The 67500-nt window shown below is 40.4% G+C and overlaps 1 protein-coding gene and 2 long non-coding RNA genes across 3 annotated transcripts; 2 read left to right on the top strand and 1 right to left on the bottom strand.

The window, feature by feature from the left end:
- Positions 1-8791: 8791 nt before the first annotated feature.
- Positions 8792-32302, top strand: LOC121865207. The gene is made up of 6 exons (XM_042364543.1): positions 8792-8913; positions 21728-22380; positions 23325-23488; positions 25555-25714; positions 26110-26324; positions 30029-32302. Exons 1-6 carry the CDS (start codon positions 8895-8897, stop codon positions 30480-30482), a joined length of 1665 nt encoding a protein of 554 aa, XP_042220477.1. The 5' UTR covers positions 8792-8894; the 3' UTR covers positions 30483-32302.
- A 4344-nt stretch (positions 32303-36646) lies between these two features.
- Positions 36647-40606, bottom strand: LOC121865208. The gene is made up of 3 exons (XR_006088723.1): positions 40444-40606; positions 39011-39118; positions 36647-37054 (listed from the first exon to the last, which is right to left on the bottom strand). It is a non-coding gene; the product is annotated as an uncharacterized LOC121865208 (long non-coding RNA).
- Positions 40607-47906: 7300 nt separating this feature from the next.
- On the top strand, positions 47907-60232 carry LOC121865209. The gene is made up of 4 exons (XR_006088724.1): positions 47907-48131; positions 52754-52962; positions 59671-59709; positions 60103-60232. It is a non-coding gene; the product is annotated as an uncharacterized LOC121865209 (long non-coding RNA).
- The last annotated feature ends 7268 nt before the right edge of the window (positions 60233-67500 follow it).

The following is a 67500-nucleotide window of genomic DNA, read 5'->3' on the forward strand; positions in this document are numbered from 1 at the left end:
AATCTAGGTAAATATTGTCGATATTACTACCTCGTTCCAGAATATGGGTCCAAATATCCAATACCTTGAGCAATTGTGTTAAGCAGGAGCGTCCCGGCATAAAACCGTATTGGCAATCCTTTACAATGTCGTTTCCATTTTTGTATTTAATATCATGATATTAGTGTGTAGATAAATTTTAAACCAATTCGGACAATTCCTTCTGGTGGTCACCCTTTGCTGCACCTTTACCTAATAAAATAGACACGTATTTACAAAGAACAATTTTAATACAAACAACCACAGCCTAAATTAACCTAAACCCTGTCTTACCATACACTTGAACATTACAAAAGAATAAACCACTTATCATCATATACATAATCCTGAGTCCAAACCAACTGTACCAGGATACCAGGACTATATGCTACCGCCAGCCAGGCTCATCTCGTCATGTGTCAGATGCAGTGTTGCTTCCCACTCACCGGCTGAGCTGGTGTACCCTTGACGCACACAGTGATGATACCATGTCGCCAATATCAAACTGTTTTCCCTTACTAATACATAGTACTGTAGTAGTTGTAGTTTATATTAGTGGTATTTTTTACTGTATTAATAGCAGTTTATATTAGTAGTAGTTTATATTAATAGAAACAGAACGGATGACCAAACATATCAGGAAGCTAAACTGAATTAAATTACAATAAGATAGTGAAGATTTATTCTCGTTTCGTTCAGCTCTGATTGATATCGTATACAAACTTTCTATTATTCTTATGTCAGTTTATTGTTTCAGCTCAACTGTTTCAAGTCATTTAGTTTTGTTCAATAACCTAATTACAGTGTTCGCTAACTACGTGTGGGGATTAGTCATTCGAATTGGCTTGTTAGTACTTGATGGTAAGGGCTGGGTGATTGGATGCTGTTTTATAGTGTTTTTATTCTCAAAGGTTTTTAGTATGAGTTACCGTCACCATCAATAACCACTATCACCATCAAAAAACAGTATCACCACCATAGCCATCACCCATCATCATCATTAAACATTATCGCCAAAGCCACCACCACCATCATCACCACAATCACCACCACTACCACCACCATTAACACCATCATCACCACTATCATCACCACCACGACCATCACAACCACCATCACCACCATCATCACTACCATCTTCACCAACACCACCATCATCACCACCATTACCGCCATCACCAACATCACCACCACCGTCACTTCCACCACCATCACCACCACCATCACCACCACCATCATCACCCCCACCATTATCCCCACCATCACCCCCCACCATCACCACCATGATCATCATCATCATTACCACCATCATCATCACCACCATCATCACCATCCCCACCATCATCATCATCATTATCACCATCATCATCATCCCCCCACCACCATCATCCCCAACCACCACCATCATCACCACCACCATCATCATCACCATCATCATCATCCCCACCACCATCATAACAACCAATCATCACCATCCATCACCACCATCATCATCCCCACCACCATCATAACAACCACCACCATCATCATCCCCACCACCATCATAACAACCATCATCATCACCACTAACACCATCATCATCATCATCATCATCACCATCACCACCATGACCAACATTACCACCACTATCACCACCATCATCACCAGACGATTTCTACAGCCTCTTGTCTCTAGTTGTTTATTTTTTCTTCATTGAACTGAATAACTTAATGCTCGCTCACGCGTGAGTGTGTGTGTATGCGTGTGTGTGCGTGCTGGTGTTTGTTTACACCAGTGTGTGTTTGTGTGAGGGGAGGGTGTTTGAACTTTTTAACAGTCACGTGAGTGTCTTGTCAACATGTGTCTGTGTTTGGTCGAGCTTCTATGTGTGAGTGTATATATATATATATATATATATATATATATATATATATATATATATATATATATATATATATATATATATATATATATATATATATATATATATATATATATATATATATATATATATGGGGGGGGTGTAATTATGCGTATATAAACGGGTGTCCGTGTATAAAGATTTATGTTCATACCTTTATACACACACGAACACCCATTTATGCACACACACACTCACACACACACTCACACTCACACTCACACACACACAGGTACCATCAGTGTATACGTAGTTCCATTTCAGTGTTACTTGCTAACCTAATGACATAATTGCCTCGTCCGCCCGAGTAACTAAATCAAGTGTTGACCTCCAGAAGCTTATAACACGCTGCAAGTGAAGGCCCCAAGTTTCAAGTGAAATCTCCAAGTTGCATGTGAAGCCCCTAAGTTGCAAGTGAAGGCCCCAAGTTGCAAGTGGAGGCCCCAAGTTGCAAGTGGAGGCCCCAAGTTTCAAGTGAAGTCCCCAAGTTGCAAGTGGAGGCCCCAAATTGCAAGTGAAGGCCCCATGTTACAAGTGAAGGCCCCAAGTTGCAATTGAAAGCGTGATCAATTGCATTCAAAGGGTTAAATCGTTGTACTAAAGGGGTGAAGTCATTGTGCATAGTGTTGATCAATTCACCGTACTCAAGAAGTTAAAATCATTTACTCAACGGACTCATTCTTTGTGGTAAGAAAGTTGATAACGTACTCAAGGGGTTATATATATTTTTGTCTCAGAAATTATGAAACACACACACACTACATTGTCTTCGTCCACCGGTGTAGTGGTTGGATTTCCATGGTGGTGTCACCTCTTCCGCTTACACCAACGTTGAAGCTCTGTAAGCATGTCTACCTGATCCGAGGCTCCACCACAGATTTTTCGTTTGGGTTTGCTCCCGTAGCCTTATACCTACCAAGGGTAATCCGCAAGGCAGTGGGGCTGTGGATGGAAGGCACCAGGATGTCTCCACATGCCAGTGGGCCTATGTGCCGTCCCTGTGGGGCCCACTTCTGCTCCTAGATCCCCAGCTGGTGTAGCCTGGGCCCACGAAACACACAGTTACCGCGCGTTGCCACGAGGAGGCTGTGTACTGGCAGGGGAGGACTTATGAAATTTGCTTCCCTGTTCGCCAAGAGGACTAGCCAATGGCGGTAGCTGATAGTAAGAGGAAGCAAGCAGTGCTTGCACCTTTACACTAACATAATGCTGCCACACAAGACGAATTACACCACCCTGTGCACACACACACAAACACACACACACACACACACACACACACACACACACACACACATACATACATATACACACACACCAGTTATGACTCTTTTAATACAATAATATAAAAAAAGAAGGTAATTACGGTGGAGTGGTTGTGGTGTGGTGGTTGTGGTGGGGTGGTTGTAGTGGGGTGGTTGTGGTGTGGTGGTTGTGGTGGTGTGGTTGTGGTATGGTGGTTGTGGTGTGGTACTTATTGTGTTATATTATTGTTATAATATTGTGATATAGTATTGTGTCAGATAATTATGGTATTTCATCGCATCTCGGTGTTCTCTCCTTACGTCACGGTGCCTCACATACAACAAACAGTCCCACACCCTCAACATAATTCACACATTCAGGTAAACAATGCAATGATTTAAGTGCGTTCATTAGCAGGTAACTAACTGTGCGTCTTCACTTGCCACCTGCCTCCCCGTATACATTTTTCCGGTTATAATATTCAGGTGAGGAACTTGTGGCGTTACCTGCACTGCTTTATGACTCAGCTTGACTATTGAGGGTGACTTGACTAACTGGGCCCCAGTCCTAATAGGCCCCAGGTCTAATAGGTCTCAATCGTAATAGTGCTTAATCTTAATAGGTCCCCAGTTCTAATAGGCTCCAGTTTTAATAGGTTTAGGTTAAATCATTCTAAACATGGGGTTAAGTTATAGTACTCATGGGGTTAAATTATCATACTCACAAACACTTACTTATCCTCACAAAAACTTACTCATCCTCACTATCACTTACTCATCCTCACTATCACTTACTCATCCTCACTATCACTTAATCACCCTCACTAACACTTATTCATCTTCACTGTTTACAAATCTATCAATCACTTGCTTGACAATAATTATTACCAGTTCCGGAATAATCAGAGATACAACTTCAGGCACCCAGAGCTACTAAGACCACCCCCCATGCGGCCCTCTCAGTCCCAGACCTCCATAAAATATCACGGTGTGGAACAACTTACCCCCACCCATCCGAGCAAAGACTACGACGCTCCCTTCCTTTAAATCATCTCTTAAAAAATATCTATTGTCTAAGCATTAATACTTATTGTAATACCTACTATATACACAGTACCTGCTTTTATTGTACCATAAAAACCGTTTTATCGGAAATTATCATGTAAATAGATAAGAAATCACCATTGCAATAAGTATATCTAGACATAATCCTGACAGCTCTGTTCTCTTGTTCAACCCATGTTGTACTGCTTCCCCATTATATTTATGTTTTTCAATTCCACTGTAATTTGTGTATATACTTATAAACAAAATAATAATAATAAATAAATAAAATAAATAAATATTGAAGTGATAACCGTGGTAACATTATGAGATGTTCTTATTACCACCATGCTATTGTACTATTCCAGATGATACCAAATGTTACATAATACTTCCTTGAGATAAATGTATAGTATACTATATATCAGGTGTCTACAGGAGAGCTCAGGTTCTCAACTGGCTCAGCCATGTTAATATTGTTATTATTATCAACTCTGTATGTGTTTTTATGGCTAAATTAACTGTTTCAATTCAATTCAACACTTACTCATCCCCACCACAACAAAATCTCAGACCAACTAAGCGTTTCACTCACACCTTTACTCCTGCGTTCATTTTGCTTCTTACAACTTTCTGCTATAATGACATTTTGCATCTGTCTTGCGTGCGTTTGTCAGTAGTGCGTCTGTCGTACGTCCGGGATTACGTCTGGCAGTGCGTTTGTCCATTCCTGTAGGTCAGCTGTTCTTGAGATAGTGTGTTGGTAAATAAAGAGACACTGACCTCCCTACTCACTGGACCTCGGCAGCAGTACTCAACCAGAGCCTCAAGCACACGTTATTGTTACAGCCTCAAGCACACGTTATTGTTACAGCCTCAAGCACACGTTATCATCACAGACAGACAGTCAGACATGCAAGGTTTTTTTTATATATACACGTCAGTAATATGATAAGCACACTATTATCTAGGTATCATGCACTTTTCACCCTTATAACAGACAAAAACAGACAGACATAGACAGACAGACAGACAGACTAGCAGAGGCAGACAGACAGGTAAAGTTTATCTATATACAAAAGGACTATCAGAGCACATCCACCCTCTAGGCTTACGAGTCGTTTCAGAGATAACAAGTACACCAAGTCCCTCCCAGTGATCTTTTTTTCCTGTCACGGTGTCATCATTAGTAGCGTTAACAAAGGTACACAGTTTCATTAACACGGTAACAGGTGTTTTAGAAGGACAAACGTTGGGTCAACTTTTTTTTTTCGCATCCGTTCACGTTAAAGGTCTTATTGAACAGGAACAAAAAATCGTGTGAAAAAAGCTTAGGTAATAATAATAATAATAATAATAATAATAATAATAATAATAATAACACCGGATGTAATTGATGTTATCTATATGACACAGCAACTACCTAATGCTTACCTTAACACATCATAACACTGTCTAAGAACACAACAGTTAGTAATTTTTTGTGAGCCATTTACAGTTATTCTCAATTACAGTTACTCCCAATTACAGTTATTGCCTATTAGTTTTCGTCTATTACAGTTATTACCTATTACAGTTATTACCTATTACAGTTATTACCTATTACAGTTATTACCTATTACAGTTATTACCTATTACAGTTATTACCTATTACAGTTATTACCTATTACAGTAATTACCTATTACAGTTATTACCTATTACAGTTATTACCTATTACAGTTATTACCTATTACAGTTATTACCTATTACAGTTATTACCTATTACAGTTATTGCCGATTAGTTTTCGTCTATTACAGTTATTACCTATTACAGTTATTACCTATTACAGCTATTACCTATTACAGTTATTACCTATTACAGTTATTACCTATTACAGCTATTACCTATTACAGTTATTACCTATTACAGTTATTACCTATTACAGTAACACAACGATACACCGTAGTAATACATCTCCACAGCCATAAAACATAGTTATACAGTCATACGGTTATCCATTCATGCAGTCATACAGTTATCCACTCATACAGTCATACAGTTATCCACTCATACAGTCATACAGTTATCCACTCACACAGTCAAGAACTTAAGCTGGTGTCATAAATATGGGTTACTGTAGTAAAAAAAATATACAATATAATTTAGGTTGTGGTTGTGGTGTAGTGGTTGTGGTGGGGTGGTTGTGGTCTAGTGGTTGTGGTGGGGTGGCTGTGGTGTTAGTAGTTGTGGTGGGGTGGTTGTGGTCTAGTGGTTGTGGTGGGGTGGTTGTGGTGTTAGTAGTTGGTAATGTGGTGTTAGTAGTTGTGGTGGTGGTTGTGGTGGGTGGCTGTGGTGTTAGAGTTGTGGTGGGGTGGCTGTGTGTTAGTAGAAATGGTGTGGTGGTTGTGGTGATTGTGGTGGTTATGGTGTGGTTGTGGTGGTTGTGGTGTGGTGGTTGATGTATGTTAGCTGTGTTGTGGTGGTTATGGTGTGGTTGTGGTGGTTGTGATGATGTGGTACGGTGGTAGTAATGATGAGGTAGTTGTGGTGTGACTTAAAATTTGAACCTCGGACTTAAATCTGATCTTTGGACTTGAATTTGGGCTTGAACTTTGAGTTAAGACTTAAACCTGGACACTGGACTTCAACTTGGACTTGAAGCTCGGACTTAAATCTGGATTTTAGACTAGACTTGGACTTGAACCTTGACTTTGGACTTGAACCTTGACTTTGGACTTGAACCTTGACTTTGGACTTGAACCTTGACTTTGGGATTAAACCTTGACTTGGACTTGAACCTTGACTTTGGACTTGAACCTTGACTTTGGACTTGAACCTTGACTTTGGACTTGAAACTTGACTTTGGACTTGAAGCTCGAACTTGAACATTACATAAACAGTATACCGTCGCATCAGGTTGAGTCAACATTAAACAGATCAAGTCCCGCCTTAAGTAATTCAACATAATATTGTCATAACTTGAATTACCATTATTTCTAAGTAACGGACACTTACACTTAAACGGACACATACTTAAAATTTAATTAATTATCGTAATCCCTTGTGTCTAAGTAATAGTCCCTTGTACCTGTACTTATGACTCAAATATTTAATAATTCCAGTTCTGTCTTTAAGTAAGTCTAACTGTTTTATAAGTAACAGACACTTTGAACACTTGAGGAAATAAACACTTAAAGCCAAAATACTTAAAAGCTAAATGCGTAATATTTAAACACTTTAATAATTAATACTTATACTTTAATATTTAGAAGTTGAATATAATGTACTATATATCACTTAAACCACTATAGAAGTATAAGTTCTTCTTACTTGTACACTTAAAATTTAAATCTCATTACTTAAATTATTTAAAGTTTAATTTCTATTACTTCCCAACTTAAAATGTTTAATTATTACTTAAACACGAAAAATAAATTATATATCTACTGTTTTCATCAAACAATTAAAACTCACATACTTTTTACTTATAACTTATTAGATAAATACTTAAATCTTACATCCTATTACATGAATGATTGAAAGTTACAAATTCCTAACAAGAAACACCGGAAAAACCAGCATGTGGCCTCGTGTAGTTCACTATCTGCGCCACTGTTGAAATTACCTGTATATATAATACCTATTGTAAGACTGAACCCTGGCAGTGAGCCCTACTGTACTAATACCTGCCCTAAGACCTGTACAAACACTTGTCTTAACACCTGTCCTGACACCTGTACTAACACCTGTCTGAGCAGCTGCCCTAACACCTGTGCAAACGCTTGCTTTAACACCTGCCCTAACATCTGTAATAATACCTTCCCTAATACCTGTACTAACACCTGTAATAATACCTTCCCTAATACCTGTACTAACACCTGTAATAATATCTTCCCTAATACCTGTACTAACACCTGTAATAATACCTTCCCTAATACCTGTACTAACACCTGTAATAATACCTTCCCTAATACCTGTACTAACACCTGTAATAATGCCTTCCCTAATACCTGTACTAACACCTGTAATAATACCTTCCCTAATACCTGTACTAACACCTGTAATAATACCTTCCCTAATACCTGTACTAACACCTGTAATAATACCTTCCCTAATACCTGTAATAGCACTGTATTAACACCTGCCAGACATAAACACGAAAATAACTTACTATACACTGGAACAACACAACCCGGTGATGGGAACAAACCAAGGAAGAGAGAGATAAATAAAGGGAAAAGAGAGAAAAGGAGAGTAAGGACTAATGGATAAAGATAAGAAGAGAGAAAGGAGAAGGGGAGAAGAGTAATACAAACAGAATTGGGTAAAGTTGGTTTTGCTAAAGGAACGATAGGGCGTGGTTAAGAGGAAAGTGGGCGGAGTTTCGGAAGGAAAAGTAGCAAAATGGGAGGAGCTTAGAAAGGAAAGTATCAAAGTGGACAAGACTGAGGAATAAAAAGTAGCAAAGTATTATAGTGGACGGAGACTGAGGATGAAATGTAGCAAAGTGGGCGGGACTTTGGAATGAAAACAAGTCTAGGTGGGCGGGGCTCAGGAGGCGAGGTTGTACACTTAGCGGTCCACGGTGCCCTGGGCGACACTCGTGCTCCGGCAGCTACACAGGTCGGACGTGGTGCGCACTTCTCTCTCTCATATTACCTGTGTGACCGTAATTACTCGCGTGTGTGTTACCTGTGCTGAGGAATAATGTGGATAACTAGTAAAGGTGAGTTACTATCGGTCGTTGGGATATTTTTTTTTTTAGATTAAATTAGGTGTGTGTGTGGAGGGGGGGTGAATCAAATATGCTCTAATTCCGTCCAGTCTAATCCCTAATCCAGCCTAATCTGTAACCCACCCTAAGCACCAACTAAGCTTTATCACCAGGATTGAGACCCATCAGGATAACATGCATAAAGACGGGATTATTAGGACTGTGGTCGAATTAAAATGTATTAAGTTGGGTCCTCGTTAAAAGCTTATTTGACCAATCATACAGAGGCACCAGTCATTAGCAAGGTTTTCTTTGCGTGGTGGTTGCTACGCTAACCTAAACTCAACCAAATGATAAGTAATTACAACCAAAACATTGGGGAAAAAAATATCACCTAAGTAGTGTGTTTACCAGTGTTGAATGTGAGCAATATACAGAGCCAATGTTGACAAATGCAGATCAATGTTTATATAACAAGACACGACTCATCACATGTCCACACAACCGTAAGCGTGTGTGTGTGTCTTGGGGAATCTGTGTAAATTTGAGTGAGTGTGTATTGTGTGTGCGTGTATGTAAGGGAAAGAGTTGGTGTCAGTGCACGAACGAGTATGTTTGTATGCGTGTGTGTATGCGTGCAACAGCATATAATGGCCTCCCTGAAGAGAAGGAAGGAAGGGAATTCGGCCCCCATAATACCCCCCCCCACCCCCTCATAGAGTGGTTAAACAAGATGGGGGCAATTACACGCCTTAAAATACTTTATAGGCACGAGGTGTATCGGCTCCGATCTCTACTACCGGTCCGGGTGTAACGGGTACCGATTAACCCACGCCAATTAGGCTATTTTCGGTATGTGTGGATGGTTAAGTGAGCTCCTGAAACTGTATTGGTCCTAACACGTTGCCCTGGAGTATACTTTGTGGGCGACCAACACGGGCAGGCATAGCTGTTATCTCTCTCTCTCTCTCTCTCTCTCCTTGACACAATATCGGCACCATGAGAATCACTTGAAGTAGTTCTGAAGGTAACAGCCTTGAAACTGGCAGTGGCCTGAAGAGTAAGTCACTAACCTACTCTGCCAGTATTTTAGTCTGCCTTTACTGACCTGACTGGTGGATATTGATAGAGTGAGGGAAAAAACCCATTGTGGAGTAAGTCTCTGACCTCTTGTGACGCCATAAACAGTGAGTCATATGCTATCTTTGCTGACCTGTCTTGTGGATGTTTGTTACAAGTGAGGGACTTTTTTCTCGAGCGTAACTTACCGCAGCTCGTCTGTTCTTTGCGGCGATGAGGAACATAACAGAACACATAGTATCATGAGACACGATATAACACATCACTTTTCTGTGTTTATCATGTTATTAGTCAAATGTTCTCAGCAAGGGGTGAGGTATAACACATGCTAGTTTTCTGTGTTCGTTGTATTATTGCCTTCCCTTAACCCCCACCTCACCTCTCCCCCACCTCACCCCTCCCCCACCTCACGTCCCGCCAGCCAAACAATCACTCCACCTCGCCTCTGTCACCTCGTATGTAAATCAACCCCGTATCCCAAGGCTAACAACCGTAGGGCAATTGTGGTAACAACTAGCACATACAGGGACTGACACACACACACACACACTTACTCTAGACGACCTCTGGCTGGCATATACCTGGATTATCAAAAGCAAAAATATAGATTGTTTAGAAAATGTAGGGAACACAGACACTGCCGTGGGAGACTCGCACATCAACACGTGAGGACAGTGTTGTTGTTGTAATAATTGTTTTCACTTGTTAATGTGTAAGGTCTCCCACAGGTGAGGACAATGTTGTTAATAGTAATCTAAGTATTCATGTCCTCCATAAAAATCGCTGAGGCAGTGTGTACTTTTCTTGACACATCCTGGTATAAGAGTTGTCTTCATTACCCTCCAAGAGGAACCACCTGAAGAAGACAACAACTTTTACACAGTCTTCCTTTGGGTATTAAATTGCAATCATCAACTTTGCTACCGTCATAAACCATATACGTCACCTTCACCAGCCTGCAGCAGACTTACAGACTCTAACCATCACTTTTTATCTGTACTTATATAAAATTTGCGTCAGAATTCTCATATTTTTTACCAAGTTTTATTAAGCAAGGATGCCCGGTCTGCCCACCTGATCTGATGGGTGGATATTCTTTACCCATGAGAGATGTTTTCTGGTTGACCGTGTCGTAACTCGGCCAGTGCTCGTCAATCATGTTGGATTTGTGGTTTAATAGACAGTGTATATATTCGTGATGTCTGGCCATGAAGTCTGTGATCTGATAGTTAATTCATCTGACTGCTGGCCATTGTAACTAAAACCTATATCAGTGAGGAACCAAATATTTTGCGTAAATGTTGTCTGTTACAGAAAGAAGTGACATGAACCTGTGAGTTATCAGGTATAAGTAACCCGTCAGTGGCGTTTATCAGGTTTCATCTAGCCACGAGTCACATGAACGAGCTGAGGCTACTCTTTGGTGATCGTGTAGTGTCTTAGTCATTATGGTCACCTCGATCCCCAGACCTTACGTTACAAATCCACGCGTCCTTGGTGAATTAAAAGTAGTAATCCGTGACACAATCAGCAATATTCCCCAAGATATGCTACACTCTATATCATGGTGGTGGACACTTTAACACATCATTTAGGGTAATCAATTGTGTGGGTCATGTCACGTGTTTCTTTAACATTAGACTACAGTACATTTACACAAAGTATTAGGTTCCTCACTGATATAGTTTTTAGTGTATGGGAATTATTTAAAGCTCTCGAATAAATTACTCACCCTGTATATGGCTGTTGTGTATAGTGACGAGAACGTGATACTGTATGAGAAAATGTCTTTACAGTTACAAGAGTGTGCAGTAATATATGAGTGAACAGTTAGAGGTGTGTGGTGGTCAGAGGCGTGAACTTAGTTACCATCATGTTAATTGTGCTGCCGTCTTGAGGGTCAGCACACACACACACACACACACTGCCACACCTGTACGTGATTAAGCACATTTAGTTACCAGGTGTAGTGAGTTTGGAGGACATTTATGTACACCTGTATCGTCACACACACACACACGCGCAGTCAGTGCTGGCAGAAGGCTGGGTGAACGGTCGTCTGGAGTAGTTCCCCTAAGCTTTTTTTTTTGTGGGGTGAAAGGGAGAGCTAGCTCCCTTAACACTAGAAAACTCGGTGCTGGCTGGCAGAGAACCGTGAGAACGTTCGTCAGGCGTAACATCCAAAAGCCGAGGGAAAGACCAGGTACTGTTGATTGCTCATACTGGCGATGTTTTGCTGTGGTATGATCCTTTGCTAGTCGTCTGGCGCACTTCTTCTTTGAAAAAAAAATTACCATAAGTCGTCGTTCCTGGACCAGATGTTCAGTGATGACGGATGAACAACATAGTGTACAACAGGTAGTTTAATGTACTGTACTCTCGGGTAACATGACAACACTTGTGTTTTCATGTGTAAGAAACGTTGGCTAAGTATTCACGAGCCTCCCATTTTCTCCAGGCACAAACGTTCACTGTACACTATTGTACCATACGTCTGTATGTTTAACTTGCAATATCTAAACGTTCTTAACCTTACGTGTGCAGGATTTAACTTGAGATATCTGAACGATTTTTTTAACCTTACGTAGGTACTGTATGTTTTAATTTACGATAGCTAAACGGTTTTTACCCATACGTCTACATATTTAACTTACGATAGCTTCTTACTTGAACTTACAGACTATAACTCAATGTCGGCCAATTTGAACCTTAGAACGTTATGGAAGAATTAAACCTAAACTAGACCGTTAAACCTTGCCTATGTGTACCAAACGCTAAGTAAACATACCAGCACTGTGCACCTCCCTATCAAACCTTATCGGCATTTATATAGTCAACCTTTACGTGATAAGCAAATACAAAACCTGAACAAACACTTTAAATGATCACCTGCCTGTATTTAACACGCCAGGTAAACATGTTAAACTTATTGTTAATGTTTTCGCAGTTCATACGAATATGTTAATTTCCTGATTGCGGAAGTTCAGCCACGGTCGAAATTCCTTGAACACTGAACAGTATCCGGCTTCAAGTTGTGAGTGGTTTATGGTGAACGTTACTTGGTTTATAGCTGGTGAACGTTACTTGGTTTATAGCTGGTGAACGTTACTTGGTTTATAGCTGGTGAGCGTTACTTGGTTTATAGCTGGTGAGCGTTACTTGGTTTATAGCTGGTGAACGTTACTTGGTTTATAGCTGGTGAGCGTTACTTGGTTTATACAAAAAGAGCAATCAGCTGTCAAAATCACACCTAACCTAACCAAGCATTACTTAACCTAACCAATCATTACCTAACCAAACTAACCTAACCAAACTAACCTAACCAAACCTAACCTAACCAAAACCTTACCTAACGTTACTTAATTTATACAAAAGAAGTAAACAGCTATCAAAATCACACCTAATAAACATTACCTAACCTAACTGACCCTCAAGTACTCACACACTGTAATGAATGACTCGGACACACTAAGAGGAACGATAATTACAGTGTTTAGTGTGTGACAGATGACGTCATACTATACATGTAGTTAGTACGTGTTGGTAGGATTTTTATTTTTAATTGTATATAATTATTTACGGTTGATCTTAATACTGTGGGAGATGTGACCATTACAGCAGTGAGAGTGGAGTGGAGGTGTACAGCAGAGAGAGTGGAGTGGAAGTGTACACCAGTGAGAGGGGGGAGTGGAGGTGTACACCAGTGAGAGGGGGGAGTGGAGGTGTACAGCAGTGAGAGGGGGGAGTGGAGGTGTACAGCAGTAACAGAGTGGGAGGTGTACAGCAGTGAGAGAGTGGGTGTACAGCAGTGTGCTGGGGGTGGAGGGTGTACAGCAGAGTGGATGTACAGCAGTAAGAGTGGAGGGAGGTGCAACGGTGAGAAGTGGAGGTGTACAGCAGTGAGGTGAGGTGTACAGCAGTGAGAGGGGGGTGGGTGTACAGCAGTGAGAGTGGAGGTGTACAGCAGTAAGAGGTGGAGGTGTGCAGCAGTAGAGGGTGGGGAGTGGAGGTGTACAGCAAGTAGAAGGGGAGTGGGGTGTGCAGCAGTAGAGGGTGGAGGTGTACAGCAGTAAGAGGGGGTGGAGGGGGTGTACAGCAGTGAGAGGGGGTGGAGGGTGTACAGCGAGGAGGGGGGTGGGGTGTACAGCAGTGGAGGGGGTGGGTGTACAGCAGTGGAGGGGGTGGGGTGTGCAGCAGTAGAGGTGGAGTGTACAGCAGTAGAGGGAGTAGTGGAGGTGTACAGCAGTAGAGGGGGCAGTGGAGTGGAGGTGTACAGCAGTAAGGGGGGGGGTCGTGGAGGTGTGTACAGCAGTAAGAGGGGGTGGAGAGGTGTACAGCAGTGGGGGGGAGTGGAGGTGTATAGTGGTCGGACACACTACCTGACACAGGGGCCCCACACACTTCGCCCAGGTGAGTGACAGGTACATTAGTGAAGAATTTACTTGATCGTTTATTAAAGTGTCGTACTGTTTGTCGTCCCATCTGTCTGAAGGTTTCTCATCCCAGCATATTTCACCTGATGATTAAACACCCTAACGCTACCTTGGGGGTTAGGTTAGGATTAGCACACCAGTGCACTGGTCAGTGGTCAATGACCTGCATCAGGGCCTGGGGGCGAAAATATAATACTAAAAAACAAATAATAATAATAAAAACATTATTATTACTACTATTAATAATAATGGGCCATACGAAAGGTTCAATAGTGAGAAATAATATATGTATGTTGTGTTGTCAAAGTAAGAGAAACAATTGAGACCTTGTAATTGTGTGTAAATGAGGCAGAAAGGGAGATCAGCAACCTGGGACTTGGTCACAATTTTTGTGATGCCATTTGGCAGAAGGATCTACCATTAGACAACACATTATGCTTCCAATATCTTCCCAGGCGGTAGTGCCTCCCTGTTGTTCAATCATCAGGTGAAATAAGCTGGGGGGTCTAATCTTCAGGTGATCCGAGAGTGGTTCTAGCCATTCTTGTTTGCAGGCCGACCTGATCACCTTCATCCAACACTTCAAATTAATACTTTTTCTGTTATGTTGGTTTGTATAAATCAGCTCTAGGATAATTTTTCTCCTCTGCGATTCTGTTTAAATTATATAATATACGTCTATTCGTCTCCTTCATTATAATTTTGTTGTTTATTGTCCAAGTAAGATGAACCTCCCCACCCCCCGTGTGTCTGTCATGCAGAGAACGCACACCGTCTGTTGCTACCCCCTCCCCCTCCCACCCCTTGTCCCTTACTCCTCTACCTCTCCACCCCTCCATTGAACACAGCCCCCCCCCAGTCCCTCCTCTACCTGTCCATCCACACCCCTCCCTCCTCTACCTGTCCCTCCCTCCTCTACCTGTCCACCCACACCCCTCCCACCGTCCCTCCCTCCTCTACCTCTCCACCCCTTCACTGAACATGGCCCTCCCCCAGTCATTCTTACTCTCTCAACCCTCTCCTCTCGTTAACTCTCCCCCTCAAATTTCTCGGCTGCATCAAGAGGTAGTGATTGTGATCGAGGAGATAATCACAGGTACTTTGGTAACACTGACCGTGGAAGGTACACATTTTCGCTGTCTCAGTCAGCTGCACGAGGACCAATACCGACTCATTCACTCACAGATTGAGGGAAGTTTTTCTATCAATCGGCGTTGACGCAGCTAAAGACCTGTTCTTGGAGTTCAGTGTCTCTACGGGAACTGACTCGAAGTGAACATCAATCAGTGAAGAAAAGAACCAAGTACAGCTAGATAACTATCCCAGTGAACTTACCGCCCCTCCACAGCACACACACCTGTTGTTGCTATTCTGAGGTGCTCGCTGGGTCGACTGTAAGGAGGGGATGATTACCGTCAGTTACCGTTATTGAAATGAGTCGGGTCTTCTACAGTGTGTCTGTGTTGACCAGTGGTGGAGGTGCTGCTTCTTGTGTGACTCCTGATTACTGTACAATAACAACAACTACCACAATTTATGAGGCCATATGGTAGTAAATGTGGTCATGTAAACCTTGTCTTGAGGGTTGTACTTTACCTCACATGTCCAACCGTATAGTACAAGAAGCAGAGCCATATGGTTACAAATACATCCGTAATTTGGCCAAAAAATAATGAAATGCTTGTCGTTAAATCAAGATAATCATCGGTCGATTATTCAGCGTCAAATTGCTATGATGATGGCGACTGTTTATCATAACTGTACAGCAAAATTCTACTCGGCTCTTTAGTCAATATATTTCCTTTTTTAAATGTAAAAGTTTAATGTTTAACCTTGATTTACTTACAAGCACAATGGGGAAGGTGTGTGAGGGGGGGGGTGGTGTGTCTAATGTATGGGGAGGGGGGGTGTGGTGGTATGTGTGTGTGTAATGTATGGGGAGGGGGCGGTGTGGTGGGGGTTTGTGTGTGTCTAATGTAGGGAGGGTGTGGTGTGTCCCGTGTCGTATGTTTACAAATAATAGTTTCAATAATTATGGTTTCCAATAAAATTATTCACGAAGATTATACATCCAAGCTTCTCTCCTAAAGACAAACCACCTTAAAGGTAAACTAAATTAGACTAACCTATGGTATGCTTACTTATCCTAACGCTAATCAAATCTAATGATGGCGTAACATAAGAATGGAGGAAACTACATCGGGCAGTCCTGTTTACACCCAACCCCTATCATTCCTATATCCGTCCAACTTATTTGAAGCTACATCAGCGTGTTCGAGTTAATGATGTTCCTCTCATCCACTGCTCTTATTTCCAAATCAGTGTTTACCTAACTCGCGCTTACATACAATATCATCACAACTAAAGGAAGGCACACAGACAAACACATCGTTCACAACCTTTCAGAAGCAAACACAACAATCACAACCATAACCATCATCACCCACACAACCACAATAACCATCAGGGGTACTTGTAAGCCTGGACCTACGGCCTAGAAAACCGTGCGTTAATGTTCGAAATAAGGCAAACAGAGTATTAGGTTTTATATCTAGAAGTGTAAGTAATAAGAGTGTAGAGATCTTATTGCAACTATATCTTGCGCTAGTCAGGACTCGTAGCAACGGATTTAAGTTGGATAAGTTTAGGTTTAGGAGGGAGATAGGAAGGAACTGGTTCACAAATAGGGTGGTGGACGAGTGGGACAAGCTTAGCAACAATGTAGTAAGTGCGGGAACTCTGGAAAGTCTTAAAGGGAGGCTGGATAGATTCATGGATGATAGAGAGTGGTAGTAACTCTCGACAGGAGCTGCCATGCACAGCCCAACCGGCCTATTGCAGACTCCTTATGTTCTTATCACCCACACAACCACAGCAGTCATCATGACCCACACAAGAACATCTCGCATAAAAACAACCACAAACTCTCACCATCAACCCACAACAAAACCCATCATCCAAGCAGCAACATAAACACGTTAAAACAAAGACAAAAGACCTACACAGTCGAAAACACAAAAATATACATTCTAACTACAACCGCCCTAACACGACAACAAAAACATTTCGTAACTAAAACAAAACAAAACTGGTGTAGTGGCTTATGCAGACAAAAGGGAAATTATTGAAAAAAAAAACTTGAACAATGACGCCCAAATAACATCTCGTACAAAAATAGTAACAACAACACACATTGATTGATGTGTGTTGTGTGATTAAATATATGTATGTACAGTATGTGTGTTTACTGTATGTATATTAACAAAAAATACATTCCATTAGCGGTCAAATATACTTCACTCGCAAAAGACGCTAACAAGAACACACTTAAAAGCCGCTGTGACAAAAAACAAAAAAGTTAGTGAGGCGGCAGGTAGTGATGAAGGTGTTAGGTGGTGGAAGTGGTGATGGTGGTGATAGTGGTGGTGTTAGTAGCGGTGGCGATGATAGTGGTGGTAATATCCCGCTCACTACCACCACTGACCCACAGTCTGACGCACGACAACTACCCCCTCACCTACCAACAGTACGAACCATCATCGAACAGCTGACTCGCTCCTCATATATAAACATAAGCACATGGTCAGGTGCAGGGAACAGCTGACTCGCTCCTCATATATAAACTGTAAACATAAGCACGTGGTCAGGTGCAGGGATCGGCTGACTCGCCCTATGTACTTTGGCGGTGATGATACTCTTAAGGTAATAACTTACATGTTATTAAGTACTAGTCATAAATATATTTTTTTAATTTACAGCAAAGTTCAACTCCCGTGACTGGTAATGTTTCCCAGTCTAACATAAACTGGCTGTCGAGATGGGGAACCGGAGCTTAACAGGCTCCAGTCTTAATCAGTTCTAGTAATTACCAGTCAGAATTGGACCTGTTTTTATTGTGTCCCAAATAATAAGACTCATTCCTCGTGGGCATGATTCGGTTAGGTTAAGTTAGCGCAAATTACGTAAAATTAGGTTAGTTTAGTTCAATTGAAAAGGGGCCAAGTTAGGTTAAGTAAGATTAAGATGGGTTAGGTTAGGTTAGGTTAATGTGAGGTTCAACTCTCTAAAAGTGAGGAAGATGGACATGCAAATATGGAAGGAGAAAATACGAACAGGAATAGAAGAAAGAAAAGAGAAAATTGAGAATGAGACAGCAAGAAAAACGGAATGTGAGGATGGAAGAGTGAGAAACAATGGTAAGATAAAAGATGAGTGTGTGTGTGTGTGTGTGTGTAACCGTCCTCATCCATTATTCATCCACTTTCTCACCCATTTACGCACCCACCCATATGATGTATAACTTCCCACCTGAACTAAGGGAGATGAATAACTTGGAGATGCTCGTTAATACTCATCTGGGTTATTCATCATTCACGTAGAATTTTATAAGCGCAGAAAACGGTATATTCAGAGTGAAAGTTAGCTCTGAATGACAGTTCTGGCTCACTAACTTGGCTGACTCATTGACGTTACTACCTTAACTGATTCGGTAACTTTACTGACTCGCTAACTTGACCCACTGACTTGACCGAGTGTTAATAAATATGTATTTTATCACGTAACCACCAAATAACTCCCTACACACACACACACACACACACTCGTAACCTACATATAGTTTTAGGTGTGCGACTCTGGCTATGTAAATCGTTGGAGGCAACAGAAGCCGGAGACAGTTGCAGGAAACGCGTCACTTGGACATGGGTGACACGTAGCTGACCTAATAATAATAATAATGATGATAATATTTGGCTCTATCTAAAAAAATACTCTAAATACTAATTAGAAAAATACTATACGTTTCATTTTAGTAAATTTTGCCATACATTTAAAAAAAATATACAGTTTTTTTTCCAATAATATTTTTGTCAAATGTCAAAACGCATTCATTATATCCTGTTTTAATCTTGTACAAAATACATCTAAGAATAGTTATTGTATTCATTTTTAAGTAACATACCAAATACATCTAAAATTACACTTATTGTATTCGTTTCCTGGATCAGATATTCACACACGTAATCGAAGCGCCGTTGTACAGTAACCAGGAATTAACATAAGGATGAAGCCATTGAGAGGAAGGTGACAATCAGTTGTTCTTTATTTACTCTTAGCGGTAGTTGTAGGTCAAGGAGGCGTCAGCTCTCTCTCTCTGGTTACCTACGTCAGTCTATTTAGTTTTATACATTTACACAGTTTCATAACCTCAAACAAACAAAAAACAATAACATAACATCAAACTCAAACAAATACATGACATAAATATCAAACATAATATACAAAAACAGTGAATCAACGCAACAAAAACATTCTTCTCGACAAGTGAAGAATTTGTGCTGAAGTTTCTTAATTGTTTATGGCCAGGATGGTAAATATAACCTTAAACTCACTCGCCAGTCACTCACTCACCAACCAACCACTCGCCACGCACTCACTCACTCACTCACAGGTCACAAAAGTTACGATACAAAGATAGAATATAAAAACAGGTGGGCTAATCTTCAGGTGATCCCAGATACCTTAACTCAGTAAACATGAGAATCCTAAAAGTGATTGTCCCTTGACCCACGGCTTCCTTCTTTCCTTCAATCTTTCTCGTTATTTTTCTCGCTAGTTTATCTTTCTCTTTCTATTATTTGAGTCGTTTTCTGTTTTATATTTGTTCTTCAGTGTTATTTTTTTATTAATTTGTTTTATTTCTTATTCTACGTCTTTTTTTTGGTGGTGTTTTCAGTAGTTTTGTTTTATCGTCATATTCGCTTGTTTTTATTATTTTATCTTTACTGTATAGTTTTCTCTCCGTTTCTCATCTCCCTTACGTTTATCACCAGGGGAGAGGACAGAAACAAACATGCAGACAGACAGACAGACAGACAGACACAGACAGACAGAAAAATAAACCAAGAGGCACAGACAGACAGACAGACAAACAGACAGGTAGATAGATAGAATGAGACAATGACTGACAGAAACAGACAGGATATTGCAGGGTGACAGTGTCAGAGAGAGCGAATGAATATGAAGCATTCTTATCAACATTCGTCGTACGCAAGACGGAACTACTCCCGAATCTGGGATGTGACAGGTGGTGGGCATTATAATTACCTGCCTGACCCCGAGTGTGTGTTACCTGCCATACTACACCCTTCCTCTTCCATACACCCTCCTTCTCCACTCACTGCTTCCTCCTCCTCCTCCACTCACTGCTTCTCCTCCACTCCTCCTCCTCCTCCACTCACCTCCTCCACTCACCTCTCCTCCTCCTCCTCCTCCACTCACCTCCTTCCTCCTCCTCCTCCACTCACCTCCTCCTCCTCCTCCTCCTCCTCCTCCACACACCCATTTCCTCCTCCTCCCATATGCCTCCTTCTTCCTTCCTCCTCCAAACACCTCCTTCTCAATTCCTCATCCACTCCTCTCTTTCCCTCCTCTTTCCCCCAAACTATACTCCCAACATCCTCTCTCCACCACCACTACTACCACCACCACCACCACCACCACCACCACCACTACCACTACCACCACCACCACCACCACCACTACTACCACCACCACTCACCCAGCTGTTGCTAGTATTCACACGCACATTTATTTTCCTTTGTTCCCTCGAGGCGGCCGACATGTGCAGTGCTGGTAGTTATATGGGGTCCACAATTGTTGTTGGTCGTAAGAGGAAGTAGGTCATAAAGGTACCAGGAAACACTTAAATAGTTATTAACCTGAGAATCTGAACTTACCTTTGACAGCCACTTACGGAAGGACCACTTGAATTTGTTGATTTTGTATGTTTTATTTAGTATTGTGGGGTTACTTAGAGTACTTGTTTAATGGTCATAGTTATTACAGTACAGACATACATACATACACACAACAAGAGGCTGAAGGTAAAATGAGGACGTGTAATACTAAAGTTACAAAATGGGAACTTGCTATGTTTTTTTTTAGATATATTTTTAATCTTCAAGGCACCACCTGTAGCTCCTTAAATACGATGTCAACCATCTGAGTTTCCTAAGTTACCTCACTAAGACAACTTGAGTGGAGTGTAATTGTAGCAGTTTCCATTAGCGTGTTATTGTTGTTGGCTTTGGACTTTGGATTGCCGTAACTCGCACTCTGGCGTACAGACCTCGGCGTCAGCACCATCAGACGTTGGTCTAATGTGATAACCAAGCTGTCTTTTTGTACTCTACCATACATTTGTTTCCTCTGTGTCTTCAATGTTATATTTTCTCACCATCTCCTCATGCAGTGTTGTTTTATTGTCCTTTATGTTAATTGTTGTCTAAATTATTGTTTCCTTAACTCGGTAGTGTTGGTGTGGCTGGCCCTCGTGTCAACAATGTGCTTGAACGACGCCGACGTCAGTGCAGACCAAGACGTTCAACGCGGTACAGACGCCGTCGTAGATTACACCCAACGCAGCATCAACGCTGACGTGAACGACGACCAACATAACGTTGAGGCTGACGTGGGCGACGACCAACATAACGTTGAGGCTGACGTGGGCGACGACCAACATAATGTTGATGCTGACGTGGGCGACGACCAACATAACACCGATGCTGACGTGGGCGACGACCAACATAACACCGATGCTGACGTGGGCGGCGACCAACTCGGCATCAACGCCGGAAAGTCATCAGACCAACAATCCATCACCTCAAGAACCTCCAACTTGGACGTGAGCGCCTTCTTCCACACACCCGTCGCCTCCAACCTGGTCACCCTCATCACCAGCGCCATGAGGAGACGCGGGGAGAAGCAGCAGCTGGAAGAAGAGGAACAACAACAACAACAAGAGGAGGAGGAGGAGGAGGAGGATGACTGGTACGACGACGAAGTGGAGGAGAAAGGCTGGTTTAGCGACGAAGGGGATACGAACGTGACCACGACGACAGAGGAGAACACATCGAAGAACATCACGTCACTCCTCAGCCAATTTATCCCCGCCTCGGCTGCTCAGGTGAGTGATGATTTTAGTGTGTAGAACTCTGCTTCGTACCTACTACTAGAGAGCGACCGTCATCCAGGCTGTGGTTCGTTAGAGCGCTTTACGTCGTAATTCTAAAGTAGACTACAGGAACTGGTCTATCTTAACCCAACTAAACTTTAATCTAACGTAACCCGACTTAACCCAATCTAATCTTAACCTAACGTAACCTAACTTACTGTACTCTACTCGAATTTAACCTAACCTAGTCTAACCTTAACCTCTCCAGAACTAAATCCACCTAACATGATACAACCTAAATTTAACCTAACCTAATTTACAGTATAATTAACGCGTTTTAACCACTCAGCCTGGATGAGGAGCTTTCACTCGCCACGTCATCTACATCCTGATATCTACAGAAGGAATTAACAGTATCATTAACATAAGCTGTAGTGTTATAATTTCGAACAGTGTCATAACTTTAAACATGATCAAACCTTAAGAGTATACACTGTGAACGTATTGACCGCACACCGCCCCTGTAGAAGAACAACTTTCACATAATAGAATAAATTTGTGTAAATAAAAACATACAGAAAGCTCGATATAACCTGAATAATATTGCTGACACAATAGTGACCAGAAAGTGAGGGGGGCTGTAGGCATGATGAATTCTTAATCAACCAGAAAGTCATTCACAGCGCTGTTGTGGCCAGTAATGACTAAATACATAATAATCTTTCTAGAAAATGTTACGAGAACTTTTTAATATTTTTCCAAGAACTGGAAACTATTACAGCATACTTTAAAGTACACTGTTGTTTGTTCATTCAGTTCAGCTGCAGCAGAGGGAGTGTTATTGTTCATCACCTGCAAGGCAGACTTTAACATTAAATAATACCACACACACACGTCATTATAGTAATAATACAACCATCATTATCACTAATCCCTCCTCTTCACCTCCTCCACAGTTCGGGTCACTGGGGACTGGCAGTAAGTTAGTCGACTTGTTGCCAGACATGTCCGAGTACTCCATCGACGCTACAGGCCTCACTTCCTGGGCTGGTGCTGGTGCTGTGGCCCTCATGGCTCTGGGGGCCATCCTTGCCGTGCCTGTGGCCCCCATTATTCTCAGGTGAGTCACGGCCATAGTGCTGCTTAACACACCTGAAGCTTCGATTCGTCTTCATTATCAGTCTTGGGACAGTGGCAAGATGGACTCACTCTTATATCCAGTCGAGTTTAAGACAAGTTTTACACCGAAACATACAGGAACCCCCTTGATAAACCCTCCCATGTACCGCTTCTTCCCCTTGCCTCCATAACCTCCTCCTACGCCACTTCCCCCTACCCCAACGCCACTTCCCCCAACGCCACTTCCCCCTACCCCCAACGCCACTTCCCCCTACCCCCAACGCCACTGAAGGTGATCTGAGCGAACGGTTCGAAACTCCTCGGTCTCCACTCGTCACATTGAATCTGTGTCGGCGAGCATCCCAAGGTCATAGTTTTTCCTTCGGTAAAAGAAAATTTAATTAATATTCGCTTTATAAAATAATCTAAATAAATTATTAAATAAAACGTAGAGGGTATTGAGTAAGACGAGGATCAGTGAAAAATTTGATTGGAAAAGCAAAAGTAAACAGAATTAATATTAATAGGCTATTTGGGAGCGGACTGACCCTAACAGCCACTCAGTCAGCCAATTACTCGGCCACTCTGCCAGAAAAGCAGTTTATTAAGCTAAACAAAAATAACAGAGCGCCTTTCTGCTAGAGTAATCCCGTTATACAGGGACAAAAACCGCTATTTAGGTCCACTTCCGCTACAAATTACTACTATAGGCCGTGTCACAGCCGTCTCCTGTGCACACCTTCGCCATACATCGCCCACTGTCAGGACCTTGTCTGTGTGTGAGCGTCTCTGTTTCGTCTGTGTCTGTGAATGTGTCTTCTTTCGACTGTGTCTCTCTGAGTCTCTCCTTTTGTCTGTTTCTGTGAGTCACTCTTCTTTTGTCTGTCTGTGTGTGTATGTAAGACCTCTAAAACTTCTCATTTGTTCTTGTGCTTTGTTTGTCTGTTCTTGTCTGTTAAATAATGACTGTTGTCCGATTTATTTGCATCTTTAATGCCTTTGATATTTGGAGGGGAGAGAAAGAAGAGTGAGCGAGCGAGTTAGAGAGAGAGGGGGAAGGAGCCAAAGAAAGGAGAGAAAGAGAAAAAACGAGGCAGGGGAGAGAGCAAACTCGAGAGAAAGGGGTACAGAGAAAACTTGACAATCTACTTTCAACTCTCTAAACACGCCCGTTAAAAGCAAACTCCTGTATAAAGGCACTTGTTAATGGCAGAAGTAGAGCAAGCGTCATGCACTACAGGCACCGCAGCGATCATTAGTTATGCCCTATGGTTGTGGCGGCCGAGCATGTACTGTAGGACGCAGGCAAGCAACAGTGAGTGTTGCTTGATTGTACGAGGCAGGTGGGTTTTGCCTGAGGAGGGAGAGGGAGAGACAGGAGGAGGGAGGGACAAACAAAGTATTAACCAATCATCTGCCTGGCTAGTTTTACTACTGGCCAATCGTCAACTTGGCTAGTCATACTACTGGCCAATCACACTCCTGACCAATCATCAGTGACAGGTTCCTTGTATACAGTTTCACATTATTCATTGTTTACATGTTACGTCATCATATTTTAGCCAATCAGAGGCCTTTTACGTCATCATCTATATCACCTAAAGTCATCTTTCTAATTGGTCAGGAATTAAACATTGGGTATTATCTATTTAATTATATACTCATTAAGATTATTTTTCCTCTGATTATTTTGTACTGAATTATGGTATAATCTTTTATGGGTCTATAATATTTACATCTCCGACTTTTATGATTAAATGGAAAAAATAATTCTACAGTCACACTCTTCCCTTATCAGGTCTTACTCAGGTGGTCCCCAAGCCCTATTGGTGACCAGTCCTAACCATAGACTCCAGTCTTAATAGGCCCCAGTTTAAAATCCAACATCCCTAATGGCCACCAGTCTGAACAGGGCCCAGTCTTAATTACTCCCAGTCCAAATAGGTCCGTCTTGATAATTAATCCCAGTCCAAATAGGTACCATGATTTTAGTTAATGGCCACCAGCCTTAATAGGACCCAGTTATTAACAGACCTGTGCCAGTAACCAGGTGTGTGTCCTTTACAGACGGACGGGCACGAGCGGCTGGGGAGGAATACCTAGTCTGAGTAACTTGCTTAGCTGGTGGAGCTCCCCGGACCCCGCCGCTGAGGCCTGGGCTGACAACTACTACCAGGGCTACGAGAACACCCAGGACTACCTCACAGGGGCCTACTCTAATGATGAGGTGAGCTGAGGTGGGAGAGGGAAAGCGGAATGAGAGGGGGGGGGTATGGTGAAGTAGGGAGAAGCAAGAGGGGTGGAGGAGGAGGAGGAGGAGGGGTAAGGAGGAGCAGTAGAGGAGGATAATGAGCTAGGGAAGAAAGGGACGAGGGAAGGATACGGATGAACGGAAGGATAGGAGAAGAGGGGAAGTGATGGAGGAAGAGTAGAGGGGAGAGGATGGGGGTATATGGATGAAGGGCAAGAGAGGAAAGGGGGAGATGATTAAGAGAAAGAGGGACAGAGGTGTGGAAAAAACAAAATGGAGGGTAAAATGGGAATGAAAAAGCCAGTATAATAAAGTACAGGTATAAAGAAAAACAAATTAATTAATCAAAACCCTCTCTCCACGTTACACAGCAGCAATACGACGCCAGCGTGAGTGGTAGCGACGCTGGTGGTTACTACGCCGACAAGGCTCCACCACCAGCCTACCACAACACCATCCCTCCCAACTTTCACAACACCAACCCCCCTAACAACAATTATTACCCCGTACAACGACCACCAAGCCGCCGTCAGGGTTATAACAACAGGAAGACGTCGGATGGTTATGAATACGTCACCCTAGAGGAGTAAGTTATGGGGCAATTTGTTTGTTTTTTTATTTTGTTTGGGAGTTGTGAGTTTGTTTACTTTTGGTTGTAATTGATTTTGTTTACTTATAGTTGTGAATGAGGTTTGTTTACTTGTAGTTGTGAATGAGGTTTGTTTACTTGTAGTTAATTGTTTCTTTACTTGTTGTTGTGAATGTTTGTTTACTTGTAGTTGTGAATGAGGTTTGTTTACTTGTAGTTAATTGTTTCTTTACTTGTTGTTGTGAATAATGTTTGTTTATAGTCAGAGGAATAAGTTAGGTAGTAAACCCCACAACTAGGGAGGTGAGGGCGGTGCCGACAACACTGCCTCCTTACTCTGTCCCTAACGGCCATCACGCCCCTGGGGCCCACGTTCACATTGTATTGCATGGTGTCCGTTTTCACCCTTGGTTAGGTTAGGGTTTTTTGGTTAACCTCTGAGTTGAGCTTATTTTAGGAGGTTAATTTATGTTTGGTTAACGTTTGTGATGACTGTATGATGCTGACGAACACATTATGGCTGGTTGACTGCCTATCTAGCTGGTTGGTTGGCTGACTGACTGACTTACTGACTGAGCGGCTGGCTGGCTGACTGGTTGTGTATCCAACAATGGGAACATGGCTAGAGGGGCGGACAGGGAGGCGGCCTCTTCCTACCTCCGTTAACTCCAGGTTGGGTGTTGGTCGCTCATCCCGGTTGGGTTGTGATGATCTCCCCCGCGTTGATTGGCTGTTTTACTGACGTCCTGTGGTTTGATTGGCTATTTTGTTGATTTACTGAAGGTTGATTGGTTATTTTGATGACGTCCCTAGCGTTGTCTGTTGAGATGACGTCCTGCTTGCCAATGGTGTGTTTTGTCTGGTTAAATAAACATTTCTCTCTCTCTCTCTCTCTCTCTCTCTCTCTCTCTCTCTCTCTCTCTCTTCCGGGTGAAAATTGTCATTCTTACTTAGCCAAGAAGGTCATAATATATATTACTCAAGAGACCATCACACACACACACACACACGTACACGCTCCTCCACGTACACGCAGCCCTTATGCTCGTGTGCACATAGCCTAAATGAGCAACTTCGACAAACATGAACCAGTGAAAGTTTCAACACTATCGGTAAAAGGTTAGGTTAGGTTTAGGTACATTATTTTCTTAACTATAAAGTAGCAAACAAGTTACATTTATAATTTACTTACTTTATCTAACTTATAAATAGCGGTTCTTAAGTGATGGTGGTGGTAGTGACAAGTAGCAAGATGTTAGTGGTAACAAATAGTGTTAAGATATTGGTAGTTCAGCCCGGGGTAGTATTGGTACAGCTAGGAGCAGTGGTGGTACAGCCAGTAGTAGTGGTGATACAGCCGGTAGTAGTAGTAGTAGTAGTGGGGGTGGTGCAGCTGGTAGTGGTATAGCCGCGGGTGGTGGTAAGGTACAATCAGTCGTGTATACCGTAGTGTCCCGCTCTTTATAACTGTTACAACTACATCTTGTTACACTCGCGTTACTGCCTCTTACTGTGACGTCGTTGTTTACTAGCCTTACATCGTTTTGTTACTATGACGTCGTTGTTTGTGAATCTGACGTCATTGTTACCGATTTTGTTTGTGCCTGACGTCACTGTTTGTTGGTATGACTTTGTTTGCTAGTCTGACGTAATTTTTTGTTGGTATTACTCTTTTTGCAAGTATGGTGTCATTGTTTGTTGGTATGACTTTGTTTACTAGTCTGACGTCATTGTTTTCTAGGCTGACACAACTATTGTTTAGTTTGCCTTTAAAATTAATTAATAGAAAATTGTCGCATACTTTTCTTTTCTATTATGGATAACTTTTTTATTTTTAAAAGTTATTTTCTAGGTTTGACGGGTTTTCCTACTATAAATCCTACACCTAATGGAAACTGTTGTCGCTCTTTACCGAGTCCTTCTATATAATTTAAGGGGATGTACTGTATCTTTCATTAACGGGAGACTTTTTCTTCACGTAGCCGAGGTTATGTGAACCATAGCGGAGAAGGGTGACCGCAGGCTGTTGTCTCTTGGGTAATTACTGATATATCCCGTTGAAATTACTGGGTCCAGGAGGTTTAGGGGAGAAGGGGGAGGTGGAGAGATGAAAGAGGAGGAAAGTGGGAAAAGAGGAGGAGGGAGGAAAGCAAGGGAAGGAGAGGGCGAATGAAGAAGAGAGGAAAGTAGGAAAGGACTATGGAGGAAAGTAGGGACGGAAGAGGAAAGATGGAGGAAATTAGGGAAGGGGGAAGGGAGAGAAAAGTGGAGGAGGAGAGATGAAAGTAGTGGAGGAAAAGGAGAACGGAGGAAGTGAAGAGGAAAGGAGGGGAGAGGGAACTTGGGGAAGAGGACAGAGGAAGTAGGGGAGGGGGAAGTGATTGGAGAGAGGAAAAGGAGGAGGAAGAACAGAAATGGAGAAGGAAAACGGTAAGAAAGGGGAGAATAGGAGGAAGGGGAGGGAGTAGTGGAAAAGGGGGGTAGAATAGGAGGTGGGTGTGTGGTGACAGGTGAATAAGGTAGATGTTGCGGTAGAAGGGAGAGAAGGGAAGGGCCGGGCCAGGGGTTAAAGTGAAGGAGGGGCAGGATGAGGGAGGGGTGTAGGAGAAAGGAAGGGGAGGAGGGAGAAAGTGGCAGAGGAAAGGGAGGATGAGAAGGAGGGGGAGGAGAGAGATGATGATTAGCCCCCAGCTTATTTTACCTGTTCTACCGCTACCTGGGGAGATTAGGTTAGGTTCGGTTCGGTTCGGTTCGGTTAAGTCAGGTCAGGTTGAAGTAGGTTAGATTAAGTTAGGCTAGCGTTAGGATTCTCGTCAGGTGAAATACTATGTAAGCTGGCATTTCTAATCTCCAGGTGATTTAACCATTTTATTACCAATACTGAGGGGCAGCTTTCCCCCTAAGCGAGTCGACCAGTCTGTCCTTGGCGAGGATGATGTCATTGTTTACTGGTACACAGGGGAGTGATTCCTATGTAAGAAGAGATTGTCACAAACTTCATTGTGTGATATTGTAGGTAAACAGTCAACACCCACTAAACCTTCTGTTGATGCGTTAGCTAATGTTGGATGGATGTGTTGATGAGGAAGTCAACTCCCGATCTTGTTGATGGTTCATTCATTTTGTTCATCCTCTGTTGTTGTAACGTTATTAATATGCTTCCAACTACTAAGATCTTTAACCGCGTATTCTAGGTTACTTGACACACGCATCACTTCCAGAAGTATTACGGTAATTGATTTTCTTATAAAGTATAGTACATGTGATTTATTTATTTTATTGATTTATTTTATTATTTATTAGTTACTTGCTTTGCCCTGAAGTAAAGGTACCAGGAGTTCTTCTACTCCTTTATGGTGAATCCTGCCTCTTTTCACTCCACTTGACCTTATTAATCATTCTTCTTCATTCTTCTTGGTAGCATAAGAATCATAATACTTTCCTCTTGGCTCAATCTCAAGATTCATTCCTCTTGACAGCTCATTCCTCCTCCCAGCTCCCCCATTTATTCCTCCTCCCAGCCTCACCATTCATTCCTCCTCCCAGCTCTACCGTTTATTCCTCCTCCCAGCTCCACCGTTCACTCCTCCTCCCAGCTCCACCGTTCACTCCTCCTCCCAGCTCCACCGTTCACTCCTCCTCCCAGCCTCACCTTTCACTCCTCCTCCCAGCTCCACCATTCATTCCACTTCTCTTGACAGGATCAACCGTATCGGAGACGAGTCAGTACGGGTGCTGAGCGAACTGGTACAGGGTCACAGCATCGACGATATCTACGCCTATAGAGATGGCAGCAACAAGCTCAATCGTCGGCGCCTACCTGCTCAACAGCAGTACCAGTACCCCCAGCAGTACCAGCCAGAGCCAAGCTACCAACAGGCGAAGCAGCATTTCGAGGAGAGTTATGTAGAGGAGAACGCTCAACAACACTACGAGGACAATAATCCCGAAGGTCACCCATACAGGCAAACATTCAGCATGGTGGAAGGGGAAGACCAAGCTGGTGAACAAAACGATCCTCATCCCTACAGACACAAGTACAGTTTCGCGACGTCTGCCAGCGCGCTCGGACAAAGCAAAGATGATCAACCTCGCACGAATCAACAATTGCATAAAGTGACGGAATTCCCTTATGAGTTTCATAAAGAGGATTAGATTCCTTTAATAAGAGTGATTGTAAGGGTTCCTGAAGCTTTATATTTCGATTGATTTCTTTAGTTTAGTGTGTGCGCCTATAGAGTTCCATAAAGACGATTAGATTCCTTTAAACGGGGATCTGAAATGTCCCTGGAGCTATGGTTGTAATTATAGTTTAACATTTATTGTTTGTTTGTCGTAATCATAGAGAACTAAATGCACATTTTGGGATCGTGAAAGCTTCTACGTCTCTATATCAGACTAGTTTAGATTAGTTTTTGTTAATCATTTATGGTTATCATTCAGTGCGCTGAAACTAACGCTTTTTATCTTGTACTGCAACGTAAGTACCTACTAAATGGATTCAAAACCGAGTAATTGGTTACAGTTATATTATCGAAAGAAGGAAGAAGAAATACTTTGGTGAAACTTTTGTCATAAACTTGACTTTCCAGCCACTGTTCACAGAAGTAAAAATTACACAAGTTTACCCTTATTCACATTCATTTTCTCTTAACATCCGTCTTCAACAAAACATGTACTGTAGATATTCGTGTACGTACTTCTATGTGTATGTAATCACCATGTGCGTGTTTGTGTCAGTGTGCATCCGCTCTACCACCCCTAATAAAGTGGTAATTAAGGTGTCAGGGAGGAGATGTAGACGTGACGATCAGCCTGGCGACTACCGCTATTCCTCCCTCCCTCCCTCATACTCCTTTCCTTCTTCCTGATAGTCCTTCCTTCTTCCCCCTCTTACTCCTTACTTCATTGTTATTAGTTTTTGCTTCCAGCCCTTGTCATTTATTTATTTTTTATTCACAAGTTCATTCATTCTTGATTAATTGCTTATCATTCATCATGCTTTCTCTCCTTTGTTTTTTTTTCTGTACACTCTCTCGTGCAACAATTAGATCCGCAAGTCTGATGAATGTCTGATGAGGAACCATTAATCATAAACCGGGAAATCATAAAAAGTCTTATTATTATTAGGAGTAGTAGTTGTTGTAGTAGTATTGTAATATATAATTTTGCTTATTTTCTTAGTGCTTCTCAACGTAGTATTTATTAAATTAGGACTTCATGACGTAGTAATTTCTTATAGTTTTTCTCTGTGCAGTATTCTTAAAGGCAAGGCTTCTCGACACAATATTTCTTAAAGTAGTGCTTCTCGTCACAGTATATCCTGGTGTTTCTCAGAGCAGTACTGTACAGTATTGTGAAAGTTTGTTTCTTCGTGCTGATAAAGTAGTGTTCCCCAGTGCAGTATTATGTTAGTAGTGTTTCCCAGTGCACATTGTGATAAAGTAGCGTTAGTACAGTATTATGATAAAATAATTCTTTTCAGCGCAGTGTGTGTTAACCCCATGGAATTTGCCTGTATGATATTACTTTGAATTTTAGTTATGGGATCTAATAGTACTCCCTTAATTGTTAATTCTCTTATTCGTTGAATTTTAATTTATTCTGTTATTTAATTTATCAAATTAATATTTGTTAGTCTGCGTATTTGTTAATTTATTTATTATCAAAAAATTATATAAAATCGATCATTAATTTTACTAATCTATATAATTTTCTAGTTAATGTATTTAATGTATTGGACAATTTATTAAGTTGTTAAACTATTCATTTTGCTTATCAATTATATACACTCGATTATCAACACATCCATCCATTCATTCATTCATTCATTTAATGACATTTTTGTTCGTGTTATCATTCATCTTTATCATGAGTCAGTAGTCCTGTGGAGGTATGATATATTGGTTCACACTCAGGATGGGATGGAGAAAGGAAACTCACAATGTGCTCACTGTATACATATTGTATTGGATGTACAATGCAGCTTGTTGCTGGGTAGGTAGCATGGTAATAAGCGTTGAGTAGAGAGCTGGGTGGTGAGGGTGCCCAGAGGAGGGACACTCGGCTTGAGGGACGCCAAGGTCGCTGGCGGCAGCCGCCAGGCTGGCGCGGAGGAGATGGTGTTGCTTGAAGGTGGCACTGGGTAGAAAAGAGGGTGGTCACAGCGGTGTCAGGTCTTATAAGACGGGGGTAGGCGTGGGTAGATAGTTGACCCCCGCTCCGTGGGCGGCGCTGGAGGCGTAGGCTGGGGAATTCGAGAAGGTTCGGTGCTTGTAGGGGAGGAATCCACTACAGTCCCTCGCCACATCCCTGGCCTACCTGTGGTGCTGAACGATGACCCAGAGAGACTGAGGTCAGATGGTTCGTTGCTTACTGTACATCCTGTGAGACATTAAAACCACAGTTGGGGTGTGAAGCTTGTTAATCCCCTATAACAGCAAATTGACAAACTAGTTACTTTGAGTGGTAAAAGTAATATAGTTTTAGAAATTAACTATAATCACGTCAATGTGTTGGTTTTTGTTGTATGGATGATTTTTTTTTCCTGGGAGTCAACCCGGCCCTTCCATTATGACCATCTGAGCTATCGACCCGGCCCTTCCATATGACAGTGAGCCATCGACCCGGCCCTTCCAGAGGCAGTCTGAGCCATAGACCCGGCCTTTCGACACGACAGCCTGAGCCATCGACCCGGCCCTTCCACACAACAGCCTGAGCCATCGACCCGGCTCTTCCACACAACAGCCTGAGCCATCGACCCGGCCCTGTATGCGGGTAAGTGGCAGACGACAGAGTGGGTGTGTTGTTAAAGATGAATATTATGTCCCAAATGACATCAAAAGTTCCCTAAAAGTATCTTGACCGGGTGCTTCACTTACCACCTGATGGGAGACAATATTAACGCACCTCACCTTTTTTGGCCGCCGTCTTGTCTTGTCACAGTTCATCGATAATGTTCATCTACTGTTTATTAAGAACTTTTCTATCACTGGACGAAAGATGTGCGGTGTATTTTGTAAACTGTTCTGTAGAGATGAAGGCGAGTCCCGCAAACCTGACGGACCATTAGGGGCAGTGCGGACACAGTACACTGTATATATGCCACGGTTGGCACTGCACTTGACCGCTTTCATTTCCCCAACTAAAATCGGGTAACGATTCACAACTGGTCGACTAGGGGAGCCTCGGACGTGAAACAGCTCATCCACAGTGAGGGTAGTTAGGGAAAATAATTAGTCCATTTAATGTTGTATATCTCTTTGTTTATATTGTAATATTGTTTGAGATTTGTTATTATTAACAATGTAAGCATTTAAATATAACATTTTATATCGAAGTCTTCAAACAAGGCATTTTATGTTGAAGCATTTATGTAAGGCATTGTATAGTGAAGCATTCACATAGGAATTTATTTTAGATATTATACGGTAGTATGACTAAAAATTCAGGTAATAATATTATCATCTAGGCGACCTGTAATGTAATGGTCGGCAAGCTCGACTCGCAAGAGAGCGGATCCGGGTTCGATCCCCGGGCTGGGTTAAACTATGGGGCAAGTTAACACAGGGTGTGGTTGTTGTGTTGGCGACAGCTTCTACACCTTAAACACTGGGTCATGCAGCTCGTTAACTCAGGGTGTGGTTGTGGTGTTGGCGACAGCTTCTACACCTTAAACAAATTCACGCCTAGGTGGCCCTAGGGCCGTCCATCCTCGTTACACCTGAGGGGCAACCATTATTATTTATATTCTATAATTTAAACATTCATTATATATTGTGTATGTTACCAGCCTTTGTAGAAGACTGAGCATTATGGCATTTGTAGTTTCAAACATGTATTACAGTAATGTTTAGATTATCATTGTTTTTTGCGTATTTATTATTGCTTATATTTAATGTATTACACTATGAAAACATGCACTGTAGTGGATTGTGTATTATTTAGCGTGTTTGTTATTGAGTAGAAGTGTTAAGTGTATGTAAGAATGTTTGTTTGTCTCAACTAATTACATTGTTCTTGTGATAATTAGAGATTTATTACTGTTGGACTTTTGTGTAATTATTGTCCACTATATACAGTACTGTAGTCTCAAAGGACAATTTAGTAAAGAATAATATTTTCAACACTTGTCAAATTAGTAAACTTATTACAAAGCTGTTTACAAAATTACCTCATTTTGTCAGTTTGGCGTTGTTGCCAAAACTTACAATAAAATAACGAATATAGAAGATGAAAAGAACAGTCACTTTCATGTCTTAAATGTATCACGTATGTAATGTTATGTTTTTTTAATAAAAGTTTTTTCTCCAGAAAATACAAAGTCTATTTCTCTGTTCCATTATTAGTAAGCATGGATTGTCCAAATGGCAGGTGGTGGTAAAGGAAGTGGTGTTGATAAAACTTATTATTATTTGCTTATATCTGGGGTATAGTGTATAATCTTTACCAGGCCAAGATCTTAACTTACTTAATTCCTACTTTTTGCCGCGTGTAGGTTGCTGGACCATCAAAAGAAACCACCGACGTAGCAAACCATCATCAGGTGACCTAAGTCGTCATTTGAGCGGGAACCGTCGGCAAAATTTAGACCAATGTGCCGACGGTGGGGCCGGTGGGCCTCTGTATACCTAGTACCGCATGAATTTCGTATACAGCGGCACATCATCAAGCCGCTGTGCTCTTTTTACATTTTTGTGTTGAAGATCATACAATGAATGAAGCTGAATGATATTCACGTGATGTGCAATTTCGATGGAAAGTTCTAGACGTACATTTAAGCAAGGTAAGATAGTTATACTGAATTAAGGTAGGGTGAGGAGTGCAGCTACACGATGGAGCTGTGCTCTGCTGTAGAACAAGAGTGTGTATTTCGTTAAATAAGTCTATTGTGTGCACTATTTGATTAAGCAAGTGACTACTAAATTAGTTAAGAATCTTATGTTATAAACATTCATACGTTAGTGTCGTTTAATAACCGAGCCACGAATGTTTGTCTTTCAGTATATGAACGTCTGCTCTCGTATTCAGGTCCTGCTCGCTGTGTAGAAGTGACGCTACCCTTATTAGAGGTAGTCAAAAGAAAGACACTGTCTAACTCCATCTGGGAGCTGTGTTAGCAGAGCGGGTACCAGGGTACACCAGAGTGCGTGACCCCAAGCAGTGTCGACAGTATTGATGCCAGCCAACCACTATGTATTAAGTCTTCTTATATGTACATGGACGGGTTATAATGGTGGTAACAATATTAGTTTAGTACTGAAAGGCAGAGTAAGTAATATTAAGATTTGCTATGGATGTTAAGTGGATCATCTGTACCCACGACTGATAGGTGATGTTGAGCCATTCCTGTCCTAATACAGTATAATAGTGTGCGAATCAATTAACAGTGACCTATAGCAAAGGTGCTTAATGGCACTATAATAAATAGTACAATTGTGAGTGTTACTTAAAGGTGCTTGTAGTGACCACCATTCTCGTGTAGCTGTTGTAGAGTATTACCCCGTGAAAAATGGCAGGTTTGTGTTGAAGACTCGCGTTTGGTAGAGGCAACGAATAAATGTATTTAAGCCCGAATGCAGTACATTACATCTAATTCAGAAAGTAGCTACATTTCAAACTTTAAATTCACTACCACAGTCAAACAAATGTTGCCTCAGTCACCACAGCAACGACACGATGCATCTACCAATAAGTGGACAATCTCGTTTTTTTTCTATTTATGCAGAAATCTATATTACAAACCATTGTAGATAAACATCAACAGCTGGTACGCGCACCTGTTATATTAGCTTACATATTTTTCACTGTTTCTTAGAGAGCCAGTACATGCCGTCACGGGCGGATCCAGGAATACCAAAGGTGGGGGGGTCCAAGAAATTGTGGGTGGAGGAGGAACATGGGGATCACCCCGTGCCCACCCAGCTGGGGTTTTGGGGAGGGTGCTGGTGATATAATAGTACTGCATATTTTTATTTGTTATAGTTTACGACTCTTAATAAACCTGAAAATATAAACTATTCACAGTAATGGAAGCAATATGTAACTCAGACCATGGCACGTCTCTGTTACGCACTATTGGCAAGTATACTGGGCAAGCACTGGCTCCTGAATGTATTTGTGACGGATTGGGTGGTGTTCACCTTGTATTGGTGACTTGTGTATTTACCAATCTCGAATACGCATTTAGAAAAAAAATGTTTATCGAGGCACAACAACATTTCCACAAAGTTTTCGCCCTTTGGGTTGAATGTGTTTTAAGATACCGTAACTTTAAACCTGAAACAGGAGAATTCTGGGATGCAAAATAAATGCAGGACTACAATTGAAATTTACGGTCTGCTCTTTATTTAAGAAACAATACATCAAGGTTATATGATTTAGTTCCAATATTTGCTGCTTTTGAAAAACATGAATTTTTTACAATTCGTTCTGTTGCCATATTAATTGAACAAATAATAAAATAGCTAGGCAAGAACCAAGTACAAATACTAAGTGAATGAACTTCTTGGCTGCTCCACAACACAAATAAAAACACAAGGTTTTATGACGGACTGTTGATCTTTGTTGCCCAAATTGCAGAAATCCTTGGCTGAGAGCAGCGTCAGTAGCAAGCATCTTCAGTTGCAAGCATCAGGAGATCTTGAGAGAGGAGGCACTTTAACAGCTACACTGACCCTCACACTGACAGTTGCCATCTTCTCCACGACATTTGCAGTTCGCAGCACCTGATGATGGGCAGAGGAGTCATTAGCACAGGAGAGTTGGAAAAATTTAGAGAACACATTTAAAGTGTGAAACCGCAGGCTGCCAGTTCAGACTGCATCAATAAAACCCGCTAACTTACTGTGTCAATTTTTTTTGGTAAAAGAACAGTTGCTTAAAGACCACTTCGAACAATGCATGGTTTGTGAACATGTTCCATAAGGAATCCAATATTGCTCTATGTTAAAGTACATTAGACAACTGGCAGTATAGCAGATAAAAAAGGTCAGGACAAGGAAATCCATAAGAGGTGAAGTAACAACTAAAGTAATCCAACAGAGCCGAAAGAAATAGATGAAAAGGAAGACTTAAGAGCTGGACATTAGCAGAAAAACTTGTGCGTACAACTGTGAACAAGGATCTTGTTTGTGCCTCTACAAATTGCAAGTGACAACAGTTAAACCCGGCAGATAACCAGAGCCGACAGGCAGCTTCTAACACCATAAAAATTTTGCAACGCAACCCAAATCTTAACGGAGACTTCATAATATCTGATGGGGGCAAGAAATCTACGAAAAACCTTTACACAGTCAGATGTTAATGTGGTGTGACGTCTCCAAATCTTGGACAATGGGACTTTATTTCTTTGAGAATGGGAGTGAGGAAACCTTGGCCGTGATTGGTTCTGTGAAATGATGAGAGCATTTTTCATTCTTGTATTACGTCGCCACAGATCAAAGTTCAATGACATTTTCTTCAACAGAATGGTGCAACTTGTTCACAATCAATGTAATAAAACAATTATTGCAAGATATTTCTAAATCATAATTTTTTGTGGGGTGTCTTGATGTCCAAATTTCAAGTGAATGGGCCAACAAGATTACCTAAAATGCAACACCCCATCAGAGGTGACATAATCCATTTTAAAGGGAGTTATCTGACAACAGTTATTTTCAAGATATGAAGAAATTTAAATCCCACCAATACCTGTACTTCCATATTACGCTTATTTAAATGTCTGATATCTTTTCTTTAGTCTTAATAAAAAAATAGCAAAACAAATGTGATGGAGAGAAGAGAGCCGTTTGCTCTGAAGATGGAAGACGGTGTAGAGGGAAGGTAAAGTTAGGAAGTGGGAAATAAAGTGGGAGATTTAATAGCAGGTGAGCTATCCACCTTGTTCACACTAGTGCATATGGAGTTCTCAGAAGAGAGTATTAGAACTACAGTGCATTGTTTATGGTGTATAATGAGCTCTCAGAAGTATAGACGAACAAAAAATCTCCCTTTAATCATTGAGGCCGATAGCCACTAAAGGAACAATACCAACTGGTGAGTGTGACAGCGGTGGACCATCTATACGTGGAAATTAATTCTTACTTTTTTTTTTTTTTTTTTTTTACAAATTATGAATTAATTTTCACTTATGATGGTTCATCGTTGTCACACTCATCAGGCAGTATTGTTCATTTAGTGGCCATCGGCCTCAATGAATAAAGGGAGATATTTTGTTCGTTCATACTTCTGAGAGCTCATTATACACCATATATAATGTACAGTAGTTCTTATACTCTCTTCTGAGAACTCCATATGCACTAGTGTTAACTGTTTTTCCTCAAAAACGGATACAGTAGGTTGCTTGCGTCCTCTTTTGTGAACACAGAGTAAAAGAAAGTATTTCACACTGCGTCTAATGCTCATGTAAGTCCGCGTAGCTACCTTCTTCCAGTCTCGGTGGGCCTTTCCTAATACCCGGTGTAGGTTCTCAGAAGTCCCCTCACTAACGCTAGATATAGTTGGTAATAACATTAAGAGTTATGACTAACGGTAGATACAGATGTAAATCTCATTATTACTACTGCAATAGTTGTAAATAAAATTAATGCTGGGTGATACAATACGATGTGACGGTAAGAGACTCCGTTAGGTAGTCGTAATACATTGTAAGGCAACACAAAATATGATGGTACAGTACTTACAGTGCTCCTTTTTTGCGTCACTTTCCCCGGCACACTTGCAGCCGCCCTGGTGTTCGGAGCAACACTTGCCATCTTTGCAACACTCAGAGTTGCCACACTTGCATTTGCCTAATGAGAAAAAACGTTTTATGGTGCATGTGGACAGAAATGGGACATTAATATAACAATCGGAATTTTAAAAATTGCTTAGATATATTTTTGGGCCTTCTGGTAGGTTGGTTACATTACTAAAGGAATTAGTCTACCAATTGCCTTTTAAAGACTGGGAAGCTTGTTACAGCTCGCATCAAAAGTTAAGTAAGCGAGAACCTCTTACGCCAGTCTTTAATGAACTATTGATTTCACTTTTAACTATTTTTGCGTGAGGATTTAGGTGTACAGTACTGTTCTATGTAAACTTAGAAGTTCGGTTTAGTTATGAAGAACCTCGTTGGGGTCAAATAAATAAATTACACTTTACACTGTACAACAGGCAAGATCAAATTTTATACTACCGGTACATATTTTCTCCCCTTCTCTCAAAACGCGACCAACACGCCAACTTGGAATTGTTTTACAATATTTAGTTACTCAGAAGTCGACAGATGTAATGTAGTGGCCTAGTAGCCTTAAAACCGCGACATGAAGGGATTAATAGCATTTCGAGTTTTACCGCTTTTCCCACACTGAACTGAAGCTAATACAGACATAAGTTGAGCAACATAATAATGGTTATGTGAGGTAACAGATCAGAAGCTTTCAAAAAGACAGATAAAATGATGAGGAGTGGAGATTCACCAAAACACGAAGAAATGAAAAAAAAATAATGTACAGTATTTGCGCAGATCAGTACGGTGGTCGATTTTAACTTGTCGCCAATATTAGCCTTTTTTTAAGTCATGTCGTTTAAGAATTATTGTATCGTGGAAGTTAAATTTTAGATTTTATCTTTTTCTTCATCAAAGTCATGGAACCTTCCTTTAAAGCAGGTCAAACAAATCCGTCACACCTAACTTAACGATTATTTAGCTAGTTCGAGTCGGATTTAAGGTTCAGTACCTGTTATTGCAGGATTCGCAGCCACAAACGTGAAAATTTTATGCACAGGTAACTGCTCTTCACAATTATAACAAACACTTTGAAAGTGAAGAGAGGAAACGGGATCTAGTGAGAAGAGAGAATGTGTGTACAGTATGTGACGTTAGTGAGAACTATTGAGCGATCTCACCGGTACAGCAGCGGCAGCACGAGAGGCCTAGAAGTGTCATCCTGTAGTGATCGTACCACACCTCCATCACCATGTTCTAGTTCTACCACAATATATTACTGTATGTTCATTTCATGTATGTATAATGCAAAATCGATAACTATTCTTCCCTCAAGTCCACGGTATAAATTGACTACTGAGAATTAAAATATACTTGAAATTTACGAAAACAGTACATTACTCTCACCTTCGCAACAGGGATCAGGCATGGTGGTAAGAAGTGTGGTATTGACGGCTGGGAAGCAGAAAAGCTGAAGTCTTGGCGCTGCTCCTTCCGTGTTGGCTTCCAGAGATGTTCTGACCGGCACTGGATCGGATGACTGGATGCTGCCGTCTATCCTCCTGCTGCTACCAAGATCGCCATATTGCGTGCCGGCACCTGTTGATTAAAAAACAAAGCATAATCGAGTGCATTTCATACTAAATATCATTATAAAACTAACCTTGCAGTTTAAAACCAAACCATACAACATATTGTATTATCGTCCATGCTTCGCCTTTTTGTTCATACAATATATTGGCCAGAAATTTCCCAAGAGTGTGACTCACAGGGCTGCCAGACGCCAGGACTACGTGTCATAGAGTAAATAAAATTTCGTTTATTTAAATACTATACTGTTTTAGTGATGGTAAATATCTCGTTTTACTATTCTAATACTCAAACAACTTATTTAACCATGTGGTCATGCTGTATAGTTCTGTCATTATCCTAGACAACGTGCACATTATGCACATCAACCTGTGTCATGTCACGAGTGTATTATTGTGCGAGTGAAATTAATCTTTAATTCTACTTGGGGGAACCTGGAGCGATTTTCAAAACTACGTTCTACGTATAATCCCTTAAAGAGGTGAAGTAGCTTTAGTTTATTAGAATAAATGCTCGATGCATCCACCTCTCATCCCACCAGTTGCCAACAGCACGTAACAGAGAGCCAGTAAATGCCCATAGTACCTAATAGAGACGTGACCGACCTCCCAAGCGGCTAACAGGCCGATTAGTGGGGAAGAGGATAAAATGAAATAAAGAACACTAAAGTTAAATAATTGCTATATCTTGCAACATTAATAAAAAAGGAAAGAAGTCCTCCCATACAAAGTTTCATTTTCTTTTATATCGACAGAGAAAATGAACGTAAATGAAGAGTTTTATGAATTATTATTTTTTTTTTTAATGTGGGACTTAAATGACTTTGAACAAGGGCAGAGCTAAGAGGGTCCTGGGGGTCCGGATCCCCCTTTTTATCAGAAAATCATAATACTTTTTCTTTAATGCAGTACTAGGCATTTTTGTGTAGTAAAAGTAATTACTATTGACCTCAGAATATCTCCTAATATCAAGTGCACGTGGCTTCAAAATGGCCTCAAAATGCCCATGATATTGGTCAGATTAAAAAAAATAATTATCCATCCCCCCTCCAAAAAAATCAACTTTTTGGACCCCCATTTTGATATTCCTGGATCCGCCCGTGATGAATGAGCTTAAAGGTGTTACCGTAGTATTAAAGACACCAACAGGGTATCATTTTAATTAAAGAGCCAATAACAATAGTAATAGTAATTATAATAAGGACTTTTGCGAGGGAAACGTCATAGAAGAAAAGTGTCTTAGAATTGTCTGAACTATTGAGTGCAAAGATAAAATTATCGAGATTCGGTTGGAGAGAAGAAAATAACGCTCTAAACGCACCAAACTTAGAATGAGTTCAAGGGGCGAGCGACATGATCGGTTATTTACCGGTTACTTAAATTCCATAATATAAAAATTACCCGATCTTCTTCAAACACACTTTCTCCACACTCTCCCTTCCTATACGTTACCCCTGGATTCTATAAGATAATTTGCCTAATTGATGGTAGAAAGATAAGTATAGTTGAGAATTTTTTCGAAATAATATTGAAAAAAGGGGAATGTGCCCGTCAAATTTTCATCAGGAATTTCTACAATTCGATACAATGTTAAACAAGTTAAGACTCCAGTTATGAATACATCTGCGCCATTCCCGCCCCCCTTCCCCCACCCACCCCCCCTTCTTCCACGGCCCCTCCATCCACCCCTTTCTCTCCGGCTCCGTCCCGCCTTCTCCCCTCCCTTCCACCCCTGCCTCTTCTCTCCCCTCCCCCTTCCTTCACAGCCCCACTCCCTCCCTTATGTGTGGTTAAATCATGTGTGTGGTTGAATCCTGCCTCTTGAGTGGTTGGTTGAATCGTGCCTCCGGTCATGCAAATCTATGAGTGTCTAGAATCCTAAATAGTGTGGAATGTAACGTTGAATCCTGCCTCTCATAAAATGTATAATCTTTTTATTAATTTTACCTAAAATATCGGGTTGTAGGACGTGTCTGTCTCGATTAGTGACTTTTAAACGTAATCAACATTAGGTCTCTGACGGAAAGCACCTGCAGGATGTTTACATTTGAGTCAGGCCCAGCGTATGACTTTTTATTGCTGATTTTGTAAACTTGCACCTATGCTACATACAGTGCCTGACTCAGTTTGGTCAAAGCACAGCACATCTTGCATATTACGCTTGGCAGAATAGAGAAATCTATCTCTTCTTTTCAGTTTCTAATTGTTGATGACTAGTGTATGTATTAGAATACTCGCTTAAAGAGTAAATCGATAGCTAATAGTTAAACAACGCAAATAAGTCAATAAAACTAGTATACGTCTGGCACCAAATTTGTGATTTTTGACATCTAGCAAAACTACTAGACAGCAAAAAAAATAAAAAATATCTGGCAATTTTTCAGTTGTCATAGCTATTACAGGGATATTTTGAGATAATCGTGTTAATATCTTACTGTTTATGTATTATGTTGACTTTACAATGTGTTTATTGGGGGGTTCAACAACATAGGTCTTTAATCGCGTATTCTTGATTAATACTACATTAATCATCAACAATTAGATATTAAGATATACGTCTCAGGGTCTATTGTAGATGAATATGTCAAAGTAAAATCCACGATGATTCCTATTTTCGATGGTGTTCTTACTTTTCATGTAACTTTAAAATACGTAAATAACAAACTTTTACTAAAAGTTAATAAAAAACTTTGGACACAATTATCCTCAGACATGACATGAATGTTTGAAATTCATCGGCTTTGCGCCAAAGTGGTATGATGTGACAACCATAATTGTATTGTAATTAACATTCACAAACTTCATCTTTCTTAATACATCGTTCAGTATTAATAGCTAAGTCACTGGTAAACTACAAAGTACTGTTATTGGGGCACGGATAGTTTACAAATCTTAGGTCAAAAGTGGGAGGGCATGTAATTCCACTCCCCATAACTATTATTGTAATAGTAAGTATTGTTATGTGTAGCGAACAGGAACAGGTGTGAAGCAAGGACAAGTGCTACTTGAGGGCGCCGCACACCATATATAAAGATCATCTGTGTGAACGGAATGTTACTATCATAGGGAATACGGTGAATTATTATAATCACTAGCAGTAAACGCTTATTTTTGTTTATTTATTTGTTTACGGGGAATAGCCCACCCGGGCACAGGTCATCGACCCACAACGGGGCCTGGGGGGCAAAATTATAAGATAATAAATAAATTAAAAGTAGAAGAGAAAAGGACTATATTAATCTACACCACGAAGATGCTGGAAAACCAGCTTCTTGGAGTGAGACAGACTGTAAGAGTATGGAAACAGAGAAGAAGGCAGAGCGTTCCACAGTTTAGCTTTTTTTTTTTTAGTTTAACAAATTTATTGGCAGAGCTTGTAGTACAGTTTGCCTAGTCTGAGTAATTCAGTCAGGTCTTGACACTGAGGGTGGTATCACTTCTCACTGTCACGCAGGACAGAGGTTCACACACAAAGAAATACATCATATTCATTAACAACTATAAATGTATATAGGTCAGGTTCATATGGATAATGTCACTGTTCACTGCCATGCAGGACAGATAGTTCGTACACAAAGAGTTGCATCATATTCATTGACAGTACATATACATATATGTAAACACACACACACACACACATATACATACATATCCGTATATACATACACATATACATGTACACGTACATATACATGCACACACGCACACATACATACATATACGTCGGTCAGATTCATGTGGGTAATGTCACTTTTCACTGCCATACAGGACAGAGGTTCGTACACAAAGAATGCATCATATTCATTGACACTATATATAGGTCAGATTCATGTGGGTAATGCCACTGTTCACTGCCACGCAGGACAGAGGTTCGTACACAAAGAAGGAAATACATCACATTCACCAGCAGCATATATAGGTCAGTGGATCACATACATTGGAGTCATATTCTAATTGAAGACTAATCAGTGTGGGCTAGCTGTTGTACTGACCACGGTCGTACAAGTTAATTGACGTAAAATTAGACGATTCATATTAAGCTCAGTAGCCCATAAAACATGTAGCTATAACTTCTTTATTGAGTCCCTCATTCATTCTCAATTTCAAATCTCTGAACACGATATGAGGTATTAATAAATATCAATCTCTGAGGTACATGAGAGAAAACGAAAGACTCATGAGTACTGAAACCGTGATAAAACGATTGTCTCGACTAGGGGACTCAATAACTTTTACTTTTATCCTCTTCGCCACTGATCGGCTTGTTCGCCGCTTGGGCGACCGGTCACGCCTCTGATTACTTTTCCTTTTCATTTATCTTCTAAGAAGTTATAGCTACATGTTTTATGAGATTTTGAGCGTAATATGTACTTCGTTCATGGTGTCAGGGACATATTTTTCATACAGCACGCTCCGCCAACATAAGTATGAAGAACCCATTAATGCCATTCCTCCTTGGCTGAATATATCATTTCCTATTAATTACACTCCTGTTGGTAGTAAGCAAATGTTAAACACCGATGTGATGAGATGTGTCACACTAGAAACTATTGGTAGACACTGCTGCCATATGGCATCACGAAAATTGTGACGAAGTCCCAGGTTGCTGATCTGACTTTCTGCTTCATTTACACACAATTGCAGGGTCTCAATTGTTTCTCTTACCATTGACAACACAACATACATATAGTATATCGTTTCTCACTTTTGATCTTTTTTCATTTTTGTATATATAGGTCTTTATTATTAAAATTATTATTATTATTACAGTTACTGTATTATCATCATTATTTCATTATTTTATTTTTGTTTGTTTTATCATAAATTTTATTTATTATGAATTATTATGACTATTATTTATTATTATTATTATTATTATTATTATTATTATTATTATTATTATTATTATTATTATTATTATTACATTTTCGCCCCCCAGGCCTCGATGTGGGTCAGTGACCTGTGTCCGGGTGGGCTAATCCCCGTAAAAAAAAAATTAACAGACACATAGAGAGTATTAAATCAAGTGAATGTTTTACTTTTACTGATGGTTCTGTGCAGACAAACGCAGGTAGAACAGGCGGTGCAATTGTAATATATAAAGAAAAAAGAGATGATCGTGGCAAACAAGCAAAGGCTGAACAATTGGGCCAGCACAACACAAACTGAACTAACTGGAATCTACTTAGCTACAGACTACCTTTAAGAAAATGGAGGTGGGGTGATATTCTGTGACTCTCAAAGTGCTTTGAAATCAATGAACAGCCCGTCAGGTTCTATGTCTAAAGTTGTATGTGATATTAAAAGAAATGTGACAACTGCCAATGAGAACAACTGTCGTATCGAATTTGTGTGGATTCCGTCCCATGTTGGAATTAGGTATCATGACCGTGCTGATAGACTGGCCAATGAGGCATGTAAGAAAGAAAATGTTGACCGTGACCGTGGCCTGTCCAATGCTGTACTTAAAAACGTTCAAGTCAGAATCATGAACTCTGATCTAGAAGAACTGAGAAATGCAGAGAGACCTGGCAGTTGTAGCATTAGTAAATATGACAAATTTTGTGACGAGAGGTACCGGTATGGCCAGCAGGACAGAACCAGACAATGTGATGTAGTCGTGGCCAGAATTAGGCTAGGATACAGACACATTTGACAAGTTAGTAACGCTGTACCCATACCGGAACACTCAGCATGTAAACTTTGTGATGAACCTTTAAAGCATTCACTTGAACACTATATTATTGAATGTGACACTGTCAAAGACTTCAGGCCACCTGGCTTATTGTATCATGAACTTTGTAATTACTACATTGAATCGGGGGTGCTTGGGGACATTCTTGCTGTTTATCCCAAATTTGCTAGCCCACACTGATTAGTCTTCAATTAGAATATGACGTCCAATGTATATGAACCACTGTCTTGCATGGCAGCGAACAGTGACATCACCCACATGACTCTGACCTATATATACTGCTGATGAATATGATGCATTTCTTTGTGTACGAACCTCTGTCCTGCATGGCAGTGAACAGTGACATTACCCACATGAATCTGACCTATATATATATACTGTCAATGAATATGATGTATTTCTCTGTGTACGAACCTCTGTCCTGCATGGCAGTGAACAGTGACATCACCCACATGAATCTGATAAATGTATACCTGTATATAGTACTTGCCAAAAGTGCGTAACAGAGATGTGACCGATCGCCCAAGCAGCTATCTACAGTAGACGGTCCGTCCCTCCTAACGATCTTCAGGAGTGAAGTGCTTCCCCATCTGGAGTACTGTCACCCCATCTGGTCCCCGAGATATGCTAGGGACTCTCAGTTGGTTGAAAATGTTCAAAGGAGGGCCACCAGACTGGTGCCTGCACTTCGGCACCTCAGCTACCCTGAGAGATTGGAGCGCCTGAACTTGCCTAGCTTATACTACAGACGGGCAAGGGGGGACCTAGTTGAGGTGTATAAGCATCTCAGGGGGCACTACTCAGTTGAGTGTCTATGGAGCTGGCGGACGCTCGCACAAGGGGTCACAGCTCAAGATTGAAGAAGCCGCAAGTCCAGAAAACCGTGAGGGTAAACTTTTTCGGAGTGAGGGTTGTAAACTCTTGGAACAATCTACCAGAGAGTGTTGTGACGGCACCGAGTGTGAGCTCTTTCAAGACCAGACTTGACCAACACTGGAGCGGGTTCAGGTACATTCAGGAGCCGGTGCATGCCCAGTATTTGCCAACAGTGCGTGACAGAGACGTGACCGATCGCCCGGGCGGTTAGCGAGCCGATCTTTTGGTGAAGAATATAAATGAAAAGAGACGTGACCGATCGCCCAAGCGGCTAACAAGCCGATCAGTGGCGAAGAGGATAAACGTAAAAAAGTAAAAGAACATTGCTCGTTAAAGTACCTGTAAAAGAGAGAGAGAGAAGCAACATTGCGGCGAAGAGAAAGGGAAGAGAGATTATCAACTAAAGGGGAGAGGTTATAAGACGAAATGCCTTTGATTCTATCCTATCTAACAGTTGGACAGATGAGCCACCCAGATATGAGAGCCTGTACTCCAAGTTAGGACAAATGAATTCCTTATTAACTTGAAGCAACTGCCCAGGACTGAAGTAACTATGGCATCTGTACAGTATTCCCAGCTTTCGGGAGGCAGCTTTAACAATGTTGTGGATGTGTGGCTTCCATGACCTTTAGAATTTATCAGAATGATTGCATCCTGTGAAATGTGATTGGTGAGAGTTGCCGTAAAAACGAGTAATATCTCATTTGGGTGCAGTTGCTTAACCTCAGTGTTGTTACGGTTGAATAGTGTGTTTATAATTGTAAAAGAAAAAAAAAAGACTGGTCCGTGAATATGTTATGTAACGCAGAAAGTTGTGGGCACATATGAGAGGGAACCATCGGGGAAGTTGGGCACTACGACCAATGAACGACGACCACAAACCAAACAAACTCCAGCAGGTGTAGGAGACGGTCAGTGAGCAAGGACGCTGTTAAGTACGTTTATTGTTTCTGTATTTTATCTTATTTCTATCGAATATGAACCTTACTAATTGTAAAAGTAGTTGGATGAAGGACGCCTTTATCATGAAACGCTCATATATAACGACTTTGAGCTGTTTGTGATGGAAATAAAGTATGAAATGTGGACACGTGTGGGCGTGGCGTCACAACTGTTGCTTCTCTCTTGAGGCTGCCACTTAGGAACTTAAGTTTCCTGTCCCCGTCTGCATAATAACGTCCCCTGAAACTCAATTATATTGTTTCTATGTAAAATTCAAGAATCCAGGCTGTGGAATTTAAGAGAATGTAGGTCACCGAGTGAAGCATTTTTAAGAAGGAAAAAAAAGTTTATTGTGGAGGTAGGTGGCAGCTGTGGAAGTGTTAAAGTGTTACAGCAGTTTTATATTTAGCTGTTGCCTCTCACCTGCTACTTCCGGGACTCGCTTCATCTCTCATATTTTTGGAAAAGCTGTGGAAATATCTGCTACAAAACTAGAAATACAACAACTTTCTGTAGAAGAAGTTTAGGTAACCTTTATAAGATGGACTAAACTTTAATAGGTTTTAAGATTTTGTTTCATGAATTTACTGTATCATATTTGAGAAGGTAAAATGGGTAAATTTGTATTATTGTATTACCATGGAATTTTTGGGATTGCCTAAGAACACTGCCACCTGAGGAATTGTTCAATTTTGTAAATTTTTCCCCACATGTTCCTATCATTATATTAAGTATTTCGGTAATACTGCAGTAAACAGCAACCACAGAATTCCGGAAATTCACTTCACCCAATCGATAGAACTCTTTTTTCTGTGATAATTTTCTTATATTACACTTCTATCGCAAAATGATAAGAAGGAAGTAATTGAATTTTAAGAAGAATAAGATCAGAGTACCTGCTGCCCCTACACTGCTGCTCAAATTGTGTGGGGAGTAAGGTAAGAAGTAGCTTTTTTTCGTTATCCACCCATCTCCTTTTTTCACATGAAAAATGTTTTTTTTATAGTTTTCTTGCTGTTTTAGATGATTCCCACATTTTTATCTTAAGGGCGAATCTTTTTTTTTTGTTAGGTTAGCTCAGGTTAGGTTAGGACCTAACCTAACTTAACTAAAAAAATAAGTGATTCGCCCCTAAGATAAAAATGTGGGAATCATCTAAAATAGCAAGAAAACTATAACCAAAACATATTTTTCATGTGAAAAAAGGAGATGGGTGGATAACGAAAAATAACCAGAAATACTGTAACGTCTCTTTATATTCTCGTGGAGGCTGACTACGCAACTCATGTTTATTGCATAGCGTTTGGGTTCGCCCTCGGTTAGGGCCACTGGGTGTCTGGGGGGCTCCGGGTTAGGTATGGTTTAGTTTGGTTATATTGTATAAGTTAGGAAGCACAGAGTGCCGGGAATTCAGAGCACCTAATTGTAAGAACTATTACAGGTATTTCTACAATTTTTTCGTAATGTGTAATGTGTTGTTCTGATGATTTCTTGTTGCGGTTCGGACAATTTTTGAATGCGCTTCTACCACAAATCACTCGTCTTGGCTCTCCCCCACCCAGAACCCCAAATTCCCATGCTTCCCCATTATTGTTAGGGGGTGGGGGGGTAAATCCAAAACGAGTGATTTCCGATAAAAACGAATGGCAGATATGAACCAGTCGCATGAAAAACCATCAGAAAAACACATTCTTTTTTACAGATTCTTTGGTTGCTGTAATCTGCAATTGTACCAGTATTTTAAGGTAATTCTTTGGATCTTGACTGTTGCTAGTTTTGCTGACAATTTGGGTATCATTAAGCTCAATATATGATGCTTAATGCAAGGAAGATAAGTCTTTTTGGTATTACTTTAGGCTCGGTCTTCTGGGGAATTTTAGGAATTTAACTATTGGAATCAGTAGTTTAGACATTTCGAAGATACTTTTCTTCTTTGACGTTTTCCTCGCAAGCGGCTTATGTATGCGGGGAGGAGCGCAGCCCCACCCAGTTAAGAAGTTAGATCAGGTTATTTGCGAGGGAAATGTCATAGAATAAAATTGTCTTAGAATTGTCTAAATTATTGATTTTTGATAAAATTTTTAGGTAAAATTTTTGTTTCACACAACCATGGAATCTTAAGAATTTTATCTTGGCAATTAATAGTTTAGACAATTCTAAGACACTTTTCTGCTATGACGTTTCCTTCGCAAATGGGCTAAAAATTATCTATCCTAACCTGACCTCATCTCACCTCTTTGGACCACCCTCCCCGGTATACCTGTATATAAGTTAGGTGAATTTTTCTTTTTGCACCGGTCTTTCTATCACTGTTATTAATATGTATTTTGTAATGTTTAGACATTTCTAAAACACTTTTTTTCTATGATATTAACACCAGAAATTAAGGATAAACGATATATTAATTTTTCAATATTATTACTTTTGCTCAGTCACAAGTGTCGCCATGTCTTGTTAACTTATGGTGTAGATGGTCTGACACCCGCTCAAGCATAGCTTCAAACCTCTGTATTCGCTTCTTAAGCGTCTACAGTGCATGTGGTGTAGGAGTTTCTTATTGGCTATATCGATAGGAAACTTATTATTGAGCAACAGTTTTTTGTCTTAGCCGTTGAATAATGCGTAGGTGAGTTGCGATCGGAGATATTAATTTTCGGTACCAGATATGGCTGAACAGGAGGGAGAGATGTGCCGACATTGTGATAGAGATTATTTTACGTCAATTGCCGATTTTCATTGGTAAAATAATGAGGAAATTTATTTGTTTCATTTTTTTTAGAAAACATGGCAGTGTACACTGTGTGAAGAACAACACATTTGGCGGTGTCACCAGTGTCGCCTTCTGCCCCCCTGCTATCGGTTAGGTTAGATGATTCGCTTTTGTTTTATCCCCAACCCAAAAACCCTGATTTCCCAGGCTCTCCCCCCATTATTGTTTGGGGGGATCTCAAAAACTAGTGATTTCTTGCAGAAATTAATATAAAATTCGTTCGAAACTCCTCAAATGTCATCAGAAAAGCATATTTTAATATCCAAACAAAGACTGGTGCATAAGTAAAAATTGACCATAAATTATTTGCGAGGGAAATGTCCTAGACAAAAAATGTCTTGGAATTGTCTCAACTATTGATTGCAAAGATGAAATTCTTAAGATTCTATGGTTGTGTGAAAATAAAACAATACCAATTTCTAATATTCCCGTGTTGTCTAAAGGTAAAACTTTAATGTCTTTTTTTGTGGAAATGCTAAAAAAAAAATTAAATTCCAAGTTGAAAATCACGAAGGGATAATATTTCTTTGGACTAATATATGACTCGTGACCGTCACTGGTTTGGTAATTATGGTGGGTGTTTTTAGACAGTTTTGTATGCTGAATACTTTTACTTCTATTCATTTTTTGGGGGCAAATGCTTAGTTTTCTAGATATAGGTGTGTTAAGATAGCATTCTTACATTTTCTATCAGCTGTGATATGTCAGATGTAAACAATGTGCCATTATGGCAAATACAGTAACCCCTCGTTTAACGAACGCCTTGGTTAACGAAATTTCGGTTAACGAACTGCCTTCCATAAGGATCTTCAATTCGGTTAACGAACAAAAATTCGGTTTACGAATTTCTTACGAACCGACCTCAACATGTTTTCGCTTGCACTGACCGGGCAACCAGCTTTAGTATCAGTCCGCCAATACATTAATCGGTTCTAGGGCTTAAATTCCTTACTGTTTTAGTAAATATCAAGAAGTTTATACTATTCAATAATTTTAAAAGTTTAATATTCAATTTTTTAGTCATTTTAACAATTATTGAACATAATTGAAGGTAAAGTGACTAGTTTAATGCGCGGCATCCAGCCTCTTAACACAGCAAACAGGCGTTAGTCTCTCTCTGTTTTCACTGGAGGTAACATCTTGCTTGAGACTCTCTTCAACTAAATGCTTTTTTCTGTGTTTCCAAGCAAATTATTGGTCATTTTGAAATATATTTTACATATTGACAATATATAATGCAGTGCAGTGTTGATTTAAAGAAAATAATCTTGAAATACACCAAGAGAACTAAAATTTTATGGGTGAAATGGCGCCATGGGGTGACTTCTCTTCCACCCCAATGCCTTCTCTTCTTCCTTCTCCTCCACCCCCATTCTAAATCCCATCATCATCATCATCCAGGAGCCTTCTACATACACACCTCAAAGTAAGTGAACTTTTCTTCCATTTTTGTTGAATTTAGGAAATTTCCGGTGAGCTGGAACCAATTACCCAAAAACCCATTGAAACAATGGTTTCGGTTAACGAACTTTTCGGTTAACGAACGACCTTCTGGAACGGATTGAGTTCGTTAACCGAGGGGTCACTGTATACAAGACTTGGCCGTCAGCTCTTTGCCACATGTATCAACACGCATGTGAGGATATTACATATGTGGGCAACTGTATATCCATATGTGTGAACCTTGGCCTGGTATAAAAAAAGTTGGAGGGTAAAAAGTAAAACTTGTACAGTAGATGCAAATTTTTTTCTTGAAAAGTCAGAATAAATGAAGATGACTTGTATGTGTAGCTAGGGATCAAATTTTCTACCAAATGAGTAGTTTAACCCATTGCTTTTCCACAGGTAATTGAAACAAGATGGGATCTGGTGAAGGGACTGGCGAGGGTAACGGGGCTGGTAGTGGAGGGTCGACGGAAGGTGGCTCCGGGGGCATTCTGTGGCAGATCATATGGTTGGTGCTATTGATCTTGGCTGCCATATGGGTAGCTGGCTTCTGCGCCTGGTGGTACATCATGCTCGTTCCGTTCACCGTGTGTATTCCTCCACTAGCAGTAAGTCAAGACCCTCCTTGAATACTTGTCTTATTTATTTTCTCTCTCCCCAACAGCAAAAATTTACTTCTCTATGGTCCTAAATTAAAAAAAGAAGTAGTAAGGAAGCCAGAGCCCTTTTCATCCTCTGGGTCACTGGAGGGGTGCAAACGTGAAGGACAAATGTCACAGCTGGCTAACCATCATGAATGATACAGAAAACAATGTCTTTGTAGTAGTAGAATTGAGGGGAAATTCAATAACTACTGTACGTACTGTATAATTATGCAAAAGAGATTATTTAGATGGTTTAAAATCGGGTTTACTTTTCAGTCACCTGATTAACTAGATGGTGGCCTCTTTATTACAGCCACTCCTCGACTTACGACCTACTCAACTTATGACCACCCGGACATACGACTGCCCCTGTCGTACCAAATATTTTTTAAATTACGTATTTTCGAGTCCCGGCGTTAGTGATTGCGCTGTGTACTGACAAAATTTTCGTTTGTAATTCCCTTTAAAATGGCTGACATGCTTAAAAGTGAGTTTAATTTATTTTATTTATTTTATTTTATTTTTGTGTTTATATATCATGATTTTCTGTTTGGTCATAATTTTTGTTTTGTTTTGTTTACCTTATAATGATGGAACCATTTTTTGGTTGCGTGTTGGAAGGAGAAATTTTAGGTGAAAATAGAACTTTTACCTGGGGTGAAAGGATGTGTGAACTTTGCACTTCAGGTAATCCGATGTTACTTATACTTTACACTCCACTATTATCTGTATCCATGGGATAGGCATGTAGAATTATACTTTAATTGATATGGTTCAAATATTGTTAGTGGTTTATATGGTATAAGATCACTGTGACAATTCTTTATATATCAAGTTGTCAGTTGTAATATTTTCTGTAAGGAGGCTGAATAAGAAATATTTTGAAATTTGGGAAGTTGAGAATTAATGATTATGATGCTTTCAAAGCTAAAAGTCTCTTAGCATCAATAAACAAGTGAAGTGAGACTTGGTGTAGTGTGGAGAAGTGAAGAATGAAAGCAGCTGCCAGGGATGAGGAAATAAGTATAAGTGGATGTTGGTAAATGAGGAGCAGTTGAAGATGATGAGAGAAAGGTTTAAAAAGGGATTTGTGGTTGTAGAGAGTTTAGGAAAATGAGTGTAAATTGTGAAATAGGTACTCTGAATAAAAACAAAACAAATGATAAGATGTTAATACAGCACAAAAATAAACAGCCACAAATTTTGGAGAAAGATGAACAAAATTTTTATTGTAAGCTAGAAAGCTTTTATAATTGTTACCCCAGTAAGAGTCACTGCCATTTTAAAATCGCAGGATGGCATAGTCACTACAGCATCACTTGTTTTTGAACTGCTATATTTACAAATCTCCCATACTCACTAGTGACATCTTACAGCCTAAATAAGGGAAAGAGGGACCAGTGACAAAATGTCCTGGGCTCCTTGATGGGTTTGGGGGGGGGGGGGTGAGGAACAGAGCTGGCCCCCCTGCCTTATCCCTTATTTATCCCTCCTTTGTGGCGCTAACATGCCGCACTACGTAGCTTCGAGGTTGTAACAACTTTTGGAGGAGGTGAGGGACAGATCTGTCCTCTCTGCCTTATCCCATATATATTTATCCCTCCCTTGTTCACTGTCTCCTTGACACACATACACGCACGCACGCATATTAGCATACCGCACTACATATTTATTTCATATATAGCATACAAAGATGATCATATTGTTTCGGTGACGTGAGGTAGAGTATGAAAAAGGGACTAATGACAACTGTCCTGGGTGGGTTGTGGGTGGAGGTGGGGGTGTGAAGGACAGAGGTAAGTGTAGGCCTGCCACACCACTGCCTGTCATTCCTCTTTCACCCAGCCGACAAGTGAATTGTACCTGGCTTCCCTGCCTTATCTTATATTTATTCTTCCTTTGTTCACTGTCTCCTTGATGGAGAAACTTACATGCCACACTACATAGCTTACAGGTTCTACCAACTTTTATTCAAGTGTCTTTGTATTGCAACATATTTCTTTCGTATCTAACTTACAAAGAACATAGTACTGTATTGTTTTGGTGAAGTGAGGTAGAGTGTGGTGACACGTATAGGTGTTAGAAGTGTTATTTGTTATATAATTGTGTGTGCATGTAACAGTAAAAAATAATTGAGAAAATTACGTATATCTACCTGAAACTGTGTCTGCATGTAATAGAATAAAAATAAGAAAATTACTTACAGTATATCTACCCGAAATTACTAGTTGAACAATAACATAGCTCACAGCTCAGCCTCATCCACTCTTGGTACTATTGGGTGGCGAGTCGGCTACACAATTATATGTCATCTCCACTAATATTATTCTTGTTATCCCTCATTTAACAATCATTTTGCTTAAAAATGAGTTTTTCAGGAATGCAGCCCCATCGTTAAATGGGGTATACTTATAAGTAGCAATGTGATTTAGTGGGATCTGTTGTTGATATATCAAGCAGTAAGAGGTCAAGTGTTGCCATGTGATTACCCTTTGAAAGTTTCTTCACCAAAAGTATGCCAGAAGTTCTTCCAAGTTTTTGTTCCATTATATAAAGATTGACAATATAGTAACTGAAAAAAACCCAGTAGAATTGGAGTTGACTTTTCATGTGTAATTGATGATTGTCATTTCCTGTTTGGAAGATTTATGCTTCCTGTGTGAATAATTATTCTTTAATGTTATGAATGATTATTCTTTCCTGTTTAGAAGACAATACAAGTTGCTAGTTTAAAAGATTTAAAATGTTGACCGAATGAAGAGTTAAATAAATAATTAGTGGGGCAGCATAGCAAATCTATTGTGCACTTTGTGATAAAAGTATCAAATTTGGCACACTTATTGACCTTTAGATTATGAACAAATCTGGATATGGTGCCACTGCATATTTTGCCCCTGATGGCCATGGCAGGCATTTTTCAAAATGGCTGTCAGAAAACTATGGCGGCATCCAGAAAGGTCACTTCAAGACATATTGCGGGACTAAAATAGTCGCAGTTGACATTCTAAGGTGCTAAAAGACAAGGACAAAGGATATAAACAAAAAATACACATGGTTTTATTACGTCATTTGTGAATACAGTACGTATGTGAATTTGCAAGTAAAGCGAGTTGTGGAGCAGTATTCACCAATCTAGGAAGTCAGTGATGGGAGCACAGCCCTTCACACACACACAGTACTGTGCATTCAAGTGCAGCCTTTTTGCACTTGCAGCCCTTCACACATCCCTTCTTGTATCTGCGCGAGACTAGCTCATAACAGGTGTGGGCAGCCTCAGGTAGTGTCGTCCTAAATGGCGTGTACAAGCCTTCTGCATTCTTCATCCTTGGTGTGAAGGGCCACCAGATCTGGGCTTTCCTCCTCAAAAGGGTTACCAAGCTCATCTATCACACTGACAAGGGAGTGGACATCTTTGATGAATGAAGTTTGCACATTGGGAATTTGGTCATGATGGTGTCTTTTTGCCTGCTCCAGTACTGGTGCTCATCTTTGAACTCTTCTATCACTCTCGCAGCTTCTGGACCTGAAACCATCCAACGCTGCAGGGCACTAGGATTGTTTGTCAGGCCCACAGCTCCTCCATCTCCTTTGATGCAGGCATTCTGTTCGTGAGCCTGATCAATCGGGATTGATGGCAATACCTCTTCGTCTTCTACACCGTGAAGTTACCTGCATTGAACTCTCTGGCTACACCTGGGTACTGTTTATAAGTTCTGCCATGTCCCTTAGGTGAACAGGGACCCACCTTGCATAGTTAGTGTGGTCTAGGGCATGGAACCATGGGGCCAGTCCCGTCAGTGCATCAAGGTACATGGTGAATGAGGATTGGCGCAAAGAACGCACATACACCAGTACCAACAGCTCTAGTTCTAGCACTGTTGCCCAGTACTGGAACAAGAGGGTGTCTTCTTCTCTCTTCTTGCACCAGGCATTGAACTTGGGCAGATATTCGGTATGGTCAACAACTTCTCGCAAGCAGAAGCAATCATAGGCACGTTTCTGTAGAATATACAGTGGCGCAGCAGTAATTTGGTGAGCCCTCTTTGTGGGGTTGATTGGGGCTGCTTGCAGAAAGGAATTGGCCGATCCTGGTGTCGCAATCTCGGCTTGAACTAGTGCCTCCACCCAGCCCATGCCTTCTAACTAGTCCCCCAGCATCTTCAAAGCTGCCATCTTGATGTGCAGCCCCCCAAACATAACCACTAGTTTGTCTTCATCATGACGCTCTGGCCATGTCCATTGAATTTGCTTGGCCAAGGCGTACATGGGCTGATCGAGGATGACTACTGGTGTCTGTCCAGGGTTCAGGTGCTCAACAGCGTGAGCACTCCACAAAAAGTGGAAGCAGCGACGTGGGGCAATGATATAAGCTTACAATACATAAGTTAATCATAAAAAAATTGATGCAATACATTCTAGAAAATTCTTACATAGGTAATACATCAATATATACAGTACAAGAAAGTGTCCCAGAACTTGCCAAAATAACTGCTGCTTTGAATAGAAAATAATCAGAACACCTAGTTCACAAAAATTATAATAATAAATTGTGCTTTGGCATAACAGTATTTTATACAGTGAAAATATGACAATGATATGTCATTTTAGGAAAGCAAAGGTTGTGTTCATAGAGAGTCTTGAACAAGAGTGGCATTTAACAGGGTTGTTGTTATACTGTACATACTGATTCATTGTCAAATAATTCTTACATTGCCAGTTGCTATGTTGTCCTAAAACATATACCCGGTACTGTACTGTGCAGTGTCTTGGAACTAGTCAGTGTCCTTTATGATTGGGGGGTTTTAGAAATTTATGATTTTTTTATCATTTTACCACATATCAGCCTACTGGCTGTTGGGCGGTTGGTCTGTTCTTTGTTACGTTGTTTGGCACACTGAGCTATCTCATTTGCTGATTCTATACCGGACTGCTGCCAACTGAAATATTTTTGTTTATATCAAGTTTGTATTACAATAAATTTGTGGTGCCCACTTCCTGATTGATTTGATTGTTAATTAATCCCTTCAGCATGATGACTTCTTATATAATTTATTCTGGCTATCACCAGACCATTTTATTCACAGAGCGCGGCTTTATTTACGAGAAAAATTTGAATGACAAAATACAATAAAGGAAACTAAAAATGTCATTAGGTAAATAAAATACCGTATTTCCCACATCATAACACGCTTTAAGTGACAAGATGCACCCTATAATTAGCAAAGTATATTCTGGAAATTTTTTTGGGGGGGTTTAATAACAACAGCTAACTATCACTTCATGAACCTATTATCAAACATTTGTTGGTATTATTAATTAAATTTACCTAATTTAGCATTGTCACTACCACAGCTAACTATCACGGTATGGACCTAATGTCAAATATCTGTTTGTATTATTTATTAATATTACCTAAATATAGTACAAAATGGTATACTGTACTGTAATTACATTCTTATACACATTACAAATGTATGGAACTGTCCTGCAGATAGAGTGGGTGTGGCACCGTCACCAAAAAAACAAAACTATGGCTTCCTACTGGTTACCATCAATACACTAATAAACTACAGTAATAAATCTGGTATTCATAATACCAGGATATATTTATTACATACGAATGGTAACTGTAGGCATATATTACATGTCTGGAGTTTGTGAGGGCTGATAAACTCCCTTCTACAATTGGATCTTCCAGTGTTTAGACGCAGGGTGTTTTTGGAGGACATTTTTCAGGAAAAAAGTCTGTTGTGGGAAATATGGTAGTGTAAATTTAAAGTTTAACCTTACTTTACTTTTTACTTTTATCCTCTTCACCACTGATTGGCTCGTTAGCCGCTTGGGCAATTGGTCACGTCTCTGTTGCGCACTGTTGGCAAGTACTGGGCGTGCACCGGCTCCTGAATGTATCTGAACCTGCTCCAGTGTTGGTCAAGTCTGGTCTTGTCACAACACTTTCTGGCAGATTGTTCCAAGAGTTCACAACTCTCACTCTGAGAAAGTTTGCCCTCACAGTTTTCTGGACCTGCTGCTTCTTCAACCTTGAACTGTGACTCTTTGTGGGGCGAGCATCCACCAGCTCCAGGTGAGGACACTCGACTCAGTAGTGTCCCTTGTTCATATCAGTGGATATTCGTAAGTTGGACGTACATAACCCGAGGACCTCATGTATCTATAAAAATCTTATTACCCTAGCTCTGTAATACATTGATTCCTATTATATTATATAATTGAAGATGAATTATTTACAGTTTTTGCATCACCCTAAATTGTGTGATGTTCCACTCAATTTTAAACACTGATGGCTCTAACTTATGGTAAGCTAGGGTGAACCGTGCACTTAATCCAAGTCCTACTCTGGTACAAATAATCCATGTGTTTTGCTATTGATGTCTCAGCTCGGTCCTCCTGCAGTTGCAACACACGTTATTTAAGCAACATTAAATAAGTGCTAATTTGTATTCTACGGACAATTCAAATGGGGTAGAGCCCAGTGGTTGTCGAATTAGCAAGTTTTAAGTTTATTACATGGAGAGTAAATTTGGTTGGGTTTGGTACATTTGAACATTTAATTGTACTTATTTGTGTACACTTCTGGTTATATCTGGTATTGTGTTTTTGAAACATTTTATTATTTTCCATTTCCTCTCATGCTGCTTATGGAACTTGCAGATACATGTACTCTTGGACACAAGAACTTGGGTGCTTGCAGTAAGTTATGTTAACATCTTGTGTGAGCTTACAAAAAATACTTTTGTAGTGTTGGGGGAATATTTTGAAGCCAGCCAATTTGCTTGATAAACATTTCTCATGTTCTAAAAATTTAAAACTCTCATCTTTGTATTCAGTACAGTAATACAAAGTTCTGTAAAATAGTCTGAATAGGGTGGTTTATGAGAGACATTTAACATATTTTTTGTTGTATGAAATCTTGCAAAAATACAATGCAGCATTGTGTTCTGAAAGTATAAAACTCTTAAGTCATTTGCCACTGTCATCCAGTACATTTTTCTTATGCTTTAGGATTTATTTCACAACAAAATCTTGAGAAAACTCTTAAAACCAAACAATAGATTTACATAGTGTTGTGGTGTCTTCTCATAGACTGTGACGGACATCCTGCTTCGAGGTGCCCAGTTGACCTACTTCTGTGCCAAAAACATGATGGATGCTAACACTTTTGGTGAAGCCTGGGCCAATGCTGCCTCTACTATCCCACCAACTGTTCTTGTCACCACAAGTTCTGGGTAACTGTTTCGTGCAAAGGATTTCTGGCAAGACAGGTTCCTGTGGTTTGCCATATGCACAGCCTCATGCCATGACTGGTCATGGCTGCTGCATTGGACAATGAGGTTGTGATCATACAGAGAACATTGTACTTAACTAGCTCAAGTGCCTCCTCCCACTTAAAAGATGGCAGTTCTATATACTGTACAGTATGTACCTGCTTATTTTCTTTTAACACTTAAGACCAGGTCTTCCAATGAGGAATGTTTGAATCTCTGTGTAAAGTTTGGAGAACGATAATTGTTGTACCTGTAAATATCCCATTGATAAACTGTGCCAAATTGACATTAAGGATTACTGAAAACAAGTACTGGTTGAAACAAGTGTAATATTATTTGATTTAAAAAAACCCTAATAAACAGCAATCCATCCTGCCAGAAGTGTCTTGCATCATATTCATAAAGAATTTTACAGAAATCCATGTAGATGTAAAAATGTAACTTGTGAGATTTTGAGACAAATCAAAAGAAAATATATTTGGTTCCTTAATTTTAAGCTTATGACTTCTTGTGGTTATTTTGTCAGGGGAAGGTCTATGACTAAATACTAAAAATTGATTTCTAGTAAATATTTCACTGGCTACCTTTGCATACTACTAAACAATCAGTCTGAAATTTCATTTTTATTGTTTTTAATGTAAATATCAGAAATCATGTGATAGGGTTTTTGAATATTGGTCATTAAATTCTTGTATAACTTGTACACAAATTAAGCTGAGACTTGTGTTGACATATATTGATTATCATTATCTAGATTTTGTACTATGCTGATTTACAGAGTTGGCCCATTGGAGGTGGCACTTAGAAGTTATTTCAAATGAATTAATGAATTTTAGCCATTTGTCATTCAAGAGGCAAAGTTTCCTTTTAAAGTATACTGTATTGTAGATCTGTTACTTGTAAGTGAATCTCTATATAGAATCTCATGTCATTAGTGCAACTGTTGAGAATTAATAGTTTATTTTGGTTACTGAAAAATCAATAAATGGCCATACATTGTTTGTATGTTTGCTCGAGATTTTTGCAGTCTCTACAAACCATTATGGCAATATCTATAGTGGAAACTGGAGAGCCATTTGGAACCTGTGCAAACTGTCTCAGGCACTTTAGGATACCTTGCCAGGGATAATTAACCCTTGTTTGGTTTATATTCATTTTTAAGTGCAAATGTGTTGTTAATCTTTTGTAAAGATTTTTATGCTTTAAGGATTAATTTCTTTTCTTTACATTATTTTTTTTTTTTTAAGTTTACTGTCTGGTACAGTGAGTATTGGAAGGTATTTACTTTTTCAAGAGATCATAAAGACACTGATGAGGCAAACACTGAAGGCCTATTTTGGTGATATATCAAGAAACTTTTTTTTTTTAATATACATGAAAAAAGTGGATGATGTGGGTGGCTCATGTGCTTGGTTTTATACTACTGTATTAGGAAAAGTTTTCAAATAAAAAAAAAATATTGTTTTGTGATAAAAACTTTTGCAGTATTTTTTCATTGAATTTTCCATTTTCAATAAAACAAATTTTTCCAAATGATGGGTAGTCATTCTAATTTCTCAAGAGACTGATGTGTGCCAATTTCACCCAATACCAGCATCTTTTCCCGAAGATAATCATGTAATACTTGTATGGTACCTTGCACATGTTGGGTGTTGTGCATGCCCCATGTTTTTTTTTCTTCATAATTTAACATAGCATGTGGTGTGTGCCATACTATGTGGTTCTAGTTCTCAAGACCTTTGCCTGGGTGAATGATGCACATCTTCAAACAGTGGTGGTTTCCACCCTGTAGGTTGAATGACAGGAAGAAATATGCTATCTTTTTAAATAAACCTTCTTAATCCAGACTGGTAAAACCTCTGGACTAATTTCTGTTAATCTGGATTGAGTTTGGATTAACATGAAATAGTCTGGATCTACCCACACGGTGTCAAAAATAAGAAAACACTTGAATCACTAACTTGCAGTATAGCATAATATAATTCTTGCTTGTCTTTCAAGCTGAACTCCTTTCTGGCCCTCTTCTAACTTCCTTTTGAAGTTGTTTTGCCTTTGGAAGCCATAGTAATTAGTCCACAAAGCCACAAATAGTCCACAGGAATTAAGAGATGCACACGCGAGGACTGTAACTGTGCGACTGGCGTGTAAACAAAGTGGCTGGGGCTGGTGTTCGTGTGTACCAGATGGCAATCCGTATTTTTCTCGGTTAATCCAGACTTTCCGGATGAAGTAAACCCCTGCGGAAATTGCTTTATCCGGAAATTCGCTTAATACAGATTGGATTTCCCCCAAATTCATCCGGATTAAGAGGGTTTTTACTGTAGTCTCTTTATCATTGCTTACTCTGTTGCAAACCATTCCAGATGATGTATTCTCATGGATATTGTACATAGTTTCTCATGTATGATAACTGTAATGATGTATACCGAGGCTCACCATATAAGGTTAATCTAGAAGCCTTGAGGGAGAGTTGTCAGTTATAGGAAGACAAGTTTGAAAGTATACATTAGTTTTGTTCTGTTCTTGATAAGTACAGTCACCCAAAAAAGTCCTGTCGCCTCTCATCCTGAACCACGAACCCCGAGATTCAGACTCGTAAACCCAAAGCAGTTGACACCTGCATTATTCTGTCCATAAATGCTTTGGTTTCAAGAGTCTGAATCTCGAGGTTCAGGATGAGAGGTGACAGGACTATTTTGAGTGACTGTACATTTAAATAGTTAAGTAAAAATGTGAAAGTGTCAAGCTGAAAACTTATGAGTTCTAATTTACTCAGATGAACACAAAAAGGTACTTTTTTTCTGTCAATGTAAGTGGTTGTTGTTTAATATTGTTGTCATTTTCAATAAGTTTTAGTTGAATTTCACAGATGTTTGCTTGGTTGGATAGTTTTACAATAAATAGGGTAGTGGCATAAGCTGGAGATAAAAGTGGTAACAATGAGAAAGGTGATTAGTCCCACCTGTTGCTTTAAATAATAATATTTTACATACTAATAGAATCTCCCAGTACTGGTGCTGCCAGGTGTTCATATTATAGGCTTATGTGGCTGTGTCCAAGGTGGTTGTATCATTCATATGTAGGAACATGTGTCTTTGGGAAGTATCAACATAACTTTGGTCAAATTTGTGAATTAGTAAGTTCTATCTATGTGTATTACTTGTATTGTATTTCACAGTAAAGAAGTATCCATTATGTGGTAAGCACTTTTTTTAATGTCTTGCACATGGGTCATAAGAAGATTTGAAGGGAAACTGTAGGTGCTTTGTATTCAAGTGTGAGTTATGTATTTTTTAAATCTTAGAGATTTCACAAAAGTTTCAATTTTTGTGTAATTGTTATTAAACTTGTGATCTTGATGCATAATTCAGCTACTAACTTCGTGTATTTATGCAACATGATATTTTCTCATTTCATAAACTTTAGTATTCAAGTTTCTAAGTACTGTACTGTACAGTAAAACACCCATAATTTGTACTCCCCTTATTAGAAATCACTCACAATTCATAATGTTTTGCTGTTATGACATACAGTACCCTGTATATGTAAAAAAAAAATTAATATTTGGTAAAATTTTGAAATATGAGACATTTAGAAATATTACGATATACTGTACATGTATACTGTACGTAATATTTGGTAAAATTTCAAATTATGAGACATTTATGAATATGTATGACACATGTCGCGATGGAATGCGACCACCCGCCTTGGTATAAACAAGCACACGTGTGTCGGTCAGTAAACGTGCATCACTTGTGGAGTGCATGTCTACAGTCTACCATGCAAGCTTTTTTCCAGTTGTTTTTCCATCATTGCCCAGTGTTCGAGTCATAATGTCTGCTAACCTTAAATCTGATACTATACTTTGAAATGGTTTAACTTTGATTGGGGCAGATAACAGAAAAGTACCTTTATTTTGTTTTTTGCCTAGGGAGGTGTCCCTTATAATACGTAAGGGCTAGAGCCCCTATTATTTTTAATTAAGGGATTGTACTGTACCAATTGTGAATCTATCTTTTTTTTTTCTTTCTCCGTGGAATCTCTCCTAATGCTCTTTTGTAAATTTTTTTTTTTTTAATGAATTAAACAGTTTTTCTTGATATTAGTTTGTGGCTTGTAACAGGATGCTGTAATTTGCTTATATATCTTGGTAATTTTATTTGTACAAGTCGATGTGGCATTACTGGTGCACTGTATTAGTGGGCCATGTTGATGAATTGTACAGCTTGATGTGATATACATCTGGTAACCTACTAAAAGGTTGCATAATTATTTTTGTCCTATAAAGAATCTCCTGTTAACAAACCTGTGAGAATTGTTCTACAGTGTTGTAAATTTAAAAAAAAAGAAAAATTATAGTGTATATTTGTCAGTAATTACATTTAATACATTGGATTTATGAACCTCTGAATAAATTTATTACTGTAGATAATAGCTCAGTTTTCAATTTCAATTGTTTATTCCTTGATAGAGGAAGCGGGATCCGAGTGCTGTCACTAGGTACCCCTGTACAATTGATAATAGTTTTGTTCTTTTTTAAGGGAGTTTCGAATGCTCAACAATGGCTAAAACTTGTGACAGCTTTTATTTTTATGGAATTCAACCATTGTCCCTCAGGAGGTTGATTGTTTGTTCATATACAAATTAGCTCCTGTGCCTATGAAGGCTTGGTATGAAAATGCATGGTTGAAGGAAGTGATTGAGAGGCTGAAGGTAGATGAAACTTGGTGTGAAATATGATACAGACCAGTGGAAGCTACTAATGGAGAGGGCAGGTGGTGAAGGCCAAATTAGCTTAGTGTATAAATTCATTTAGTCTTTTGGAGGAGGAAATGGATGGTAAGTTTACAGTTAAGGATAAGATGACAAAGAAAACTTTAATTGTTGATGATTTGCAGATAAGGCCATAATTGATCTTGCCGATTTTGCTCAAAATCTCAATACTGTACTCCTGAACATTCCGATTTAGAATCTGATGTCTGCACTTTGATATCTGTATAATTACTTGTCCAAGTGTTATAATTTTCTCAATCAAAATTTAATGTACAGTCAACCCTCACTTTACGCGATCCCACATTCCGCGTTTCCACGTTTACGCGGTACCCTGCAGGAACCCGGGATGCTCACATTCTGCGGTGCGTGTACCCCTTTACACGGAGAGTGTCCGGCTCGACGCTATTTTTAGATTCGCCCCTCCTGCCTCCGCCTGGGCAAGCCGCGCGGTAAGGTTGCGCAGTGCATGTCTGTTGCGTTATCAGTGACGTCATATGACGTATCGGACTGTGATTGGCCATGCATCCCTACCTCCCTCCGCTGCTAGCTGTAATTGGCTTAAAGTAATATGACGTGTCCACCCGGGGGAGGGAGGGAGGAAAGACGACGCTTGACCTAGCCGCGGCAGTTTCATCCCTCCAGGCCACACCGTGTAATCGTGCATCCATTGTTCTGTAAAATGGCTTCCGCCGGACCACCGCCCCCAGAGAGAAACCTTTCCTTGCCTGGACCCAGCCGCCCTAAGCCCAAGAAGACACGACGTTCCTTAAGCTACGCGGTGAAGTACAAGATCATCCAAGAGTTAGAGCAAGGAACACGACAGGTTGATTTGGCGCGCCAGCATGGTGTGAAAGAATCTACAATCCGGACGATAAAGAAGGATGTAGCCAAGATAAAGGAGCACATGAAGATCACAAAGTCTACAGGTGCTTCTATGATCAAGTATTTCCACAACCAGGTGCTTCTCAAGACGGAAAAATTACTTGTGAGCTACTTGGTGCGTCAGGCGCGACGGAACATGGCGGTGGACAAACGCGCTCTGTTAAGGAGTACGCACGTGAACTATATGCTGCAGTGTCACGAAAGATGGGAATTACAGAGCCCAAACCCTTTAATGCTTCCTCTGGGTGGTTACAGAGGTTTAAGAAGAGGAACAAGATCACCAATATCAACATTGGTGGTGAAGAAGCTAGTGCTGACCGTGTTGAGGCTAGGGAATTTCCTCCGTTTTTACGTGAGATTATGGAGGAAGGACAGTACACCGACGACCAGGTGTTCAACATGGACGAATCTGGTCTTTTTTGGAAAAAGCTACCTTCCAAGACCTTCGTTGTGAAGAATGCCAGCAAGATTCGGGGCCGGAAGTTGCAGAAGGAGCGCATCACCGTCCTGTTTACCACCAATGCCTCCGGTACCTGTAAGCTCAAGATATCGGTGATCCACACAGCACGCAAGCCGCACGCCTACAAGAGCATGGACATGACCAAGCTAAATGTCCACTGGCTGACCGCACGTAAGGCGTGGATGTTCTCTGCACTGTCCCTCTCCTGGTTTGATGACTGTTTCGTTCCCGATGTGAAGAAATTCTGTGAGCAACAGAATGTGCCATTCAAGATTTTGTTGCTGCTGGACAACGCACCAGGACACTCGCCCCTACTGTTAGATCGTCACCCCAACGTAAAAGTGGTCTTCCTTCCTCCCAACACTACGTCTATATTACAGCCCATGGACCAAGAGTTAATCTGTAATGTAAAAGCTGCATTCTCAACTAAAAAATTCAAGCTCCTGAACGACTACACCAACACCAGGGAAGAGTTGCGTAACCTGAGTGACACCACCACCGATAGCAAGAGCGAAGACGACGAGGATCAACAGTTGGCAGAGCAAAAAATATTTTTCAAACAATTCTGGAGAATATTCAACATCAAGAAAGCTGTGGACTTCTTGGTGGAGGCATGGGATCAGCTGTCTGTAGCAACTGTTCGTCACGCATGGAGACATGTGTTGCAAGGCATTCCGGCCGTTAGGCAGAGTCAATCTGTGACTGGTGAGGTTCAGACTGTTGCAGTAGCAGTGGACCTTGCCAGAGAAGCTGCGCAGAGTGTTACAGCTGCAGGCTTCTCCGAGACCACCAACGACGACATCCTGGAGGTGATAAGGGATCCTGATGTGACTACCGACGAGATGGTAGATGATGATGACGTCAGTGAAGAGGCAGGTGGTGCGTCATCCCAAGAAGAACACCGCTTATCCCATAGTAATGTTAGGGGTGCCATCGAGTGTATCGAGAAAGTCAAGCTCCTCCTTTCCGACGACCCTGACGCAAACAGGTATGAAATCTTCACTACCCAGCTGTTGCAGACTATGGAGCCCTACTTCAAGGTTTATCACGACAACATAAACACCAGCCGTCAGCAAAACATAACAGAGTTCTTCGCCC

The sequence above is a fragment of the Homarus americanus genome, unplaced genomic scaffold, assembly GCF_018991925.1.
Source record: "Homarus americanus isolate GMGI-L3 unplaced genomic scaffold, GMGI_Hamer_2.0 scaffold18547, whole genome shotgun sequence".
NCBI lineage: Eukaryota > Metazoa > Arthropoda > Malacostraca > Decapoda > Nephropidae > Homarus > Homarus americanus.

What these genes read in the sequence shown, in the direction of transcription:
- LOC121865207 (XM_042364543.1), top strand. An exon ending in TCCCCGCCTCGGCTGCTCAG is followed by an intron (nt 22,381 to 23,324) that starts GTGAGTGATGAT and finishes CCTCCTCCACAG; the next exon opens with TTCGGGTCACTGGGGACTGG. An exon ending in GTGGCCCCCATTATTCTCAG is followed by an intron (nt 23,489 to 25,554) that starts GTGAGTCACGGC and finishes TGTCCTTTACAG; the next exon opens with ACGGACGGGCACGAGCGGCT.